General features: G+C 36.4%; 5 protein-coding genes and 1 pseudogene across 9 annotated transcripts; 3 read left to right on the top strand and 3 right to left on the bottom strand.

Annotated features, from left to right (window-relative positions):
- Positions 1-26,047: 26,047 nt before the first annotated feature.
- Positions 26,048-35,736, top strand: LOC147537624 (spermidine copper dependent amine oxidase 1-like). The gene is made up of 7 exons (XM_086641973.1): positions 26,048-26,416; positions 26,700-26,914; positions 27,021-27,172; positions 27,268-27,346; positions 27,561-27,746; positions 27,965-28,105; positions 35,536-35,736. The coding sequence occupies exons 4-7, from the start codon at positions 27,302-27,304 to the stop codon at positions 35,611-35,613; spliced, it is 450 nt and encodes a 149-aa protein (XP_086498099.1). The 5' UTR covers positions 26,048-26,416; positions 26,700-26,914; positions 27,021-27,172; positions 27,268-27,301; the 3' UTR covers positions 35,614-35,736.
- Positions 35,737-39,973: 4,237 nt separating this feature from the next.
- Positions 39,974-41,899, top strand: LOC147537623 (putative clathrin assembly protein At4g40080). Its single transcript, XM_086641661.1, has one exon. The coding sequence runs from the start codon at positions 40,141-40,143 to the stop codon at positions 41,260-41,262; it is 1,122 nt and encodes a 373-aa protein (XP_086497787.1). The 5' UTR covers positions 39,974-40,140; the 3' UTR covers positions 41,263-41,899.
- Positions 41,900-43,352: 1,453 nt separating this feature from the next.
- Positions 43,353-47,269, bottom strand: LOC147537622 (protein DETOXIFICATION 27-like). 4 transcript variants are annotated; one of them, XM_086641659.1, is made up of 9 exons: positions 46,822-47,269; positions 46,181-46,722; positions 45,683-45,769; positions 45,466-45,522; positions 44,995-45,233; positions 44,632-44,750; positions 44,457-44,543; positions 44,279-44,349; positions 43,353-43,729 (listed from the first exon to the last, which is right to left on the bottom strand). In XM_086641659.1, exons 1-8 carry the CDS (start codon positions 47,086-47,088, stop codon positions 44,317-44,319), a joined length of 1,431 nt encoding a protein of 476 aa, XP_086497785.1. In that variant the 5' UTR covers positions 47,089-47,269; the 3' UTR covers positions 43,353-43,729; positions 44,279-44,316. The 4 variants fall into 4 exon arrangements, 2 of the variants coding, with proteins under 2 accessions (XP_086497785.1, XP_086497784.1); XR_015225604.1 differs by having other exon boundaries at positions 43,623-43,729; positions 44,169-44,349; XR_015225605.1 differs by having other exon boundaries at positions 43,353-44,349; positions 44,632-44,849.
- A 7,964-nt stretch (positions 47,270-55,233) lies between these two features.
- Positions 55,234-56,354, bottom strand: LOC147537621 (uncharacterized). Its single transcript, XM_086641660.1, has one exon. The coding sequence runs from the start codon at positions 55,843-55,845 to the stop codon at positions 55,414-55,416; it is 432 nt and encodes a 143-aa protein (XP_086497786.1). The 5' UTR covers positions 55,846-56,354; the 3' UTR covers positions 55,234-55,413.
- A 6,792-nt stretch (positions 56,355-63,146) lies between these two features.
- Positions 63,147-64,118, bottom strand: LOC147537620 (uncharacterized). Its single transcript, XM_086644590.1, has one exon. The coding sequence runs from the start codon at positions 63,839-63,841 to the stop codon at positions 63,410-63,412; it is 432 nt and encodes a 143-aa protein (XP_086500716.1). The 5' UTR covers positions 63,842-64,118; the 3' UTR covers positions 63,147-63,409.
- A 3,462-nt stretch (positions 64,119-67,580) lies between these two features.
- Positions 67,581-69,636, top strand: LOC147537619 (uncharacterized; annotated as a pseudogene). The gene is made up of 4 exons (XR_015225877.1): positions 67,581-67,760; positions 68,136-68,469; positions 69,065-69,173; positions 69,270-69,636. The product of XR_015225877.1 is annotated as an uncharacterized LOC147537619 (transcript).
- Positions 69,637-71,841: the final 2,205 nt, after the last annotated feature.

Genomic DNA, 71,841 nt, shown 5'->3' with positions numbered 1-71,841 from the left:
CATTTATGAAAAGGGGATAATATTGGTCCTCGTCCTCCCATACAAGCATCCAAAAAAAAACTAATGAAATTTCAAATGTCTTTAGTTTGATTGTGTTTTGTGGGCACCCTCTTCCAAAGCAGAAAGTTTAGAATAAGTGAAACTAGTTGATGAGTTAACAAGTGAAATCATATGTTTTTTTAGTGAAATTACAAGTGAAACAGAAGTACTCTTTACACTGTGAGACACAGTAAAAGGGTGCCCGCTCATCCAAGCTGACAATTTACAAAAAAAAAAAAAAAATCATCATTACTTGTGAAGTTCTTTTTATTATTTATTTATTTTATTTTTTTGAAAAATCGACTATCATCTGGAAGCCCAATAACATAGAGCCTAAAGGCCGACAAACTTATTATTATTTATACCTTTAATAACTCAAATTAAATAATCATTGATTCCACCTCCTCTGTGAATCAAACTTTAGACCTCCTGACCTCCATAGGTTCAGACTTCAGAGATTATTTCAACACTTCAACCACATGGGCAACCAAGTGTTTACCTTTACCATTATATCAATGTAGATGTTGTCAAGTTGGTATGGAGTTGCTCTGGGCCCATCAAATGTTCCGGGTTGAAATCTCTGTCCACATTAACTTTGTATCACATTTTGAAAGATATCTCTTTGGGCAGTCAAGTGATTTGAGCCAGAACCCAATGTAAACTTTTAGGCAACTTTTTGAAGTGCCTATATAGTATGGCTACTTGATTAACTTAGGGCATTCTTAGGGCTGCTCTTTCAAATCATGACTATTAAGCCCACAGTATACAGACATCCCTCTTAAAAAGAATTTAAGGGGTATGCGTTGCACCTATCAATGTCCACTCTTACGAAATTTAACTCACTTAAGAAATCCGAAATTTAACTGATTCATGCCATATTATCCTGAACAATTTTGGCTGGTGTTCAAAACAATTTTTTCTTTATTTCTTTGTAAGTATTGATGCAAAAACAACTTTTTTATTGCTACATTTCTCTAAATCACATTTTTTTTTTCATATGATTGAATGTTCAATAAATCATTGTGATTGACTGATTGTCCATTGTAGCAGTCTTGTAGTGAATTGTACTTTTCATGCATAATTGCACTCAATAAATTTTTAAGTAAATTAGTTATGCAAATAGTAAGTTCATGTATAATACTTTTTTGTAAGATGCCTTTGAAGATATCATGGCAAACTGTTTCGGACTTTCATATATTATGTATTTTACTTTTTTCATATTATCTTTTTAGGGGCGCCGATAAAAATCTCGCATTGTATCTCCAAAATCTCAGCCACGCTACTAATCCCATCCAAAAGAAAATGAAGCAAGATGAGAACATAAGAGAAGGCAGATAGTAGAGATCGAGATCTAGAGGGGTTTCAAGCCCTATGGATCTCAAAAGAGATAACTCAACTACTATGTGACTTCACGAGAGAGAATGAGATACAATACCTACTACTTGACTCTCAGGAGAGAGAAATAATTGTTTCTGGTGCTTCGAACCACATGACTAGCGAACCTACAGTGATGGTAAACATAACACTCAGATCTCCATCTTTTATTGTTACACTAAAAATGTCTTTCGTGTCCCTTCAATTGTTTCTGGTCGCGTCCTAGACGCGCTGGGATTCCCAGTTGTACTCGGACTGGGATCCGATCCCGGTCCGAGATTCCCGCTTCTCGGGAAGCTTCCCGAGATGTGCGGTACCGGCTAGACGCGCCCTGGACGGACAATACATGCAGTTTCCAAATTTTTTGGGAAACTGCCATTCCGAACTTCTTCTTCCTTGTCCAACCTACTGTTTTCTTCATGAAAATTGCTGTTTTTTATGAATTCAACACCAAAACTTCATGATTTTGAAACCGGATTTCCAAAATTTTTGATCCGTTAGATCTGTTTTCGAAAACCCTTTCCAAAAACATATAATTTTGACTATTTTATGCATTGAAACCCTTTCAAATACATGTTTGAAAGTGTTTTAAAACTTTTCAAACTAATCAAAATTTTGTCTGAATCTCTATTCGAACTATTCAAGAACGTGTCCGAATCTATATTCAAACTAATCTATCTAATAAATCAAGTCTGAATCTAATTCGTTCTAGCCAAAACTAGTTACATGCAAACGGCTCTTGATGCCACTGTAGGGTTTTGGGGTTATTTAATAACCATTGTACGTATCTAATACTAACAATCATCTAACTAGTGTTGTAAGCGGAATCTCAATCATCATATGATTGCTTCGTAGTATTTGATAAAAATATGTTCTTTGTGCAGGCGGCTAACGGGGAAGCGGACCCTTCAAGGTGTTAACAAATGAGGCCTTTATCAATGTTCTTCTTCGACCCTTCGAGCATTCATTAAATGTTTTAAAAAATCTCATTCTTGCTTCTTAAGAACAAATATTAGAAATAATGTATGGCATATGAGATTGGGACATCTCCATTCTGGTGTGCTTTCTCAAATTATATATAATACTCCCTTCATCCCATTTTGTTTGGGTGTTATTCCTTTTAAGGAAGTCCCAAAATGTTTGTCCACTTACTTGAAATAAAACTCATTTATTACTAGTTTTATTGATGTTTCCCAATCTACCCTTACTTTTAATACTAATAAAAAATTTCTATCGGTTCTACACTAATTTCAATGTAGTTTTCATTGTAATACTCTAAAGTAAATATGGGTAATATAGGAAAATACAATTAGTTAGGAAGCAATAAATGAAAATCCTTAATAAGTTGGATCTCCCAAAAGGTCAAACAAAATGGGACGGAGGGAGTAATAAACTTTCTATTTCTTCTTTTTCAAATTACCTTTGTTCAAGATGTATTATTGCTAAGCATCATAGACTTCCTTACAATCAGTCTACTCATTATTCGTCAACCAATTTAGAAGATCCACTCCGACTTATGGGGCCCTTCTCCGGTCACATCAAACTTAGGTTATCTATATATTAGACGCTTAACAATAAAAGATCATATGCATGAACTAATTAACCAGGATCATATGCATGAACTAATAATGAACTAGAAACTGAAAGAAGAATACCTGGATTCGCTTTCCCACGAATTAGATTCCATTAAACTTTATCCTGAAGAAGATGGGAGCTTCATATGTAGCTCTTCTACTTGAGACACCCGAGTAAATAACTTGATCTCCCTTCTTTGTTTTCCGCTAGATTTCCACTGAAGGTTGAGAAGAAGAACTATTCTTCTTTTGACTCCATTAGATAGAATGGGAGCTTTTTTTTTCTAAAACCCTTTCCCTCCATAAGCTGTATATTTGATGTGACATGAAAATGTCACATTTGGAGAGCCTAACTTAAACTAATTATTCCTTTTCGAGTGTTATCAATAATATTTTATGTGTTTTTCATGTTAGGTACCATATTTGGAATAAAGAACTTAATTCGGAATAAAGGGAGCGAATTATCACTATCATTTCATGTACCCAAAACGAGAGAAAAAGACTTCAAACAAATCAAATGAGAAGAGGAGTCAAAGACGAGTCCAACAGTGAAAACGGAAGTCCATTCTGAGTTCGGACGGGGAAGTTGTGAAAGAAAGAAGTCGAGGTTCGGTCTTAAAACAAAGATTCTATAAAGGCACCCCCCTTGATTTCCAAGTGTAGATTAAAGCCTAAGTCTAAAACCCAAGAGCCTAGATATGAAGGAATAAAACCCAAGCCCAAAGAAGATGAAAGAAGGAAGAGATTTTGGAGGCACCCAATGGACCCAAGTTTGAGTCAAAGTCAAGGTTGACTAAGTCTAGGGTTTGAGTGAAATACACTATTCATCTTCTTCCTCATTCATCATACAACATCAAGAATCAACAACCAAGAGGAGAGGGAGGAGAAGGAGGCTAGAAACTTTAGGGTTTTTGGTTCAAGAGCTTGAGGGTTTGAAGAGAAAGACAAGAGAGAAAAAGGAGGATCCGGCCAAAGCATAGGCCGGCCAGCACACTAGGCCGGCCTAGCTTTAGCCGGCCGAGCAGCAGCTCGGGCTGCAGCACTAGCAGCATCTCGGGAAGCGACCAGAAACGCGGCTGCAGCTGGAGCTGCTCGGGACAGCAGCAGATCTGCTCCGGACAGCAGCTTCACGCAAGCTTTCTAGCTCGGGTTGCAAGCTTCTCCGAGCTCGGGACGTCTTCACGGGATACGGCTGCAGCTCGGACGTGCATGGGACGTGCGCACGGGGCCTGGACAAGCTAGGGAAGGCCGGACACCACCCTTTGGCCAGATATTCTTGGTTCTTGGCCGGAATTTCATGCTTCTTTGGCCGGATTTATATGAGTGTTCCGGCAACCTTTTTTATCCAAAACCTTAGGGCTTTTGCTCCCCATGTCTTGATCTAGCTTCCCATGTGGTTTGATTTGATTTTGGTTGAAGATTGCTAGAGAGAGAAAGCTAGGGTTTAGCTTTAATGGAGGTTTGTGATAAATGGAGAAGATGATGGTGGTCGCTATGGGGAACCCAGAAATTGCTAAGGGGAGATCGGCTGCACCTTAGAGACTCATATTATCCGACGATCTTAGTCTCGAACCACATCGAAAAAGGGGGATTTTCTCATCATTTTCTTTCCATTTCTTATTCAATCACCATGTTTAGCTAACCTTAGTGTGTCGATTATATGAGATGAAATGTGATGAATTCGTGATTATGTTTAATATGATTTGATGTTTTGATTACAAATTGATGTTCATTTATTTCGATTATCGTTTCGATCGTATTTTCATGTGTCTTGTCAAGCACTTCGCATAGTTAATAGACGAAACGAAGTATTCGATATCGATCGTAGTCTAAGTCATAATTTCATGTGTCTTGTCATGCACTTCACATAGTTAGGCGACTAGACGACACTTTCGATGACTCGGGATTAACCGATTTAGACGTTTGTTTGAGTAAGTATGATCTCCGGATATACATAGTACTTAGAGACATCTACTTTAGGAGTCGAATATTGATTGTACCTCGACACATCAAATCGGACTACACATAGTCGTAGGTTTATCATTATGGCTTCCCGGACTTCGACACCTCTCTCGCTTATTTGTTGCCCGAATTGAGTCTTACCGTCTCCCGACTCTTGTTCCTCCGACTCTTCTCTCGAATCTCTCTCGCCCGTTTACTTTTATTGTTTAGTTTAGTTATTTTACTTGTTTGTTTTTTCTCTTATCACCTTATTCGATCAAACCCTCATTTATCTTTGTTTCCTTTCCTTTTTAGTCTAAGTTAGCTTGAAATATCTAGACCGAGGGACAAGACCCTTCGATATCCAAACTACCTTCCTATCCTTGGATCGATCCCGGCTTTGCCGGATTACTACTTGATACCTCCGCTTGGGTGTGTAACCTTTTCGGGTGCATCAATATTGTGAGAGAGATGAAGTTTTCTCTAGAGAAAAATCTAGCAACCTTTTCTATTCTCTAATGACCCTTATATAGAGAAACTCTGGTAGGAATCCTATTCCCATAAGATTTCCATAAGAGTCCCAGAAAAGATAAACACCTGAATTTCCCTAAAAGCCCTTTTAAGGGAAATTAGGGGTTTCCCCTTATAAGTTTGTGGCCGGCCACTTAAGCCCACTAATGGGCTCGGCCTGGCCGTCCCACCCTTATCTTATGGCCGGTCCTGATCAACTCCCTAATGGGCTTGATCAGGACACCGCATAAGTGGGTTTTCACCTTTTCGGGTTCCTATTTCGATCTCGATTCTTTCTATCTTTTTAGCACTTTTTAATTGGATCATATCCATCTATAGGCAAGCTCCCATGAGTCAACTCTCTCCGATCAAGCTACTACTCTTTGGTGTAACACGTTGTAGGATCTGGTCTATGTTAGCCGTAGATTACCGAAGTGATCCGACGATCGTAAGCGGCTTCTAGCTAAGCATTACGACCCCTAATTGGACCAGACTAGATGATCTTCCGGATAAAGTCATCGTCGTCCTAACTGAAAAATTGTACGCATTGCCATCTTTGTTGAAGGACACTCCTTCGAAAGGACATCTCCTTCAGACCGAAGGACTATATCCTTCAGTCCTCATACCCCACAACAAAATGGGGTCGCTGAGAGAAAAATCAGACATGTTGTTGAAACGGCTTTAGCTCTTTTGCATCAAAGTCATCTACCCAAATCATTTTGGCTAGAAGCATTTGAAACAGCAAGCTATCTCATCAATAGGATGCCTACTACAGTTTGAAAAATAAATCTCCTTATCAAGCATTGTTTCTCCGTGTTCCCAATTACGATTTTTTTCGTGTTTTTTGTTCTCGTTGTAACCCACTTCTTTCACCATATCGTAAAAATAAAATTTATTACAAGAGTTTACCATGTGTGTTTATTGGTTATAGCAGCCAACATAAAAGATACAAGCGTCTTGATCCAAAAACCTCAAGAGTTTATATTTCAACAGATGTTATATTTGATGAAACCCTCTTTCCATATGCTCTTCCTGGTTTCCAAAATACAAATCATGAAATCAAAGTTATTGAAGGACCCAAATGGTTCCTTTTAGGAACACCTTTGAAAAGTCCAATAATACCAATTTCAGAACCTAACGTTCCTTTAAACCCTTTCTTATCGAGTTCCCCTCCATCCCCATCGTTATCGTCTTCTTCTTCTCCATTACTGAGTTCTGCTCCTGATGCTCATATACTGAGTCCACCACCTTCCTCAAACAGATTATTGTCCGATCAAAGCATTGAATCAGAACCTCCAATGGACACACCTACGGAAGCACCTTCTTCCCCTGCCGCCGGTCCACTCAACTCACCAATGATCACTCGAGGTAAAGATGGTACATCAAAACCCAATTTTTTTAAATCTTTATTAGCTTCAAGGCATCTTGTTTCATATGCATTACTTACTTCCTTACCATCGTTACCCACATAACCGAGTTGTTACAGCGAAGTTAAAAGAAATCCTAGATGGCGAGAGGCAATGGCAGATGAATTTAATGCTTTACTGCGAAATCAAACTTGGACATTAGTCCCTTGAGAAGATAGTATGAATCTTATTGGTTCGTAATAGGTGTACCGTGTTAAAACAAAGAGTGATGGGCCAATAGATCGATATAAGGTACGGTTAGTTGCGAAGGGTTTTAATCAACAACAAGGTATAGATTATGATGAAAAAATTTCACAAATTGTTAAACTAGTAACTATTCGTTTGGTTCTTAGTGTTGCAGTCACATCTGGATCGCAGATAAATCAGTTGGATGTAAAGAATGCATTTTTGCATGGATTGATCGATAAAGAGGTTTTTATGAATCAACCTATTGGTTTCATTGATACGAGATATCTGATGTGACACGAAAATGTCACATTTGGAGAGCCTAACTTAGACTAATTAGTCCTTTTCGAGTGTTATCAATAATATTTTATGAGTTTTTCATGTTAGGTACTTATTTTGGAGTTAAGCGTGTGATTCGAAATAAAAGGAGCGAATTATCACTATCATTTCATGTGACGAAAATGAGAGAAAAAGACTTAAAGCAAATAAAATGACAAGTATAGTCAATGACGAGTCCGACGGTGAAAACGGTATTCAATTCGGAATTCAGACGGGGAATATACGAAAGAAAGAAGTCCGAGGATATTCTAGTCCTTTGGAGAATTTGAAGATGCAGAGACAAGGATGGAGACACTCTCTTGGTTTCTGAATTAAAGCCCAAGATTCCAAGGAAGAATGACAAAGAAGAATTATATGGGCACCCTCTCTTTATGGATCCAAGTCAACATAGTCTAAAGAAGTTGACTAAGTCAAGGGACCTTAGGGTTTGAGAAGTAAACACAAGTTAGAGTTTACTATTCATCATCTTCAACCTTGGAAAGGAGGCATAGAGGGAGAGGGAGTTGGAAGCTTGATAGAGAGAGAAAAACAAGAGAGAGAGGAGGAGCCGACCAAGCTTGGCCGACCTTCATCAAGGCCGGCCAAAGCTTGGTCGGCCAAGCCGCAGCAGCAACTCGGGAAGGCATCCGGCACGGGACTGCAAGCATGGAAGGAGCAACTTCCTTAAGCTCGGGACGCTGCTGCAGGCGCGACCTGCAGCAGCTGCTGTGCGCGAACAACACGATCCAGGAGCAGCAGCTACCGGAGCATGAGGAAGCTTCCACAGCAGCAAGGACGCGTACACGGGAAGCTTCACATGCTCCGGGACGCATCTGCAAGCGCGCACAAGGCAACACAGCACCTCATTTGCCCGGATCTCACCATTTGGCCGGATTTCTTCTTGTCTTTGGCCAGAGTTTTCTAGGGTTTCCGGCCACTTTCTTGGCCGGAAACCTTAGGGCTTTTACTCCCCATCATCTTGGCTAGCTTCCCATATGGTTTGATTTGAGTTTGGGTTACAAATTTCTATAGAGAGAAAGCTAGGGTTAGCTTTAATGGAGGTTGTGTTCTAAATGGAGAAGATGATGGTGGTCGCTATGGGGAACCCAAAATTTGCTAAGGGGAGATCGACTGAACCTTAAAGACTCATATTTTCCGACGATCTTAGCCTCGAACCACATCGAAAAAGGGGGATTTTCTCATCATTTTCTTTCCATTTCTTATTCAATCACCATGTTAGCTAACTTTAGTGTGTCGATTATATGAGATGAAATGTGATGAATTCGTGATTATATTTAATTTGATTTGATGTTTTGATTACAAATTGATGTTCATTTATTTCGATTATCGTTTCACTCGTATTTTCATGTGTCTTGTCAAGCACTTCGCATAGTTAATAGACGAAACGAAGTATTCAATTTCGATCATAGTCTAAGTCATAATTCCATGTGTCTTGTCATGCACTTCACATAGTTAGGCGACTAGACAACACCCTCGATGACTCGGGTTTAACCGATTATGATGTTTGTTTGACTAAGTATGATCTCCGGATATACGTAGTACTTAGAGACATCTACTTTAGGAGTCGAACATCGATTATACTTCGACACATTAGATTGGATCATACGTAGTCGTAGGTTTATCATTATGGATTCCCAAACTTCGACACCTTGCTCACTTATTTATCTCCCGACTCTTGTTGCCGACTCTTGTTCCTCCGACTCTTCTCTCGAATCTCTCTCGCCCGTTTACTTTTATTGTTTAGTTAGTTTACTTGCTTTCCTCTCGTTGCTTATTCGATCTCAAACCCCCCTGTTTATCTTCGTTTCCTTTCCTGTTTAGTCTAAGTTAGCATTTGATATCTAGACCGAGGGATAAGACCCTTCGACATCCAAACTACCTTCCTATCCTTGGATCGACTCCGGTTTTACCGGTTACTACTGGATACCTCTGCTTGGGTGTGCAACCTTTTCGGGTGCATCAATATCCTGATTATGTTTGCAAGTTGAATTAGGCACTTTAGGGCTTGGTTTAATCTATTCACAAATTATATTCGAGAAATTGGTTTTGTCGCTTTAAGATCAGACCACAATTTATTTATTTCATTCTTCAATTACCATTTTGTTACTATATGTTAATGATATCTTAATTACGGGATTGAATTCGACAGTAATTTCTCAGCTAATCTCTTATCTTCATCAATAATTTTCTATGACAAATCTATGAGAACTTCACCATTTCCTAGTTATGGAAATAAATCGTTCCAAATCGGGTTTACTATTAACTCAGACTCGTTATACACTTGAGTTAATTAATAAGCTTGATGTGCTCAATTGCAAACTGGTATCAACACCATGTTCTATTGGAAAGAAGTTATCAGTCCATGATGGTTCTCCTTGCAGTGATCCAACTCTTTATCGATCATTAGTAGGTGGTTTACAATATTTGTCTTTAACTAGACCAAATATTAGCTATTCGGTAAATCAGGTTTGCTAATACATGCGCTCTCCCACTGAAGTTCACTTTGCAGCGATTCTTCGATATTGAAACGCAACATTCGGTCGTGGTTTATATTATGGTATTGCACCCAATGGTCAGGTACATGGTTTTCAATCCCAAATTAATGCATTTTCTGATGCCAATTGGGCAGGCGACCCGGGTACAAGACGATCGATATCAAGAGGTTGTGTTTATCTTGTTTTTCATCTAATACCTGGGTTCTCTAAAAAGCAGCCCACGGTCTCTCGTTCTAGTATAGAAGCAGAATATAGAGCTATGGCTGTTACAACAGCTGACATTGCATGTTTACAATTTTTACTTAGAGACTTGGGTATCTGTATAAAGAATCCTCTACTATTGCACTGTGACAATGTGAGTGCCACATATATGGCTCACAATCCAATTTTACACGCTCGAACAAAACACATGGATCTTGACTATTACTTCGTTCGAGAGAGGGTTAACCGCAGAGCAATTCAAGTACGATAAGTTCCCACCCAAACTCAAATTGCTAACATATTACTAAAGGTTGAGTAAAGGCAAGGCATCAATTTCTTTCATCCAAGCTCTCACTTCACGATCCGAATGCTGAGCTTGAGGGGGGGGGGGGGGGGGGATGATAGAGCATTAACCCATTCAGTTATTGACTCATTCAAATGTATTTTAAATTTTGATTATTTGTTATATAGGATAGGCATCAAATCTTTGTAAATCTGATAGTTGTAATTCTGTTTTGAAATATTATATAAAGAGACCTCTGGATGCCTTATGATGCATTAGAAATATTAACATGGTATCAGAGGTAGACCCACACGTGATAGGCTTAAAAGACACACGTGCTCCACGTCACCCAAAGAAATGCACGTGTTAGGCTCAAAGAACCCCACACGTGAGGGAGCGTGTGAGAATAGTCCCACATGAGAGAATGGGTATCTAGCAACCAAGAATATAAGTTCTAGGTCCTCTCCATTAATTGCCAATTGGGTTTGAGTTGGATGGCTACAAACTTAACAGTTTCTTGTCAAAAGAGGAAACTCTTTATGTATGAGTGAAAGTTAGTATTTCCCAAATCTCATATATTTTCGTGTTTAAAGGAGTGTGTTTTTGTACCATGACCTTTATTTCTTGAACAAATTTCTTTCATTCGGCTCCGGAGTTCTTTCTTCGTCTTCCCCTCTCCTTTGGGAGTGATCTGTCATAGGTCCGTTCTTTTTATTGAACTTGCAGAGTTCTTCTTCAACGACTATTACTGTCATCATTTTAGTAATCAGCTCTGCCATGGTGCTAGCTACAAGAAAAATTAAGTTTGGCGATTGATGATACATAAAATGGTCAACCGTTGACTGACTTCAAGAAGTCAAAAAAGGACCAGAACCCCAACGGGTCAACCTGTCTCAAGGTAGGAGGACAACTGAGTTCGAGGAGTTCTGTCACCTAAGCCCTTGAATCGGGAGGTCGGCAAGATCATCTAAGGAGCTCCATCCCTGTTCCGCCCAAAAACAACCACGTCTGTCCCTGTGATTCTCAAGAAGTGTAGGTGGTCCACGTAAGCAAGGTCGATGCCTTACGTCCTAAACATGGGAAGGCAAAAGCGTGCCGTACGCTTACCGACTTAATCCCAAATCTTCCTGAAGATCTCAGTCGGCTACGATCCTAAGTGTTTAACTAACTTCGGCTTCAAGAGTCTAAAAGGAGGAAACATCTCCTAAAAGATCTATCACCTCGAGAGATATTTAAGAAGTATCCTTGAACATAGGAACTTATAAATATCCAAGATCCGAGATAAACTCAAAAGGAAACCTTAAATCTCCTAACTACAGAAGAACAGTCTCAATTCTGAACAGTGGATCAAAACCGCTTCATTTATACTGTCTATCATAGTCGGTCCAAAGCAACCTATAAAAAGGCATCACATCATCTTTAACAAGGTACATTCCCCAATGATCAATCAATACTTAATACTTTAATTGCGAAGGACAATCTGACTTTGAGCGTCAGAGAGGTGTCCGAACTCTTTGCAGGTTTTTCCCTATTTAGGAGCAGAAGCGGGAGCTGAAGGAGAAGTATCGATCATCCAGAAGGAGTATTTATCACTCAGACTAATTCAGACATGATTCAGCATCGAAGTCTTTATTCCCTGACTGATAACCGGAATCACCATTTTTGACATCAGCAGCGATTAATCTTTTGGTGATGATATGAAATTCGTTAGTAAAAGTGAATTTTAGCGGCAAAGTAACAAATTGTCGTGAATATATTATTTTAACGACAATTTCAAAATTTCGTCGCTAAAATGGTTACTAAATCTAAGGAGGAAATTTTTAACTTCCTGCCATGTCCTGTAAAAGTTTGCGATGTAAATTAGAGGGAAAATTAATGTTCGTTGCAATGAAATGTCTTTGAGACAAAATAGTTCCTCGCATGCAAATATTTTCTACGAGAAAATGAATAATTGTTGCTAACAATATATTCTGCCACGAAATATACTTCTGTAACAAAAAATTGTCACTGCAGACAATAATATTTGGTCAGTAAAACTATTTTCTACGACGGTTGTAATTATTGCCACTAGACTTTTTCAACATTAAAGATTCATCTAACAAAATAGATGCAAATTCATATTTGTCACCAATTACACTTTTCAAAGAGTACAATTTTATTTGTCGTAGAAAATACTTTTTCACGACAAAATATATTTCATACAAAAATGGTTAATCGAACAATAATTTTTTTTAGTATAACATTTATCCATTTGATCTCAGAATCACCACATTTCCATAATTGAGGGCACTTTTTATTAAATTAGGTAGTAATTGCACTTTGGTGGATGGAACATATTTAATTAAGACTAAAGTATTTTTCGGTTACTTAAAATCATGATTAAATTTGAGATTGAATCTCAGTCTCGACTTTCTCTATTTAATCATATATAATTGAAATTCCACTACGAAGCCTCCAGCTTCACCTAACAAAATGATGCCTCAAGGCTTTGAGACCCCACTCTTTTCCGGAAAGAATGCAACCTCGAGCTTCACCTGACAAAATGATGCCTCAGGGCTTTTGACTTTGAAATTCCACTACGATGCCTCGAAAGTCTACTACCCTGATGATCGTATTCGAGAATGCTCTCTAGATCCAACCGAGTAGAGGGGCCTCACAGGTCAACCAAAAACAGCGTACCTTCAAAATTCAGGCGGTTGGGCTTGAGACGACAAACCTCGACTCTAAACTACTTGCTTGTAATATTTTCCTACGTAACATGTTCGACCTATATAACTTAAAGCTTGAATTTCGTTGAAGACATTACCATCCTTTCAGAAGTTCAACACTACAATTCTATTAAAGGAATATAAACAAATTGCGATTAGAACAACAACAAAATACTACAAAAGCCCCATGGGACCTTTGCCACACTCTCTAGAGTGTCAACTCTCCTTCTACATCCCATTCTGAACGAAGTTCTTTCTTGCAATTCTCCATCACCTTAGGTCGAACACACAATCTAGCAGAGCTCCCCATCTCAACAAGGTTTGCCTCACACTTGTTACGATGTGCCTTAAACCCTTCATAAGAAACCATGAACTTATTGAGTAGTTTGCCTTCAACTCAACAATCTACTCCTTATAGTCAGAGAGAATCTTCTGAGCATGAAATTTTTTAGATACAATCTACAGCAAACAAAGAGGTATGAGACCACCCGACTAAATAAGTCTAATATGCATTTGCAAAGCCTAGAGCTAGGAAACTGACCTCTTTCCACCCGAATGAGGTGGCATTTGCAAAGTTTAAACTTTAGTTGTGATTCCCATTTCACTCAAATGGGTCGAGTTGATACCTAGTCCACTTGGACAATGTTGTGCACTCTTAATGTAGTTATAATCTACAATTATAACTTATATGAGTACTATAACTATAGTTTCCATTTGCAAGGTCTAAATTTCTAGAAGTATTCTTATTCCACTTGGGATGAGCCGACACCAAGTCCATCTAGAAGTGGAAAATATGATCAATGACAAGTCTACAAGTGTGACCAATACGAACTACAATATGATCAATTGCAAGTCTACAAGTGTGACCAATACAAACTACAATAAGCCAATGTTTGTCTAAAGATTTAAAGTATTTCTATTCCACTCGAATGGGGCGAGCCGTTACTAAGTCTATCAGGATTGTATTGTGCAATATTATAGCTTGTGAAGGTTAGAAGTGTGGAAAATTACAACTCTGCAAGGTGATTCGACGTCTAGTCATCTGAAAAATGATCTCATTACGCTCAATAAGGCGAGCCAACATTTAGTCCACTTAGACTATGTTGTGCGTCCTTAAAGCAACTGAAATACAACTAACATGCAGTATGTGACCCTCTCCAGTCTAGCGGGTGGTTGAACGTTTAAAGCTTCCAAGATACTCCTATTCCACTCTTATGGGACGAGCTGGTCGTTAGTCCACCTAGGCTACTGTAGGCATCTCCAAAGCAAAATCTATCCAGCCGAATGAAAATTGGTCCTTCGATACATACTAATAACAGACTGCTGTGAGGTGGTTTGGAGGGCGTCGTCATTTTGCCTCCAAACTGCCACACACGACGGTTTGCAGGGAGCCGATCTGGATTTTTCCGTAATAATTATGGAAAGATCTTCGTGCCAGCTCAACTATTTTTCTCGAAACGCATAGCAACGCTCTGGGTTTTTCTCTTCGATCCATCAATACAAAATTCAGACACTATTATCTAGACTACTAAAAGTAATTTTTCGAACGGAGCCTCACGAACTTTTAGAGTATCGCGATACTTCTAGTACGACGCTAAGCACCAAACCCTCTTCAGCGCTGCAAAATCTACTCTCTAGAGAGTGGGGGACAAACTGTAGTGGCGAAAAATCGTATTAGGCCCATTTCGCCTAAACGCCGCTTAGGCCCATCCTATTTCGAATAAATATCACTTGGGCCCAGCTCACTCGCCTACTAGTTGGACACTGTCCAACGTGGAATTCGACTCATTAGAAGTCCAAACGACTCTAAGCTTTTGTTAACGTCGATCTAGACGAACAATAACCCATCAAAAGTAATAATACTCCAAGCACTCCTTGGTCACCCTCAACCAAGCCTGCAGTTATCGATTGAACCTCAACTCTGAAGATTTCTCCACGTGCCACTTGACTAGGTCACTCAAAGACCCCACATCACCTCAAATCTCTCGAAGTCACCCCTGAGTACGAAGAGTCTAGAGTTGAGGTGGAGCAATCGCGCGGTCAAGTTACTCTAGGCGACAGATCGACGACTAGAACGAGTCTCCCTTAGGGTTCGGAGTCACCCTCAACCCTAATTATTTCGGATCTGATAGACTCCACGAGTCTATCAGTTGCCTATAAATAGAAGGAGACTCAGACTCCAAGGCGAATCGAATGTCAACCAGAACCCTAATGGACAATCTTCTCTCTCCAACTTGTTGTCTTCTAATCAGTACTCTGAACGACAGTAACTTACCTTCAAACTCTAGTAAACTTGAAGCTCTTCTAGAAACGTCAATCCACTTCACTTCTCTATTAGCCAGAATCTCATATCGAGCCTACTGAACTCATCTCCTCCATTACACTTACTATCTTCTAGTAAATCATTCCAGACGACGATATTCTATCTTCAACCTCCAACACACTTGAAGCTCTGTTGGAAGCTCTGATCAAGACAACCTCTCGACCTACTCTAGGAGACGAGCCTGACAAAAAATCCCGTAGAGTTGAAGCTCTGACCACTCTACGAGTCGAGCCATCCTCCGACGATACAACAGGGTGACACCCTCAGCATTCCACCATTTAATATTTACCTTATTCATAGTTTGCTGACTTGACCGTCGGAGTCCCCTTGGCCGGCACCATCCCGGTGTCCCCAAGACTTCACGATTTCTACTTGTTTTTGTCTATCTATAGGTCCAACCAGAACTTCATCCATCTCGAGGTCTAAAACCCAAGTTGTTGGTGGCCCACCAATCGACCTTCTAATAATTGTGTGATGTTCTACCGTCCACATCATAAGAGAGCTATCATGAGAGAAATCGTGAGATAGAGTGAGATCGTAGAAGAGGAAGAGAGATCGTGAGAGAGGAAGAGAGATCGTGAGAGAAGAAGAGAGATCGTGAGATCCGAGAGAGAAATAGACAGTGAGAGCCAAATGAGAGAGCAACACAGAAGAGAGAAAATAAGAGAGAAGGCAATGTAGATTATGGGGAAATAATCAATCTAGTCAATTTTTGGACCCAAAACCAAGATGCCCTGTAGGTGAAATCTTGTTGACCAAAGTCGTTATGCCCTGAAAACTTTTCTTTGTGCCCCAAAGTCGCGACTCCGTTTAATTATATTTTCAATTTACTTGACCATAAGTTATGTGTTTTCACCGTATCTATCACTAATTTACTGTGCCGAATTAATTTTTTTTTTATATAAGTTGGATTTGATATGTTGCTTAAATTGTTGAAAGAAACGTTTCCTAGTAAAGAAAACTTTTGTTGCATATTACAATGTCAAGCAAATGCTTCGTGATTTAAAGTTAGGTTAAGAAGCAATTGATGCTTGTAAATTTGATTGTGCTCCATTTTGGAAGGAACATAAAGATAGAAATGATTGTCCAGTATGCGGGAAACCTAAGTATACGTGGGATGATGGCAACGGTAAGAAAGTTCCGCACAAAGTGTGGCGTAACTTTTTGTTAGCACCAAGGTAACAAAAATAATTTTCATCAAAAGGCACAACTTCTAAGATGAGATAGCATAAAGAGACACTTGTTAACGAGGATGGTATTTTACATAATGCAGTCGATGGAAGCATGGAAAGATTTGGATAAGCGTTATCCCTAGTTTGCACAAGATGCTCGTAATGTTAAGTTGAGTCTTGTCACCGACGATTTAATCCCTTCAGTTACATAAGCAACTCATATAACATGTGGCCCGTGATACTTATCCTATATATTTTACCTCTGAAGAAGTGTATGAAAGATTTTTTTTTATGATGTCATTTCTTATTCCTTGTCCTTAAGCACCAGGAAAGGACACTGATATATATTTACGTCCTTTAATTGCTGAATTGAAGGAGTTATGGCATATGGTGTACAAACTATTTATGTTTCAACTAGAGAAAGTTTTGTATCCATGCAATTGTAATGTGAACCATAAATGATCTTCTTGCATTTGCTAATTTATCTGATTGGAGTACAAAGGATTAATGGCATGTCTTCTTTGTAACAAGGACACTTCATCATTTAGATTGAGGAGTAAAATATGTTATATAGGACATAAATGGTACTTGCCTATAAATCATAGATTGTGGAGAAGAAAACTTAATGTCCAGGAAAATGCAAATATTGGGCCGCACCTACTGAATTACTGGATAGGATTTGCTATAATAACTTCAGAAGATTAACAACTTTAAGCCAAGAAAGAGTAAAAAAATATGCAAAAAAATAAAGCGGCCTCCTAAAGAGCTAAATTGGACAAATAAAAGCATTTTGAATGAGTTCCAATATTGATCGGATCATAAAATAAGACATAAGCTTGATGTAATGCATATTGAGAAAAATATATGTGATAACGTTTTCAGAATATGGAAAGTAAGACAATGGACAACGACAAAGTTCAACTAAATTTAGTTGATCTGAATATAAGGAAGAAGTTGCATCCATAATGGAAAGGAAAAAATATGTAAAGCCTCATGCATAGGCCCATGGATGGGCCAGCGCGGGCAGGGCACCTACGCTGGGGGCCCAACCACAAGGGGCCATATCCTATAACAGGTCGACGTTGACGATAGCCACAATGACATAATCTTTGTGCTAGGTCGGATGGTAAACTTCTTAAACTTCCAAGCAGGTGAAGCAGGATCGAGTCACACGACTAACATGATAATGTGACTAGGATATGTGATTAGGACAAAACTAACATGATTAGGATTAGGATATGAATTAAATTATTTTTATTTTCTTAATAATTATTAACCCCCCATCTTTACCTCTATCTCTTTCATTATTAATTTCTTTGTAATTATTTTTTATTTTAATATGTACTTACTCCTTCCAAATTTTCTTATTTTAATATGCACTTTCTCCTTTCACATTATATCATATTTTAATTTTAATTACTCCTTCCACATCAATATGATTAGGAAAAAATAAATAATCCTAGATGATTAGGATAACCCCATAGACATATTATATAAATTACTTTAATTTCTATTATATAAGACACTTAAATTTCTGGCTGGCTAGGATGAAATAAATCTTGCACTTTCATATTTCTATCCAAATATTGAAATTGATATAACACTTCACCTTCCCTCATTCCTTATGACCTTCCCACACATTAGTTCTCAATTTTTTACCGCCACCTTTAGAAAAGTCCATATATCTCTTAGACTGATTTTACTAATATATTCTTATGTAGCGACATAAAACCAAATATTATGACCAAGAACTCCAAGTTGTAGATGTATATTTCATCATATCTTAAGGTTTTAGACAAACCTTCGAGATGGGTGAATAAGAACAAGAAAACCATTGCAATCATAAGGTATTACTCTATCGTTCTTATGAACAACCACAAAACTAAACATTATAACCAACATATCCAAAGTTGAAGATATATATTCATCATCCTTTTGATACAAAAAAAAGACGTATATTCATCATTCTGTAAATTGGTATAAATGTGTATCGAATAATTTTTGTCTCCGTCAAACATTTATTATTTTTATACTTCCAATTTATGATTTTTGAGAGCATATCAGAACAATGTTGTTTGAGAAGGAGGTGAGAACTGAAAATTGAAACTTCTCAAAGGAGCATGTTTTAAATTAGTCCTTTAAGATTGTGAGGAAGTAATAACGAGAAATTAAAGAGAGGATTTAATAATGAAAGTGAGGTACTATTGTTGATCCAGTTACAAGTAGTAAAGCATGTTTGTTTAGCAATGGCGCCAGGAAAAGCAGGATCAATTATTGGGTCGAATAACAATGGTAGTACAGAGGTTAATCAACGATGGGACATAATAGTCTTTAAGGGTTGGTGTTAAAGTTAGTATAAATTAAGTGATAAGAATGTCAAGATTTGGTACAGAAAGATATTTTTATTACTTTAATATTGACTCTCAGTTTTCAGGTTCATGATATTCGGTAGTTGCTCTTCAAAGTTGTTTCTTCGTAACTCTATCTTAAGCATGTCTGTTTTTCGAATGCTAATGCAGCTATAACTTGCCTGAAAAATTTGAGTTGGAAGACTCAAAAATAAAGATCAATTAAGGCACTTATATACTTTTCTCTATACGTAAACCTTCCAAAGTTGCACATTTATTTCATCATCAAATTTTCTTTTCGATCCGTTGTTTCAGACTCTAAAAGTTTGTCAATTTGTATTTTTACAGCAGTTGTAAATTGTCTGTGCTGAAATTGTAAATATCATATTTTGTGAACTTTAAAGAATTTCAAATAGGAAAGATCAATCACCTCGAGTTTTTTATTTTCGTCTTTATGCGTTTTTTTATTACATCATATTATTTTCGGTGTTGTCAAATTTTATAATATATGTGTATCTTTTTTTATTCGTTATTTTTTTTATCTGTTTGTTTTTCCAAAAGGTTGAATTTCATATTCTATGTACATGTACACTATGCAAATTCATGAGCCAGTAATGATATATTAGGCAGTTTAGTCTTGATGATTATATATTAGGCAGTTTATAGACTAAATGCTTTCGTCCGCTATGAGACACCTAATTAGGACTTTAAATATTCAATTACAAAAATTTTACAAATTAATTTATAAATGTTTATTTATTTAAAAATGGCTTCAAATATTTTACTGAAATTTTTAACTCATGCACACTAATATAAATTGATTTTTAAAATGAAGACCTAAATTATAGTTTAGCCCAAGACTATTGTAGATCAATTTTTAATCAAAATTTGAGATGATCTCGAGCAATTTTAGAAAATTTCGTGGGTGAATATTTGCAAACAAAAATAAAAGTCCTCTTACCTTCTACTAATGAAGCATTTTAGTACATTTACAAACCATTTTGTTTCAACTTGTGACGTTCAGATCAACTTACTTATTCTATTACATAATTGAATATATTTGGAATTAATTTGTTAAATTCACCAGATTCATACGATCTGCGTCATATAGTACGTAATTTTTTGTTTTATAAGGTTCAAGATGTGTAATCTTAGGAGAAACTTAACTTTCTCATTCTCTAATCTGATATTTTCTCATTCGTTGATCTTAGAAGAAACCAAATTCATTATACTCTACTCTACCTAGGTTTCGAATAATGTTCTTAATCAAGTTGGTGATTATATTATTATGATTAGTACCAAGTCTTTAGAAAAATCTCATATGAAATTTTTATCACTTACCCGATAGTGGACTACGTGTGATATGATGTGTTGTTATCCGTATATATTTACGATAGGTTAGACAACATAATTGTATCAATTTCAATTTCATTCCCCTCACTTTAAAGAAAAAAAATCAGACCCCATTATCTCCATTTCGCAAGGGGTGCGGGGGCTATGCCTAGTATACAACAATTAAGATTAGATGAAGAGAAATTGGACGATATATATATTTAAAAATTTGTCCTAGTCAACATTCATTTATCCGAGTCATTTTCTAACTAAGTATCTCGGTCATTTATTTTCTCGTAGTTCATCCTTATGCCTTAGATAACTTTATTGTTTGGTTAGACTTCCTCCTTTCCCCTTAGATGAAGCCAAAATTAGTTCATCCTTTTGCCTTAGATGAAGAAGCCAACTTAATGATGGAGAGTCAAATGATTCTTGTGTATTTATATATATATTTATTACGATTATATATCTTCTATAGTTTTAAGGATTATCTTTTTTGTTTTACTTAATAAACAAGAAAGCTTTTAAGAATGTTTATTTACATTTAGATCATTAAAAAATAAAGTATTTATTAAAATTTTATTAAATAGTTTGCTATTTATTGTAAATCATTAGAAACTTTATTTATTTATATATTAAATTAACTGTTAGAAACTATATATAACTAATTTACATATTTTAGTCCCTCTCTAGTAATTTATTAATTAAAGTAGTTTTAATAAATTTATTGTAAAAAACAGATCAATATGACCGCGAGAAAATAAATTAGCCTACATACTTAGTTGGAAAGTGATTTGGACACATGAATGTTGAGTAGGACAAACTATCATCCAATATCTCAGATTAAGTAATGTGGAAACACTTACTGAAAGTTTACTAATCACAGTAACAGTTGGAGATAGCGATAAAGTCTCTCATTACTCAAGAAGACACGACAATAACATTATCAAATTTATCGATCCGTCCAACATTTGGAGGGAGAGACGAGAACCCAAGTAGTACATTTAAAGCCAATGTAAAAACATTTAAGTTTTCCACCTCGAAGACGGATAAGGGAGTTGATGTTTTGTGTATGTATATAAATATTTATTAAAAATATATACCTTCTATCGTTTTAAAAGATTATTTTTGTTGTTTTACTTAAAAACTATATATTTTATTTATTTGTTTATATTTTAATTGTTAGAAACTATATATAACTAATATACATATTTAGTCCCTCTCTATTAATGTATAAGTTAAAGTATTTTTAATTGTTAGAAAGTATCTATTATATAAAACACAATGTTTTGTGCTGACTAGGACAAACAAAAAGACAAATCCAGCAGTTCGTTGCGATTTTAATACGATCCTCACCCTTTTATCTATTACCTACCGTATTTAAAATTATTAAAAATATTTATATTTTTAAGTAAAGAGATAACATAACATTTAAAACTATATAAATATTTATATTTTTAAGTAAAGAGATAACATAGGGGTGGGAACCGGGATGGGCGGGCAGCCCGGGCATAAAGAGTAACGGGTCAGGCGGGTACGAGAACTTTAACATGCTGACCGTTAAGTATTTCGGGCGGAGCGGACGGGCGCAAATAACAAATCGAGCAGGTAGGGCCTGGTAATCCGTTAATGCCTTTGAAAACAACTGTACAAGGCGCTAGCATCTGAAGGCATGAAGCCCAAGAGTGAAGCACCAAGCCCATCTCCACGAAGTAAACTGAAGACTTTCATGACAGGAGTTCTATTTATTTAGCTTCCCAGGCTCTTCTCTATTACAACATAGACAATGTGGGACTCAAGAGAAAGTGCCTCCAAAACTATTTCATAAACTCCACCCAGCCTCATTCTGCATAGCAAGCAATGTGGGACTAATGAGAGTTATCTGATTCAATATGAGAAGTGTTAACATCTCTCATGAAATAAAAGAACTCTTTCCACCTTATCTCTCTCTAAATCTTTTTCTCTCTCTATCTCTCTAGTTGTTGATTAATAGGAAGAACCCACCTGTATCACTAGAAAATTAGTTCTTCAATTCTCAAATCAGTATCAAATTTCAAAACTTTTCATTTCATGTAGAAATTGAAAACCCAAGTTTAAATAATAATGGTTTGGAATTATTGTACAAATCTTTTCTAGAAAACAAGAGCTGCTCTGAAGAAAGTAATGAATAATAATGGAGGAAAGAAGAAATTGAATAAATTTGAGTATGATACTTCAAGTTATGCTCTTAATTTTTTATGATGGGACAAATAAAATTCTCACTCCAACTTAAAAGACCCTTTAATACAAGAGGTGCTATTGTATTATGCCACAAAGCTTCGATTATCCGTCCGATACCCTTTTAGTAGGACAATCACTTAAAATTGGTGAGGCCAATAAGCTCGTTAGTCGAACATCGAATAGCAATGGTTTTGATGGGCCTTACAGTATGGAGGTTGGGGAGATAAAGTACTCTTGAATGTTGGTAAGTCAAGTAAGTTTCTCCAATATGGAGGTTTGATGGGCTTAGAAAGTTTCCTAAAAAGGTCACCACCCGCAAGTATACGGGCGTCAAGTGATAGTTCCGGTAAGACCGGTTCGTTCCTCAGAGAATAAGTTAAACCTATTCTAAGACTTGGAAGTAACTCGGTTTTTCTTCAAAATTGGGTTTTGGTGTTAAAAATAAAATAAAATAAAATACTAAAATGAACAACGGGAGATGAACTCAAATGGGGGAGAAGACCTAGGATTTTAGAATCTGTTTTAACAAATATTAGTGATGAACTAAACATGCTTATCTTTTCTTATCACTCAAGTTTTGGTAACCGATCATACCAAACCTCGGAAAATAGTCGAATTGAAACCAAATAACCCTAAAGTTTAAATTCAAAGTATCGAAATATTAAGGTTGCAACTACTAACTATCAATCTATAAGCATGATTCATTAAAGAATTTAATCTAAACATGAACCATCAAATCAAAAACATCGTTAGTGAAGCAATCTTTGTATATCAAAACCTAGAATTTAATATTACTACGATTAAAGCATATTAAGATAATAGACATGAAAGGAACATCAACATCATACGTTAAAACTTCATCAAAAATCCTAGATTGAGATATTTAGGTACTCAAATTCATTACAAAGAGTTTTATTATAAGAATCAAGAGTAGAAGAGAAGAGAGATATCACCCAATATTAAGCTTCCATGATAATGGTGATGAACATTGATATAGATAAAGAAGGTCGATTAATGTTGATGAGAGTCCCTCTCACAAGGACAAAAAGAAAACTCGAAGAACCATTTTCTTTAATCTCTCTCTCACAAAAAGATTTAAGAAGTCTTGTTCTCTCTATCTCTCTTCTCACCAAAATAAGTTCTTTTAACAAAGAAGAGAAAAAAGAAAATATATAGAAATTTGTCTCTCTTTACAATTCTCTCTTTAACCTCCTCTCTCTACAGAATTACTCTCAAATAAGAAAATAGAAGAAGCTCACTCTTAATCACCAATCTCTCTCTCTGTTTCTTTCAATTTCCCTCTCTCTGTTTCTAGTACACTCTCAAAAACAGAGAAGAAAAAAGAAGTAAAAGAAAACTGTTCTAAAACCTCTGTTCTACTCCACTCTCTCTCTCTCTCTATAAATGTTGAATCACTGAAGCTCCAGAGAGGCTCCTCCAAAGAGAAGATAAAAAAATAAGATGTCTCTGTTCTGTTCTGTCCAAAGATGAGATGAGCCCCCCATAAGCTCCTGTCTTTGAGATATATATAGAGGAGAAGGATAAGAGAGAAGTATCTTCATCCTTCTAATCAAATCTGTCTTTTTCTCTTATCAATGAAGATAAGAGAAGATATCTCCAGCCTTCCTTCCATTTATGATCTTCAAATGAATCAACAGTATCTCTCTCTGATCTTCAAATCAATGTATCCAGCCCCTGTTATGTGTGAAAAGAAGACCAGGTTCAGTCTGTTGGAGATTTAAGAAAAATAACAACTATAACATAAAGGATCTAACACCATATACTCAAACCAACTATCTTTCAATCACAAATCTCCATTCATCATAAACACAAACATTGTTGTTGTTCCTTTCATTAACAAAGAAAAAGACATTCAAAAACATTAGATAATAGTCATAGATACATACCAATTAATTACTTCAAATTTCTTCACTAAGGATCTTCTCCAAAGAAAGCCCTAGTTTTTTCTCTCTCTAAGCTTACTCAAGTTGTAGACATATCAATCTCTACTACCTCTCTTTAATTAATTTAAGGAGTCTTTTTCCTTCTTTCCCCTTCTAGTTTGATAGACCCATTTACTCAAGCCCACATTTTGTTAGAGAATAGAGTGTTAGAGAATAGAGTGTCATATGAGTCATGTTAAATAGTCCCACATTGCATGGGCTATTATTAGTGTTGGTTCCTTGAGCCTATATAAATGCTTCATATGTAATAGCTAATATCTCATTCAACTATCAATACAACTCTTCTCTCTCTCATATTTATTTATTTTACATGGTATCAAGAGCTTATAAACTCTAACGAGTTAGATCCTTGGGTTTCCGATTAACCGGCGGCGGTAGTCCGTCAATGGCTACCGTCCGCCGGAGTGTCGCCGGAGTGTCGCCGGAGTATTACCGGAATAGTTTTCTACGTTACTTTTTATTCTAAATAAGTTAGGTTTTTTTTTTTAGTAGTTGAGTCTTCATGTAAGTCTTCAACAATGGTTGAAATAGACTAACTAGCCCAAATTAAGAGATACAGATGGGACATTTTCATGTCTCATCAAGGTTGGGGGATAAAGGACTCTTAAATGCTACATTTGATGCGGTCCGTGAAGATGAAAACATTACTACTTATGAGTTAACCCTATCTTTTGTCGAAGCACAAACCCCTAATTCTGTTTCAACGAAGAGACACTTACTTCAATCGCGACCGACGACTAATTCAAGGGGTATGATACTAAAGAAACTCAATTACAATGCAACGTTTTCATTCTTAAGGTTGGAATCAGATGGAAACTTTAGACTCTTTACTTACTACACCAACACTGAAACTTAAACATTTTTTGGAGATGGTGTGAGAGAGTGTGGGTGTCCAACCAACACTGAAACTTATACATTTTTTGGAGATGGTGTGAGAGAGCGTGGGTGTCCAACTAAGTAGGAAAGGATTTTGTTAGTTTACAAAAAGAGTTGTGGTGGTGTCGATGGCCAAATATGAATGTGTCAGACAGAGGCGTTTGATCACTAGGGAGCAGGCCACAGACTAATCTCCTCTCACAGCTTTGTTCTTCCCTCTCTACACTCCATCTTTCAACAAAAAAAATCCAACCATCCATCTTTCAACAAAAAAATCCAACCAAACGTCATAACTCCTTTCAACAAACACGAAAGAACGTTTGAACCCTCCATTTTCATTCTCCTCTCACAACTAGGGGTGTACTCGAGTCGAGCCGAGCCGAGTAGTAAGATGTTCAAGCTCGGTTCGTGTATTTGACTGTCGAGCTCGAGCTCGAGCTCGAGCTCGAGCTCGTTCGAGTAATTGTCCACTTGTTCAAGCTCGGTTCATTTAAGTTTGAAAGAGCTCGAGCTCGAACTCGAGCTCGCATTGTTTTAAGCTCGTTTATCAAAATACTTCAAATTAAAACTTTCTAAATCATCAAAAATACTTCAATGATCATTTGTCACATACAATAATAATGATTAATGATTCATATTTCGATAATTTTTTAATGGTTGATATTTCTTGTACAAGTTTCAATACTAATACGTAATTATGTACTATACTATTATAAGAGTATGTTAAAAGAGTTGTTCACGAGTAGCTCGTGATACACTAAAGAATGTTCAAGCTCGGCTCGTTTATGTAAACGAGCTTGATTTTGAGCTCGTGTTAAGCTCGGGCTCGTTAATATTCGAGTCGAGCACGAGCAATAGCCGAGCCGAGCTCGAGCAGCTCGTTAAGAGCTCGACTCGTGTACACCCCTACTTACAACTTTGTTCTTCTCTCTCTACACTCAACGTAAACACGTCTCCTCATCTTCAATCGTTATCTCTCCCTTCTCTCATGTCATTGCCTACATTGAATGTAAGATTGTTTTTCTAATTTATAGATTGTTAATGTAAAATTGAATATCCAAATGAAATAAAAAAAATTCTGTGAGTTATGGTATTGAAGATGAAATTTTTCAATGGAGATCACAGGTATGTATTCTTCATTTAATCGATGGGATTTTCTTTCTGTTTTTAATCTCCATTCTAAACTTAGGGTTTTCTGGTTCTAATAAATCCATCTTTCTGGTTCACAAAATATTTTGTTGTTAAGTTTAGGGTTTTCTAATTTTACTATAGCAGGTGTGTTTTACTATTAATCTCCATTGCACAACTAAGGATTATCTGCTTTTCTACATTTAATCGACTATACCATTTGAAGTTCTCTTGAAATCATGATATTGAAAATTATTCTCATCTTATTGGTTGCCTGTAGTGGAACTTTCCGGTTGGTTTCACCCCCAATGAGGGGCCGGTCATTACTCCAGCGCATATATTGATAGTAACCGGGGTCGGAGGTCTCTAGCTCACAGACAGAGTTTTGTTGAGATGGTTGTGCCCTATGGAGATCCCAATGAACCACATTATAGGAAAAATGCATTTGATGCAGTGGAAGATGGCCTGGGTGGAAATGCACATTCTCTTAAAAAGGTAAAGTTAGTTATTCTCCGTGTGGTTTTCTTTCTTTTGATTATTAGATTTGCTGCTCGTAGTTTTTTTTTCAAATTTAAGTGTCCGAAATAAATTTGTCTTTTAGGGTTGTGATTGTGTAGGCTACATCAAATACTTCGATGCTCATTTCACCAATTTCACCGGTGGATTTGAAACAATTGAAAGTGTGTTTGTTTACACGAAGAAGATCATGGTATTCTGTGGAAGCATCGAGATTGGAGAGCAGGCTTAGCAGAAGTTAGGCGATCGAGACACCTTGTTGTTCCTTTTTTTGTACCGTGGCTAATTATGAGTATGGGTTCTTCTGACACTTTTATCAATTTGTCTTTCAGGGTTGTGATTGTTTAGGCTACATCAAATACTTCGATGCTTATTTCACCAATTTCACCGGTGGAGTTGAAACAATTGCAAGTTAGTATTTGCTTTCTATGTTCAATATATAAAAATGGTACGTAACCTTCCGTATCTGTAATCAGTGGGAAAAATTATTTTTTGAATCGTTTGCCAACCCATATCTTCCGCTTATTAGTGGTTAGCTTAGTTCCCTTATCTCTACTTCGTTTTCAAACGATCTATGTAACCGAATCTATAGTAAGGATCATAAAGTTTTTGTTTATTGTTACAGGATGGAAAAATAGAAGCTTGGGTTAAGCTAACAGGAATACTCAGCTTAGGTGCTCTACAACCAGGTGAATCCAGAAAATATGGTACAACAATTGCTCCAGGATTATATGCATCAGTGCACCAACATTTCTTTGTTTCTCGTATAAACATGGTTGTGGATTGTATACCTGGAGAAGCATTTAATCAGGTGCATTACTGTGATTAATGGGACTTCTTATGATACATAATTCCTTAAATCACAAGGGATATAAGAGAAATGAGAAACTATCTTCGATAAATGTTTTGATTATTAAATCGGTCCCTCTGCCCATTGTCGCTTCTTGTATGTTTCTTCATCCCAACTCATTTCATCTACTTCTTTAATGAATATCGAATGACTCAATGACCGACTCCTGTCTTCCTCAGGTGGTTGAGGTGAATGTTGAAGTTGAAGAGCCAGGGAATAATAATATCCACAACAATGCTTTCTATGCTGAAGAAAAATTGCTAAGATCTGAAGCACAAGCAATGCGTGATTGTAATCCTTTGTTTGCTCGCCATTGGATTGTAAGTCGTTCCTACATTTTCTTCAAATAATAGTGGTTACTGAGAAGTAATATTGTAAGAATAGTTAGTGACGTTTGTTATTTTTGCGTTAAATAGTTTCTTATTTCTACTCTATTTATCAAAACATCTTGCCTGAATTACTTAAGTACAAACCATCAACCATGCTATCTTCTGCTTTGGCTTAAAAGATGTCGAAGTGCCGATCTTTTGAGATGAATTCAGTAACATGTGGTTTCATGGTTCACTGCGCCTATGATTACTTAATGTCCAATTGAATGAACTTCAAGTGTGGGATGTCCCGTGAAAAAGTTTGAATAGCTTAATTTATTTCGTTAGTAAAGACATGGTTTAACTTGTCTGTCACTGTTTTTTATTCAGATCAGGAACACGAGAAATGTGAACCGCACTGAGAATTTAACTGGCTATAAACTAATGCCTGGTTCAAATTGTTTGCCATTGGCTGGCTCTGAGGCAAAGTTTCTGAGGCGAGCTGCTTTCTTAGACTTAAAGCAAAATCTTTGGGTTAAAGTCACCTTGTACCGTGATGAGATGTAGGGGTGTACTCGAGTCGAGCCGAGCCGAGTAGTAAGATGTTCAAGCTTGGTTCGTGTATTTGACTGTCGAGCTCGAGCTCGGGCTCGTTCGAGTAACTGTCCACTTGTTCAAGCTCGGTTCGTATAAGTTTGAAAGAGCTCGAGCTCGAACTCGAGCTCGCATTGTTTTAAGCTCGTTTATCAAAATACTTCAAATTAAAACTTTCTAAATCATCAAAATACTTCAATGATCATTTGTCACATACAATAATAATGATTAATGATTCATATTCCGATAAGTTTTTAATGGTTGATATTTCATGTACAAGTTTCAATACTAATATGTAATTATGTACTATACTATTATAAGATTATGTTAAACGAGCTGTTCACGAGTAGCTCTTGATACAGTAAAGAATGTTCAAGCTCGGCTCGTTTATGTAAAAGAGCTTGATTTTGAGCTCGTGTCAAGCTCGGGCTCGTTAATATTCGAGTCGAGCACGAGCAATAGTCGAGCCGAGCTCGAGCAGCTCGTTAAGAGCTCGACTCGTGTACACCCCTAATGAGATGTATCTAGGGGTGAATTCCTTAATGCAAAGAGCATAAACCTACTCACATGTCAAATGTCATAATCTCTTTTAGTAGGAGGTCAGTGCAAAGTTCAACCAAAAGTATACATTGGATGCATTTACTGTATGATAGTATTTTAGAGTTTTTTTTTTGAACTGTTCAGCGTGTGCCTCGAACCCTTGACCTCTAAGGAGGAAGATTATACCTCTTATCACTCCAACCAAGGGTTGTTGGCAGTGTTCTAGAGTTGATATTCTATATGCTAGATCTTTTCAATTTGTATTTGCTAAGTTGTCTTTAGACTCTTATACTATTTTCCTTCCTTGAAGAGACACTTCTTTTACACAATGTTTATTGGTCCCCTTTATAATAAAAGCCTAAAAGTATGATATATAACTTTCAAAAGGTTCTCCATAAGACGGATAATCCAGACTGTTACCATGATCTTAATAATCAATTGGAGGAGGCATATAATCAACAGGAGAGCCTCTGGAAAGAGAAATCCCGTAATGACAACATCCATTTAGGTGACCGAAATACAAAATTTTTCCATGCTAAAGCCATTCATCGTAATCGGAAAAATAGAATCACCACCATTAAGGACAACCAAGGATCCTGGTTGCAAGAAGCATCCGATATAGCGAATCTCTTCACTCTTAATCTTCAATCTATTTCCACTTCTACTGAGTCTAACATTTCGGAGGAATTACTTGAGCTCTTTGTTAATCAAATTACCAATGAGCAAAATTCTATACTCACGAATAAACCTTCTGAGATTGAGATTCACAATTCGGTCACGTCACTCAAATCAGATTCGGCTCCAGGCCCTGATGGTTTCCCGCCTCACTTCTATAAGACTAACTGGAACACGGTCAACGCTGACCTTATTGCCTTAGTGTCAGATTTCTTTCTTCATGCTACGCTCCCGGAGCATGTTAACCATACCCATATCTGCCTCATTCCCAAAACCAAATCTCCCCAATCTACTTCGGACTATAGACCCATTAGCCTTATGAACACTACTTATAAAATCATTACCAAAATTCTGGCTAATCGTCTCAAACTTATCCTTGCTGATATCATTTCCCCTTTTCAATCAGCCTATGTTCCGGGCAGGCAGATTACTGATAATGTTATTATCAGTCAGGAAATTACTCACTCATTTAAGCGTGTTAAGGGATCTAAAAGCTATTTTGCTCTTAAACTTGATATGTCTAAAGCTTTCGATCGCATTGAGTGGCATTTTCTTGAATCTATTATGAGCCGGTTGGGCTTTTCTTCTCATTGGATCAACCTTATTCACACTTGTATTTCTACCTCTACTATGGCGGTCCTCATTAATGGTAGGCCTGGCCCTACTTTCAATGTCAGTAGAGGTATTAGACAAGGTGATCCTCTCTCTCCCTTCTTGTTCACTATCGTTATGGAAGGACTTAGTCGCCTTCTAGAATCTAACAACCTGGCTATTCCTTTCAAAGGCTTTACCATTCCGCGCACCAACATCAACTTGAAGCATCTTCTTTTTGCCGACGATTGTATCATTTTTGGGCAAAATTCTTTGGAAAACATTTCTGCGCTTCAGCATATCCTGAATAATTTTTGCTCGTCTTCTGGCCAGATGATCAACTTCGAAAAATCTACTATCTTCTTTTCGAAAAATACTCATCCAAAATTCAAGCGTATCATTATTCGGAACTTAAAAGTCCGTCAATCCTCTAATCTCGATAAATATCTGGGTACTCATCTTTTCATCGGAGCTAATAAACAGAAGGTCTTTTCCTCTCTGGTTACTCAAATCCAGAATAAGTTGTCCAAATGGCAAACTTCCCTTCTCTCTCAAGCGGGTCGCTCTATTGTAATTAGTACAATAGCAGCGGCTGTTCCCCGATACCAAATGCAATGCTTTGCCATTCCAAAAGGTATAAGCAATCGCATTGAAGCTCTTCAAAGAGCTTTTTGGTGGGGAAAACTTAAATCTATCCACACTATTAACTGGTCTGCCATTTGTCTCCCAAAAAAGTTGGGAGGTCTCGGTTTCAGATACCCTATTCTTGATAATCAAGCTTTTTTGTGTAAACTTGTCTGGCGTCTTCAAAAGAATCCTAGTTCCCCCTGGGCGACTATTCTCATTGCCAAGTATTTCAACAAAGATAATAAACCTAAGTTGGCTAAACAGCATCACTCTTGGCTGTGGAAATCCATATCTAATTATGTTGGCAAAGTGTCCAATTTGACCTTTTGGGATATTAATAAAGGTACGAATATTAATATTTGGCAGGACTATTGGATTCCTAATCACCCTCCCCCTCTACCCAACAGTTTTAATAGTAATCTTACGAAAGTTCATCAACTCATCAAGAATAATCAATGGGATACTAATACCTTAAATCAATGCTTTAATCGTAATATTTGCAATGCAATTTTAAGTATTAATATTCAGGATCAGGAGGATGACATTGCGCGATGGTCTCTTACGAAATCAGGTAAGTTCACAATTAAATCTATGTACTACCATTTACGTACTGAGCACTATCCTTACGAAATGAAAGAATGGGCTTTTATCTGGCATTTAACAATCTTACCTAAAATCAAACTATTCCTCTGGAAATGTTGTACTAACAGTTTACCTGTGAGAGATAAAATTGGCAAATATATCGAGCATGTTTATAATTGTGAATTCTGTCATAATCAAGAAACTATGATTCATGTTCTTCTTCACTGTGATTTAGCTAAAGTTATTTGGCTTCATTTTAATGTTATAACGAGTAATATCAGTAACCTGGTTGATTGGATCATATCATGGAAAGATATAGAAGACCACATTAGTAGTCGTTTTGCGATCATACTTTGGAATATATGGAAAGCTCGATGTGATAAATGTTTTGAGAAAAAAGACCCAGTACCAATGATAATCATTGAAGCTATCAAATGTAGTAGTTCGTGCCTGCAGCAATTACAATGTTCACAAGGGCACACTGAAAAGGACAATGGTTGGTCGCCACCTATCTATCCTTTTATTAAAATTAATGTGGATGCCTCCTTTATAGCAGTTCAAGATGACGCAGGGATAGGGTGCATTATGCATGATTACCAGGCAAATTTCCTTGCAGCAGCAGCTTTCACTTTTCGGAGACAAAATGCTGAAGAGTGTGAAAGTGGAGCGATCTTCAAAGCTCTTCAATGGGCACTTAAAAAGAAGGTGGAATTCATACATATTGAAAGTGACAACCTTAACATTGTTCAAAAACTCAACATGGAAAAAGTAGACATATCTTGGCAGTCAGAAAAAATTATAGAGAAAGTGCAACAACTGGAGAGCTATTTTGCAAAGGTGATCTATACTCATACCCCCAGAGAAAGCAACCATAAGGCAGATCTGTTGGCTAAATGGAGTAGAAGAAACAAAGGAACTTGGATGTGGCTCTCTCTATTAGATCTTCCGCAGGATTTGTATGTGTTGTTTTAGGTTTCTTTTTTGTATCTCAACAAAAAAAAAAAAAACTTTCAAAAGGTTACTATTTCCGTCAAAAGCAAATATTGGACTCAGGCTCGCACCTAACTTAAAAGTTTTCAGGTAATTTTTGGTCGAAACAAATTTATATCCAAATGAATGACACACTAATTTATATGGTCAGTTAAACATTGTTGGCTAACTTGATATGAAATAGGCAAAAGACTATATTAAAATATATATGGTATGCCCATTTTCAATATGTTTTTTTTTTTTTTTTTGTTGAGAGCCCATTTTCAATATGTTTGTTCGTCTTTGTTTTAAGGTTAGGGTTTTCCGATTTTACCATAGCAGGTGTGTTTTACTATTAAAAATAGTAGTATTACTAATTATTTTTTAATCTCTCTTGGTTTACCATATCGTAAATATCGAAAGCCTATATATACATGAGATTAGATTCATAAAATATATCATAATGGTAAAATATTTTCTTGAACACTTTGCAACCAATGGCTTTGTGGCTTTACTATTACTTTATCTCTTCAAATATACTCAATCTTTTTTTATGAAACTGTAGTAATAAATAATTTTTGCAGAATTTGTCCTTCGTTGGTTTCTCACACTTGGTCATGTTTTTTCTAATGAAACTACCCTATGTTCTATCTTTCTCTCTTAAAAAAAATTTAGTATTACAAATTGTTTTCAAATCTCTCTTGGTATTTTTCTTTAAGATTCATATTCTTCGTGGGTTTGTCATGATATTCTATAATTCAACTGAAACAGAGGTGAAGTTAGTAAGTGATGAGTCATGAAAATGCCTCATTTGAATCTCTTAATTTGGGCTAGTTGGTCTATTTCGAGCAGTTACTCTGATGAATTGTGTGTTTCTCTTACTCAGGGGTCTTTTAAGGAATTGAGCACGAAAGACGGATACAATCAGGATAAAGACATACTTGAGGGCATTTTGGTCATTTGGAGGTTGTGGTGTTCTGGAATTTTTAGTACTCAGTTGAAAAGAAGAGTCCAAAACGAACCAAACGGCGAAAACGGAAGTCAAATCGGGTTCGGATGAGCAAAATATGACTGGTCAAAGTTCAAGTCAAAACCAAGTCAACATGGATGATTTAGTGACACTTGGCGCACATCCGGACGTTAGGGTGAAATTTCGGTATACTGGTGGGCTATGCGGGACGCTTATTCGGGATTCTCAGTGGTCATGATTCAGTACAAACGAGCACACGATACTTAAGTTGTTCATGGACACGCTAGCAACATCTGACGACTTGTGGACGTTTCGTTGGATCCTATGTTGCTGGGCTTGTGTCGCAAATTATTTTCCTCTGCTCGCGAAGCACAGAATCATTCAACCTTATCAGTCAACAACCGTACGTGATTCTTTCTCCTTCTCTTATCTTCTCAAATTAAAATTGAGAGATTTTCCGAGATTGGTTTTGGGCGAGATTTGTTGGGCTACTAATTCTATATAACAGAGGGGATAGAGGATTATTAATAGACGTTTTGGAGAGAACAGAGAACAACAAATAGAGAGAGAAGGAGAGCCATTATCATTCTCGGTTTCGAAAAAAAAGGATCATCATCATCATCACTTTTTTGTTTTATTTTCTTTTTCTTGTAATCTTTTTCTTTGTGTGAGAGAGAGAGTTTACAGAGAGAGAGATTACAGAGAGAGAGAAAGATTGTAGAGAGAGAAAAGGAGAAAATTGGATTGATTTTGTTCTTCATTTACTGTTTCTGTTAGAGAGAGAGATAACATAGAGAGTAAGAAGAGAGAGAGAAAACAATAGAGTGAGAAACAGAAAATTAGAAAGAGAATACAGTGGAAAATAATTTTCGCACAGAGAATTCAATTCCGAGAAGACGAGAAAATCGTTTTCCCTTAAGGCGCGTTTGGCGGTTTTTGGGGAAAATCAGAAGGAAATCGTTTCCAGCGAGAAAAAAGTTATGTATTCTCCCCTCTTTACTTCTTACTTTATTTTCTGATTTTTATCATAAGTTCCATGAGTAACTAACTCTTCTATCTAGGGTTTCAGATGAAGTCATCGTAATTATTTTTATCGATACGATTTATTACTAAGTTTTATTGCTTTTAAAGATAAAATCTTCTGGGTTTTTAGACCATTCATGGACTGGAATCTGAGTTATACAAAAAGTTCGTTGATTAATCCAAGTAAATCGTCGTCAGAATTGTCAGGAGAACGGATTCAAAAACCTTAGGTTCTCCCATTTCCTGAGTTTTAAGTTAATCATTTAAGTTTATTTGCTATTTTCATTTGAATCATATTATCAAATCCATTTTTGAAGTCATAAATAGTTGTAAGGTTAGAATTTAAGTTTGACTAAGTCTTTATGGAACGACCCGGTCTTACCTGAATTTACAACTTGACACCCGTGCACTTGCGGGTGTAGACCTATTTAGGAAACTTTTTAGGCCCATCAGTAAGTATTGTGTTTCGATTGCCTTTGCTTCATTCAAGGTTATGCCAAAATCCATGTGCATGATTAGTTTTTCAACTTCTTGGGTACTTTTTAGATGATTTATCATGTTTTCTAATGGTTGGTACTTAAGTATTTGGATTGTTATTAGGTTAATCTTTGATATCTGATGATGGGTTGTTCTTTCATTTCCAAGTTTCAGATGTTCAATGTTCAATCAATATGTTTTTAGTCCTTATTTGATTAGATGAATCAGAATTTCATCTTATTGGATATTCTGATTAAAAGTTTTTGTGGAAATTTGTAACTTTTAGGTGATTAGAATCAGATTTCAATAGTCATTTGTTTTTCTTTCAATTTGATGTTAGAATATACCATCTTAAGAGTCAATTTTTCAACCGATGTTTTGTCCATTTTTGCAGGTCCATTCAATTATGGAGGAAAGCCTTATGGAAGTCTTCTTAAGTTTTATCTCAATCCAGACAGTTGGTCCAAGGTAAACTACTACTGATCCAAAAGATTTACCTAACTAACTGAATTTCTACAGCAAAATTGAGAGATTTTTCAGTGTTAACAAGACTTGGTATGAAAACAGATTAAGCAAAATGGGTATTGTTGTTGTTAGAGACTTGAAATCTTACAAGTATTGTTGGTTTATTAGGTTTCTGACATTATCTATTCTCTTGTAAATGTTGGATTATCTTATTACGAAACCTCAACCGACTACCAAATTAGAGACATAAAGACTGCTATAGATCCAAAGACTTTTCTACTCAAGGTATTTCATCACGTAACAAAATTGACAATGTCCAAGAGATTTCATATGTTTATAGAATTGAATAATATTTAACTCGTATTGGTTTGACGGTTCCTCATTACGTCGGTTTTTACTGCTATAGGTATAAATATATTGGAATCTTCAAAAGAAGAAGACATGAGTTAAGCATTTCTGATGATGAGTTTTCTTTTGTACCTGAATTTGCTTTTAATCCACCTTTACCTATTTGTGTTTTCTTTGAAGTTTGAACAGTTGTATTGTTAGATGCATTGCGGATATGCACTCATTTTGGCCTATTATTTTGTCTTATGAATTGGGGATATACATTTATCTCCTATTGCTTTTGACGATGTTATGATAATCAAACTTGGTGGATAGTGAAAGTCGATTTGACCTTGATCTTAACGATATTATGGTCAAGTGACTGAATTAGCTTTCCATTCAGGTGATGTTATAGTTTTGAATTAACATCTAAGTTTTGCTACAAATTTCTTGAACTATTCTCTATCTCTCTCTGTCTCTATATATTTATATATACAGATGTCGGGTTCAGTTTTATTTGAATCCTTTGTTTATGATGTTACTGATGTTAATGTTTTTTTCCCTTTCCCCAATTCCATTTTTATTTTCAGGATTTGATTTTGCCGAGACCTCTTTTTTACTGTTTATAAGATTGCTCTGTTGTTCATCTTCATTTAGGCTTCAATTCCATTCAACCATTTCATAGTTTACTTGTTGGAGATTTTATGTATAGTTCGACGGATGATATGATTATAGAGTTGGAAATTGGTGAGCAAACCCTAGCTAAAATATATTTAGGAAACTAAATTCTTTCCCGTGCATAAGATTTTTATCGCCGACCATCAGCAACGACTCTACTTGGGGTACATATTGTATTAATTTTCGATAAGTCTGTTGGGAGTTAGTATTAACAATAAGAGTACACAATCATATCAAAGCAAAGGGTGGTTAAGTATATGTAAAGGGTGGTTAAGTATGTGTAAGAGTCGAAGGATTTTCTATTTGAGCAGAAGGAGGGAAAGTATCGATATTGCTTCGCATGATGATATGGTCAATTTAGTGAACGAGTATAATATGATAAAACTATTGGACCAGCTAATGACATAGATTTACATGATGCCACAACATGTGGATTGAACAGATTTATGGATGAATATGACAGTGCGAGATTTGCATGTTACGAAGAATGTTATGAAGAATTAAACAAGGTGTAATCGTCGGGACTCACTGTCTAAATCTACTATTTGTATTAGTGCGCAAGAAATCCTAATAAATGATACCAAAAAATGTTATTTATGGTCAATTCTTACCGAAGTAAAACAACTCTGTTGTTTATATGGTTATGTCAATGACGTTAAATAATATTTAATATTTATAAATTAGTAATACCAACATCTTTTTTGTATACTCAACACAAAAAAAATCATCTTTTTTGTATATTTTTTTTTTTTTTGCGTGGCTTGTCGAGTTTATCCTCGAACATCAGGTGACAAAAGTTGAAGATAATGATAGATAAACCTTCTTCAGCATTTTCAACTTTAATAAGAAATGGTTAAGGACCCCATAGCAAGCAAAATAGATTTACTACTGGTATTTCTCCCTTCTTTTCATGCGGTTCTTGCAACTCGTACTCATACACCTTAGTTCCATATCGCTGAGATGGGAGTTCATCTGTACGGGAATCTTGAGTTTCTAATGGACCATTTCCAGATGTATTCGTTCGGATTAGATCTGCATTGTACAATCAAGGGGTGTCTATGTTATTATGATACTTCTTCTAATTGTCTTTTCTCATAGTGTTGTTCTGATTATAGGACATTCCCTTCATGGTTTCTGGTAATTGTCTCAGATCTTTTCAAAGAGTGTGTGACATGGGTACAAAACCGTCATCGCTCTTTAAGAAGCCATTTTTTTTCAAAGCTTTAACAAGCCATTTGATGATGTTTTCTGCAACATGTTGGTTTAGTTTAACAACCCATTTTCTTTGGGGTTCAAAGATACATTCTCAAATTCCCAAATGTCTCTGCAAGTATTTGGTTTCTTTAAATTCACATCAATTTAAATTGGTCAGCGCTTTGGGGAAAGCTAAATATTTTTCGGAGTGTGAAAACTTGGTCAAAAATTAGTCAATTTTGTTTGACAATTTTATTTTGTAAAGTGTTAGAGGGAAATAAAAATTAAAATAAAAACTCTCCACCTCACCTCTCTCTCTCTCTCTCTCTCCACCTCACCTCTCTCTCTCTCTCCACCTCACCTCTCTCTCTCCCCACCACTATGTCTTTTCCGACCAAGTCGCCGGCCGAAAAATTTTCCGGCTGGCGACCGGAAAAAAAATTCACTCTCTCTCTCTCTCTCGAAACTCCGGCGAAGGGGTTTCCCTTCGCCGGAGTTCCGATCTGTTGAAGAACAGACTAGATCAGTTCCTGAAAATAAAGAATTGATTAAGTACAACAGTAAAATTTTTGTCTTTCTATCTCTCACACTGTTATGTACTGAAGCTTTGTCAATCTCTTCGGCTCAAGAACAAAGTAATGGCTAGAAACTGAGAGGCCGAGAGAGAGGGAGAACATTGAGGGAGGGAGAGAGAGAGAGAGAAACAATGACCACCATAGTGTGAGATTAGAGAGATAGACCGAGAAAGAGAGATAGACCGAGAAAGAGAGATAAAATGGGTGACAGTGAGAGAGAAAAAGATAATCAACATGAGAGAGATAGAGATAGAATCAGGAGAGAGAGAAGGATAGAAGAAAGGATAACATGAGAGAGAGGAAGAGGGAAGGAGATGAAGATTAGGAGGGAGAAATTAAAAAAAAGTCAACTTTTGGACCCAAAATGAAATATACCCCTACATCAAATCAAGTTAATTAAAATCTTTATACTGTAGAGAATTTTCTTTATATCCCAAAAGGACGACCTTTAAATTAAGTGTCATCTAGTAATTGTAAAATATGTTAGTTTCTTTCCATTACTCTAATTAAGGGTCAATTTATGTACTTTGCTCTTCCTATACCAAATTGGTTTAAGGAGAGCGTTATAATAATCACTTAATAAATAACTCTAAAATATAAGGATTTTGAATAAAAAGTAACAATATTTAATACTTCATTCTATTTTGTAAAAAAAAATTGACATAAACACTCAACCCTAATATCGGTCGCTATAATCAACATCACCATTAACATAACAAACACTACAAAATACAAAGGCCTACTATCATTATTGTCTTAGTTACAAGCTCTAAATGATGCCTCAAGATCTCAAGGATGACCACCATTGATGAAGGAGGCAACCAACATCAAAGAAAGAAGAGTCATTCGACTTAAACGAAGACATCAACTTAAACAAATGCATCGACTTAAACGGAGGCATTGACACATATATAATGAAGATAAAATGTCTCCGGTCGAAAAATTCTTATTTTGTCTTTCTCTATGGTTGAACAAACATTTTTAAGGTTTTAGGTCGGGTATAATGAAAAAAAACCACAAATTTCGACCAAAGCGGATGAAATTGATTTATTTTTTCAACCATTCTTTAAGAAAATACGTAATATTTAATTTGTCGTGGACAAAATTTGTTACACTTTCAGTGGTATTAGTTGAAAATTTCACTATTTTCATTTACGAATTTTTTTATGCTAAGCCGAAACTTCTTTTGTGTAAGTTACGTAATCTAGGAAATCAATCAAACCAACAAGAGGTATGAATCCCTTATTTTCTTAACGGAGATGAGTGTCATGATAATCAATTAGAGTTTAGGATTTTCATCTCTTTTTGATCAATACTGTTTTATGGGTGGGAGATGTTTTTTTACCCAATAATTTTTGAGATATTTTGCTATTTTGGGAACAAGAAAGATGTATCCCCTATACTAAAAAGACTGCTATCCCTTCCTAATGCATTCCTCTACTAAGTAATTCTCTTCCTTCGCCAAAGACCTTATCAAAAAAATTAACCTTCCCCACCAAAATAGTTGCCGATTAACCACCACGATTTTCTCCCCACGTGCTCCAAAATATCTTAGAAGTTGCCTTTTGAAACATAGACAGTCGGATTACTCGGTCAAATGCTTCTAATTTCTCATCTAAATTTCCCATCTAAATTATTGAGTATCCACCAACTTATAACAACTATCTATTTTTTGCCTTAATCTATAATCTTCTGGTTTACATCTTCCAATATTCATTCATTCTTTCTCTCTCTCTTCTCTGTCTCTCTCTCTTCAAACAATGGCACCAAGAAGGACATTCAGAGACTTGGTTGGTATTCTCAAAGACAAAGCATCAATAAGCAAAGCAACACTCTTTTCCAAACCAAGTATTTCACCTCTTCACCTTGCAATCCTCCGTGCCACCACCCACAACCCATCAACACCACCAGACAACCACCACATCGCCGCCGTCCTCTCCCTCGGTGGTCAAAGCTCTCGCGCCACCGCCTCTGTTTGTATTGAAGCTCTCATGTTTCGTCTCCATAATACCCATAACTCTTATGTAGCAATCAAATGTTTAATCACAATCCATAGTATAATCAAGAAAGGTTCTTTTATTCTTTTAGATCAACTCTCAATTTACCCAAACACAGGTGGAAGAAATTATCTTAATCTCTCTATGTTTCGTGATAATTCAAGCCCTGAAACTTGGGAATTATCTTCTTTTGTTCGTTGGTATGCTAGAGTTCTTGAATATCAATTACTAACTTCAAGAAATCATGGGTATTTTCTATCTTCTTGGAATTCGAAACCGAAATCGAAAACTAGTTATGAGAAAGAGATTTCAGAGTTAAAGGAAGAAGAAGAGAAAGTATCTTCACTTTTGAATGGAGATTTATTGAAAGAATTAGATGTTTTAGTTGGATTAATAGAAGAGATTTGTAAAGCAACAGAGTTATTGAATTTTGGGAAGAATATGTTGATTAATGAAGTGATGATTTTGGTTAATGAAGATTATAATTTAGGTCAAAAGAAAGTATGGGTTAGATTTAATGAAGTTAGAGAAAGAATGGGTAATTTTAGTTTTGTTGATTCAGTTGAATTAGTTTGTGTTTTGAAGAGATTAGAGATTTGTAAAGAAAAAGTTTTGTTATTGTTCTTGAATAGAAAGGGATCAAAACAAGATTTAGTTTGGGATTTAATTGATGAATTAAAAGAGAAGATTGAAAAGGGGAGGAAAGAAGAATATGGAAATGGGAAGATGATGATTATGTTGAGAAGAGAAAAGGGTAGTGAGTCAGCTCGTTTTGGTGAAAGAGTTATGATGGTTGAATCGGATAACTCAGTCCGATTTTCTTCAGCTAGATTTGATTTGAATCGGGCTCTTCTTCCTATTGTTGAATCCGGATCATTGTTTTGATTTTTGATAGACATATTAGGGTTCCTGTTTTAGTGGGCAAAAGTGATACGTATAGTTCCTTGGTGACTTCGTGGTACAAGAGATATTTAGTGGGATTTCAGTAATGTGTATTATGAAAAAGTGTGGATTTCAATAATTCTTCCTTCTAAAATGTCAGTTGTCTTATTTACGGTACAGGCAAAGAGGCAAACATTGGAACTATCAAGAAAGTAATTTTATCACTTTTTAGTGGAAAGCGATGATGTAGTGGGTGAAAACTTCTCTTTCTTTTACAGTTTTCCTAGAGTTTTGGTCTTCTAGGTATATGTGTAAATATTTCTTTAACTATTCATGCAATATTTCATTAAAAAAAAAACTATTCATGCAATGGTAAAACTCTACCCTGAAAGAAAAAATAAAATTCACAAAAAATGGTTTTATAGGGCCATCCTCAATAACCTCTACGAGGTTATACATGTAATTTGGATTTTATCGATTTATTGGTGAATTTTTCACCCACTTGTAAAACAATATTGGCTAGCTATGAAACTTTTTGTTTTCAAGTGGCCGATGATATGGATAGTGTCAAGATTCGGAGGATCTGTTGCATTACATGACTTATATACTCATAGAACACGTTGAATTGTTGATAAGTGTTCTAAAGCGTTAATGTTGAGACTTATAAATTACATCGAGTGTATCTTGAGGATATATTATGATCGTCAAAGTGATAATGCAGAACTTCTTAAGTGTGGAAGAGAATACAATAATTTGACTAAAATTCCGTATACTGGCTCATTGAAAACCAAGATAATAAATTTATATGGAGTATGATATAGAACGCCAAGATGTCTTATCTTTCTTAATTTATTATTTTGTGGTTTGTTGCTTGCTTGGGCATTGATTAGGACATATTTCTACTCATCCTTATGTTTATTACGTCTTTTCTTTATCGTTTCTTTTCATTCCTTTTTTTTTTTATGTTAAAAGAGTGTCTTTTCATTCCTTGTTATGTTATTTGGTGATTTCTTGCTTGCTTTTGCATTATTACTAGGTATTTGTGGTCATTGTTGTGTTTATTGTTTATTATGTCTTTTACCTTAATTTAGCATCAACAATTTTTTTTTTCTCTCTCCTGGGTAAAAATGTGAATGTAGGTTAATGCTTTTAGGAGTTCTTGTTTTTTCAACTAAACATAGAATTCTTTTCAACAAAAAAAAACGAAAAATAGAATTCAGGGAGGACCTTTTGTTTACGTAAGAAATATTTGGGTGTGGCGTATGCTTTTTTTTGCTAGAAAAAAAAAATTGTGATGGAAAATCTAAATGTTTGTGTTGGACAAAGGGTTAGAAAAATTGATTTTCTCATCTTCTTCTTATGTAATTTAGGGTAAGGGTCCCTCCAATTTTAAGCTTTGAGTTGGTAATTACCATAATGTTTGTTATTATCATATCTTCTCCTCCAAAATCATGTTCACCAACAAAAACATAACCAATATTGTTGGGTCAAACGTTAGCCAACTATGATCAAGTCAAGATGAAAAAAGATTGACCTAGACCACATGATAACAGACCTAGTCGAAGCCACCAGGGAGGTGGATCTGACAGAGCTATGCCACTTGAGCTCTGACATGAGTAAGAGTATCCAGGCACCTTGAACCCTAATCTGCTATGCCACTTGAGCTCTGACATGAGTAAGAGTATCCAGGCACCTTGAACCCTAATCTGCGAAGCCCAAAGCCCTGCTCTGCTAGCAACAAGCTGCATGTCAACCACAAAGCCCTGCTCTGCCAGACATAAAGCCTGCCCCGCAGGCACGAGCAACACTATATATCAATGACAAAGTTTGGTAGCCAGAATTATCATTCATCGATAAGGATGTCTTTAGTATTATCAATTCTAGAGTCTTTCTAGGTCGGAACAAAGCCTTCAGCTAGAGTTAAGGGCTTGATCAAGAGTTTTGGAGCTCAGGATGTTTGTTAAGGGTCAGAATTAAACATCAAAGTACAAGGGCAAGAAGGTTCAGTTTCGCAGAACCTTAACACAAGATTATTTTCGAACATAAGCAAAGAAATAAGAGACGTAGACATACATAAAATAAGGCAACGACCCTTGACAACTAAAAAAGCTTATATTCATCAATCAAGCAGGCTTCAATTACAAAATTAGTTATGGTGGTGACACCGCTGTGCCTAACACGTCTATGAGAAGAATAACATGATGGATAGTGCTCGGGATCCCCATAAATTTCAACTGATATCCTTTAAAGAGGTAACCCGTAGATAATTGTGAAGATGTACCTACCAGAATGAAATAAGTGCATCTTTGAGTGAGCTACCGATCTCATATGAACAAAATAAGGATCAGCCATTTGGAAGGACAGAGATTTGTTACACCGGATGACCGTCACACAAAAGAAATCTCCAAATGTCGTATCCGGAGGCTGGAGCTTACCCAAAGAGTGAAAATCATCGCAGGGATTTCAAACCCTACAACACGAGAAAACACATGTAGAACAACGAAAGCCTCCTTGGTATGGAGAGAGAGAAATACAATTATCTATTTATGCTTGGAAGATGATAAAGATGCCACAAATTTAATCTCTGGAAATGGAACTAATTACAAACGGTGGGCAGGTTTCAATATGAACCTCTACACCTTGTCAATGAAGAATTTAATGCTAAAAGACCAGGGTCAATGGATCAAGTGATCGGATAAAAAAACCTTGGAAGGCCTTGGAGGTTTCGGATATGAAGTCTTAGATCGGTAAGCCTAGTCACGAACAAAGGTCAGCTTAGATGAGCAAAGAGCTCGGGTTCAAATCTGTTCTTGATATGTTCTGTAGGTCGTGCCACTGAGTAGAGGTTTTCTTTGAACACTATATGTTATTATCACAAACATTATAACATTCTAAAAACCTCTACTCACAAATATTTAAAAATGACGGTCAAAGACATGAATGGGGTGGGGATACGCCCTGAATGTACAAGCATTTTACAACTGTGATGGAGCACCAACAGAGATCAATCTAATTGCACCTTTCAGATCGGTCTAACTCGCCGTTGGTTGGCCTGTTTCAAATTTCCCACATATGTCTGGTTTCGCGTGCCTGTGAGTAAAATTATAAAAGAAGGGAAACGTTCTACTATCATAAGAGTAGGCACAGAGTGGGTACCAGAAGTCGAAATACGCAAAAATACTTCTATAATCGCTTACCTCTTTTTCCCAATCACATTTGATTGTGATGAATATTAATACAAGAGTTTGTACAATAGTTCCAGTAAGCAATCCAGCCCACAAACCCTGTAAAATATAGATTTAAAACAGAATTTTAGTATATGCTTAAGTAACCAGAGAAATCGTCGAAGAGAATGGGAAGTTTAGAGCACACCTTAAAACCCAAATGAAGTATCCATCCCATTAGAACTCCAAGAGGTACACCGATGATATAGTAGCAAATGATGTTTATGTATGCCACGACGGATTGCCATCCACATCCAACAGCCACCCCTTAGGAGAACACAGATATTTAATATGTGAGGCAATGGAACGGTTCTGCTGTGCCCACATAACTTGTTCCCGAGATTCAAGCCAATACACTATATATGCCTAGCGATCAGACAGTTTGTAAAACAGGTCGGGCATAAGGTTTGGGCACAGTATACTTCTCAAATGTATGCTTTTTATTATCTATATCTATATATATATATATATATATATATATATATATGTATAAGAAGGTTTCAAGTCTCACCAGAGAGAACTGGTTGGATGCAGTTGAGAAGAATGGTCAAGGCCAGTAGAACTCCAAGTTTATTTACAGCTTCCACCACGATTGTGTTAGCGGTGAAGATCATAGCTAAATTCTTACTAAACGCCATGATAATGACCCAGAAGAAGAAGCCTACGACAAGGGAGGTTAAAACAGACACCTTGGTTGCAAATTTGGCACCTTTTGCATTTCCTGCTCCTAGTTCGCAGGCTACTCGTACCCTGAATTGGAGTATGAAGAAAATATGATTTAAAAGGTCCTGTGTTTCTTGATTAGCCCTTACCAGTGCAGAAAAAGAAAAAAAAAAGCTATGCACGTCAATGAGCCACAAGACGAAAGAGTAAAGTAGTGAAGAGACAAAATGATGAATAACATCTAAGGAAGTAGCCAAATTTGTACCCTCTCTCACTAGATACTGTAGAACTTTGGTGCATTTAAAAGTTAAGGGCGTACCCGGATGCTGCGAAGAACCCAAGCGTGATCATTGACTCCCAACCATATATCGTTATACTGTCCAATTTAGGATCACATTCATCAGCATATTTATAAACATAAGATACGAAAAAATGTGAATGAATAACAAAGATTATCTTTTTATCAGTAGTAGTGTTAAAAAAACTCGAATATTAAACCAAGAATGAAATTAGACATACACAAGGAGTTAACTAACCATATGGAGAGGGCATCAACTTCAACTCGGCTACTAGTTAAACTTCCGGATGTTATGATCAATAGTCTATAGTACCAGTTCTCCAAGCTTCAATCACGAAAACAAAAGTTCAGTCCATGATTATCAATTGCTGAAATGTAACTCATTAGAGATGGCTCATACAATTGAAATAAAGTAGTGGGTATTTCCTGTTTTTCTAAAGTTTCAATAGTAGCCAATGTGTAATTAGCAAACATTAAGATCATCCGACACCCCAACCCCAAAATCTTTCTTTTATTATGTAGCACAAGATCATAATGGCTTAAAATCAAATGACGGTCGAAAATAATCATGTAGTACCCAGAAGTTAGTAATATTGAAATGTAGTAAGAAATGGCATTTGTGACATTCTAAGCTAAGGTGCCTCTGATTTGGACAATTATGCAGAAAGATGAATTCTATAATATGTTTGTGTGTGTGTATATGTGTGTGAGAGAGAGAGAGTGAGAGAATGCATACCCTAACATGACCCCAGAAGCAGTTGACAATTTGAAAAAATCCCAAAGTCCAGAAAAGGCTTCCATAGAAAACCCATTCCAAGAAAGAGAACACCCACCAAAAACCATATAACAAAACATTCCGAAAACCGTAATCCACCACGAAAAATTCAAAGTAAGAGCAGTCCCAATGAGTCCAACTTTGAGTTTATAAACAAAAAACCAACTAACAATCACATGAAGTGCAAGAGCTAACCCAGAAATCCAAGCAGTAACAGCAGTCTTAAGCTGACACTGTAAAAATCTCTGTAATGGGAATTGAAATGCAAATGAAAAATGAAGAGGAATCAACCAAATCGAAACTAATCCAGCTTTTTCAGCAACTTCTTCACTATGTCCAATTAATTTCAGTAATGGAGTTGCAAATATGAACATGGGTAATAATAAAACAGCAAAAAAGAATAAAACAATCCATGATCTTTGTAAATAAATACCCATCAAATGATATTGTTTTGCTCCATAAGCTTGACCACATAAGGTTTCTAATGCACTTGCAACTCCTAGCTAGTAAAAACAGTAAGAAAATGAAATCAGAGTTAGGTCAAGGATCAAGAATGAATCAAGGGTTGAAAATTACAGAAATTGGAGAAATGGGTATCTTACCAAGAACCCAAAACTGATGGAAATGATAACTATACAAGCAATTGATATGGCAACCATTTCAAGATCCCCCAAATGACCAGCAAAAGCTTGAGTTATGACTGTTAATGAATACATAGAAACACGACTGAAAATTGCAGGACCTGAAATTTGCCAAATTTTCTTGGATTCTGTCCATAGATTTTCAAGTAGATTACAACCATCATTGTCTTCTCCTTCTATTGCAGACATTTTTAACAGAGGATATTTAGCTGCTTCTGGTACCCCCATTTTTTTAACAGATGATAACTATACTGAGTTTCCACAGATCGAAAAAACTTTTAGTTGTTGCAAGATCGAAGAAACTTTGATAACTCAACTTGACAAAAAAATAATAATATTAATTCCGCATGATTAGGGCCACGTTCTCATTTTCTTCTTGATTTTGTTTGATTTTTATTTGAATTTTTTTGAGTTAATTCCTATTTGCCCCCTACTTTGTGACCAGCTTCCTTTATGGCCCCTTATTTTCTGTAAATTCAAATATGGTCCCTTTTTTTTTATGTAATTGTCCTAACTACCCTTCCTTTAAATAGTTGTTCAAAATTGAAAATAAAACATTAATTCCACCTCATTTCTCTCTCAACCACATATCTCTCTCCACGTCACCTCTCTCTCTCTCTCTCCAACTCACCCCTCTATCTCCAACTCACCTTCATCTTCTCCGATTAAAGTCGCCGGCCGGAAAATTTTCCGGCCGGCGACCTTAAAAAAAATAAAAAATTCTCTCATCTCTCTCTAAAAACTCCGGCGAAGGGGGTTTTCCTTCGCCGGAGTCGGTCTGTTCACGAACAGACCTTTGAAGGTCGGTCGTGAACAGAACAGATCTGTTCACGAGCAGACCAGATCTGGTCTGTTCACGAGCAGACCTTCAAGGTCTGTTCAAGAACAGACCGACTCCGGCGAAGGAAAACCCCCTTCGCCGGAGTTTTTAGAGAGAAAGAGAGATAAGAGAAATTTTTTTTTTTTTGAAGGTCGCCTATTCCGGCCGACCACTTTAATCGGAGAAGATGAAGGTGAGTTGGAGAGAGAAAGGGGTGAGTTGGAGAGAGAGGGAGGTGAGTTGGGAAGAGAGGTGAGTTGGGAAGAGAGGTGAGTTGGGAAGAGAGGTGAGTTGGGAAGAGAGGTGACGTGGGGAGAGATGTGTGGTGGAGATGAACATGAGGCGGAATTAAGATTTTAATTTTAATTTTGAAAAGATTTAAAAGAAGGGTAGTTAGGGCATTAACTTAAAAAAAGGGGGTCATATTTGAATTTACAGAAAATAAGGGGCCATAAAGGAAGCTGGTCACAAAGTAGGGGGCCAAATAGGAATTAACTCATTTTTTTAGATGTCCTCAGTCCTCACGTTTTCCTCACTGCTTTAGAGAAACCAAAGAAATCCCGTGGTACAAATTTTTTTTTTTCTTTTTTTATGAACTAGAATAATATTAAAGCCAGCCAAAACCAGAACCGTCCATACAAAGCTAACTTAAAACAGAAATAAAAGGGGGATTACATTCAAGATTTTTTTCTGACCATGGTTTCTTCCCCATGTAGCTAGAGCGTCAGCTTTGGTATTGCATTCCCTGGGAGTGTAGGAAAAAACTATGTCAGTGAACTGATCCTTGAGAGCTAGAGTTTGTTCTATAACTTTTTTGGACTGCCAGTATAAACCATCGCTTTTGCCATTTATGTATTGCACTAGATTGAGATTGTCGCTTTCTATATGCACATATTGGATACACATCAATAGCCCATAATATGTTGTTGTGTATTGCTAGACTTTCACATTCTTCGGCATTTTGACCTCTAACTGAGTCTGCTGCTGCTACGATGAAGTTTGTTTCTGCATCATGTATAATACACCCAATTCTTGCTGGTTCAGAAAGTGTTGTGAAAGAAGCGTCTACGTTGACTTTAAGGTATGGTGTCGATGGAGGGCTCCAGTTGTGTTGCTTTGGTTTTTCCTGCATTTATTAATGATTAACGAATCAAGTTTAAGAGGCGTAGTGGAGGTGTTGTTTATCCTTGCTACCACTTGGAGAGGGGTTTGTTTCTTGTCCGTAAAGCAGTTTTCGCACCTGGCTTTCCATATAAACCATAATATTTTTGCATATAAATTTATTGTGACCTCATCGAGGTCCTTCCATTGTTTCATCCACATGCTAACTGTTTGTAATTGTTCTGTTCTAACATGAAAGGTGAACCAAATCGCTCTCGCGTAGTTGCAGTGTAACATCACATGGTCTAGAGTTTCATTTTCATTACAATTAATGCAAGAGTACGAGTTTCCGATATACTTACCAAGTTTGTCTTTCACTGGTAGATTGTTTGTGCAGCATTTTCATAGGAATAGTTTAATACGAGGTATCGTGTTCATGTTCCAAATAAATAACCAATCATTTTGGTCATGCATCGGTTCCGAGCTACCTGTTCTAAGATAGTTATACATGGATTTAATTGTGAAATTACCCGATTTTGTGAGCGCGTCCATTTTGCCGTATCATCCTTGCCTATATGCAAATTTATGCTAACAACGCCCTGCAAATATCACTATCAAAATAATTTTTAATCAAATTTATATTCCAAGAATTATTAGTGATAAAGTTAGGCAACCCACTATGATTGTTGAGTGGAGGGGGATGATTGGGGATCCAGTAGTCCTGCCAGATATTGACTTGATTACCATTATTAATATCCCAGAAGATGAATCCCTCCACCTGGCTAAACTGTTTGCTGATAGATTTCCAAGGCCACGAGTGATTGACTTTGGGAGGCGTTGGTTTATGAAATTTGGGGAAATATTTACTTTTGAGAACTTGAACCCAGATGGCTTTAAGATTAATGAGAATCAACCAGTTAAGTTTGTTAAGGAAAGCTTGATTATCAAGGGAGGGAAGACGAAGCTCTAGTGATGTGTCCAAAAAGGATACACTCGCAAGTATACGGGTGTCAAGTAGTAAAACCTGATAAGACCAGGATCGAATCCTCAGGGACTAAGTATAATCTATTCTAAGACTTGTATCTATGGTAATTTCTCTTTTAAAGATTGTTTTAAAGTGAAATAACTAAAACAGAAACAATAAAAGTTGATAATCGGGAAACTTATGAGAAAGGAGAATCTAGGGTTTCAGGATCCACTTTCGCAAATATGACATCTAACTTATGCAATTCAGATCTTCTTATTATATAACTCAAGGAAGAATATCCAACCTCGGATGATTTTTACTTTTCAGAACACTTACTTTAAAACTTTCAATTTCGATACGTAAAATCACGGGTACTCTAACTATTAGATATCAAACGTAAGCATGAAACATTGAAGACCTAAAGCCTAAATATGAAACATCAAACATAAGTATAACAAATGATGGATGAGAGCATAATAATGGTTAAAGAGAAGAAAAATAATAACATTAAAGAAAGGAAAAGAATCGGAGAAGAAAACACCTTTTTTCACGAAAGTTCACTCTGTGCATCCAAACAGACCCTTAGGGAAAATAGTTTTCTCGTCTTCTCGGAAAATACTTCTCTGTGGGAAAATTATTTTCCTCAACTGATTTTTCTCTCTCTCTCTCTATTGTTTTCTTCTTCTTTCTCACTCTAAATTTTCTCTTTCTCTCTCTATAACAATAATCTAAACTCTCTCTTTCTCTCTCTAACCGAACCACAAAGCAGAGGCGTGGAAGAGGGGGTGCCACCGGTGCCGGCGCACAGGGCCCCCCTCTTCCAAAGGGCCCCACTTATGGTAAAGGTATTGTAACCAATATTTAGTACTAAATGTTATTTTTTAGAAAAAGGGCCTCGTAGCTTAGTGGTATTACATCTACCCTACACACGTGAGATCTTTAGTTCAAACCTTGCACAGCCAAACTTTTGGTCATGTTTAACTAACTTGGTTTTTTAGTCTTTTACATACTAACTTCGTTGTTGTGTACATTTCAAACATTTTTTTTTACTAAATTATATGTAAAAAAATGCGCCGCAGATGCTTTTTGGACAATTAATATATTTATGTAGTGACATTAGTTATATTTAAAACAATCATATTTTTCTTGAAAAAATATTTATTATTTACTTGAAATTTTTCAGTTTCGATGATATCATACTATAGGGCCCCGATGATCGTTTCGCACCGGGCCTTCTAAATCTCGGCCACGCCCCTGCACAAAGAAAGAAGAAGATAAAGAGATTTAAAAAAAATCAGTTTTATTAATATAAAATCTCTCTCTCTCTCTACAGTATCTCTCTCTCTCTCTTAACTCTTTCTTTCTAACCTTCTCTCTCTCTCACAAAGAGAAGTATTAGAAGAAGAAGAATAAGAACAGAAACAGAAACTTAAAATTTCCCTCTCTCTCTAGCTCTCGGCTTTAATGGTGGATGGAGAAATATCTCTTCTCCCACGGTTTTGCTTCTTTATATAGGTGAAGATCAGTCGGTTTCCCTCTCCTTCTTTCCTTTTTTTCTTCATCTTCAAGTCGATTTAACAGTCGGTCTCGGTTTTCAGAAGTTTCTTTAATGGAAACTTTCGTTTTTGAAACAGAGAAGAGAAGAAGGAAGAAGATGATGGCCGGAAATAGCTTGGTGTACCGCTTAACTTGACAGAATGTAGCCCGCTCTCTTTCCGGTCCATTCGATTTAACTTCCTGGATGTGCGCCACGTGTCCTTCTTGACTTTTGGTCCATTGAATTTGTCCCGAACTTTGACTCGCTCTATTTTACTCATCCGGACTCCGATTTAACTTCCGTTTTCGCCTACGGGTTAGTCTTGGACTCTACTTTCCATCTGAGAACTAATCTTGACCATGAAGTCAGAATCAAAAAATGACCAAAATACCCCTAGTCTGCATTTTCTCCGACCTTTATCCGTTTTGCACACATAATTCTGAAAAAGGTACCTGAGTAGAAAAAGGAGTAATTCATGAGAGTAACTACCCTAGATAGACTAACTTGTCCAAATTAAGAGACTCAGATGGGACATTTTCATGTCTCATCACCTAGTCCACCTAATTTGCGAGGTTTGCAAATAGTGGACCAGTTGATGGTATGGAAGGTTTTAGATTTTCCCCACCAGAAAGTCCTTTGAATAGACTCGATGCTGTTACTAATGCCTTTAGGAATGACAAAGCACTGCATTTGGTATCGGGGAACGGCCGCTGCAATAGTCGAAATGATTATGGAACGACCAGCTTGAGAGAGAAGATTGGTTTGCCACTTGGCCAGTTTGTTCTTGATTTGGGTGAGGAGAGATTTGAAAGCTTGATTTTTATTTCTGTGAATAAAGAGATTGGCCCCAAGGTATTTATTGTTAGAAGAAGATTGATGAACTTTGAGGTTACGAATGATCATTCTCTTGAATTTAGGGTGAGAATTTTTGGAGAAGAAAATGGTTGATGTCACATAATTTATTATTTGACCAGAAGTCTCGCTAAACTCTTTAAGAATTTGTTTGAGATTATGAACATATAGTGAATTTAGCTGCAGTGTGTATTGCCACCAACAATAAACCTGAAATGGTTCTAGAATTGGAATATGAAAGTTTTGTAGTAAAAGTTTCAATATTGAAGTTCAGCAGAAGATCAGAAAAAAATTCTTGGATTTGCAAAACAATAGACTCGATCACAACATATAGTGAATTTAGCCAATGGTATAACGTTATTGTAAGACAATAAGAGTAAGGTGTAAACTAAGTGTAATAAAGAGTTAAGTCTAAATATCATTAAGAGTGGTTAATATTTCAAATTACAGTTAATCAGATCAGAAATAAATTCTTGGATTTGCAAAACAATGGACTCGATCAGAACATATAGTGAAGTAGCCAATGGTATAACGTTATTGTAAGACTATAAGAGTAAGGTGTAAACTGATTGTAATTCTTTGATTGACAATTGAATACAATCAAACTTTATCTCTTTCATTTCTTACATGGTATCAGCCTATCACATTAGGTTTGATCAAAACACCTAAAACTTCATCTAAAATCTTCGATTAAAATCATGGAATCTCCATCTTCTTCGACGTTTCCTTCATCTTCTCAGGTGTTCTCATCTGCTTGAACTTCTTTTCTTCCAATTTCAAATATATCTAATTTTGTTGCAGAGAGACTCGATGAATCAAACTTTCTGATCAGGAAAGATCAGATTGAAACTGTTCTCATTAGCACTGATTTATACGGTTATGTTGATGGATTGATTGAAGAACCTGCTCATCAAATTGTTATTAATGATAAAACAATCACCAATCCTAATTATCTAATCTGGAGGAAGAAGGATAGCTTTGTGAAATCATGTCTCAAAGCTACTTTCTCTCACTCTATTTCATCTGATGTACTTGGATTGAAAACCTCTCGTGAAATTTGTAGATATCTTGAGCTTACTTTTCTTGAGGAATTTGAAGCCAAGAAGACTCAGCTTCGAAATCAACTTTAAAGAATTCAGAGATCAAATTTGTCTATTGCTGAATACCTTCGTCAAATCATAAGTGTTGCTGATTCGCTTAATGCTATCAATGACAAGGTAAGTGATTCGAAGCTTGTACGTAATACGTTGAATGGATTGAATAAGAAATATTATCAAATTGTTATTATTATGAATCATCGATCCACTGATCGAATTTCCTTTGCTAAATTACGATCTCGTCTATTTCATCATGAACAATGGCTTGTTGATCATGTTGATTCTAGGGACGTTTCAAATAATGTTGTTTTTTATTCCAATTTCTCTTCCAAAAGATCTCAGAATAACAGATATAAGAATAAAATGTCTGGTTCACAAACACCAGATCTTGAATTGTACATAAACCTTTAAAATCTGTTACAACTGAGTCGAATCCATCCTCATCTGGTTCCCAAACTCGTAATTCTTGTTCTGCAGGTGAGAATTTTGATTTCAGTACAATACCTTGTGGTATCTGTCATCGATGGGGTCATCTAGCTAGTAAATGCTAGTTTCGATACTCTAAATCAAAGAATACTGGTCAGAAAATTGCCAAACAGTTTGATGGCATGACTATAAATGACAATTCTTCTGAAGATAAACAACCAAATCATCAATTTGCTGGTTATCATATTCGCACCTCTTCTTCATTAGATGTTTTTCAAATAGTAGCTGATCTTTCTGCCTCAGACTACTTTAGTCTGTGTTTTGAGGAAGATGTCAATACTGCCCGTCGTGGGCTAGTACCCATGGCGAGCTTTGTGCAAAAAAATCTGAATATGGCCCGAACCCGTAAGGAAAATCAATTGTTCATTATTTATCATTAATATATGGTACCCGAAACGCCCAAGCCCGGACTAGAGGTGGCCACGGGTACCTGAGCCCGACCCGTTTCCCACCCCTATATAGGCTTATAGCACAGTAGTCGTGAAAAAAAGATGGGTGTTATGTAGACAATAGATATTTTTACATGGCCCGGTTGTAGTCTAGGCTACCAAGTGGTCTAGGGTCTTTCTTATTTCCAATTTTTTTTAATGTTTTGTTCAAAGTTCTTATTTCCAAAACGAGCTCAAGAGAATTATCTCAATTTAATCCCATAACTAATGTAGGACCAATGCTGGTTGAAGGTGGATTTTTCCTTTTTTCAGAAGAAGGGCCTTTTTTCTCTCAGACTCGAAGAAATGGCGTACCTTAAGTTTGTCACTACGATAGTGGGGGCAGAAGTTTTAGAGCTACGCCAGACCTCATCCAACATGGCGCGACACGTCGGATGTGAATTTGAGGTGGCGTTGAGTTCTTGTGTGGATTTGAGTTTAAACCCACCATTTCTCTCCGTTTACATCCATGTCCCTGTATTTTGTTTTGATCTGGACCGTAAAACGTGATCGATGGTCTCGATCAAAATTGTCTCTCTCTAACCTTCACCAACCAAGTGAAGAATAACCCAATTTTGAGGAATCTGTCCTCTAAACAATCAAAAACTCAACACCCAAATTTTAGAGTTTTGTCTCTAAAGCAGATTTTTGTGAGGAATCCACCATTTTCAAGCTGAAATTTGGGTGTTAAAATTTTGAAGAATAGATGGTAGATTCCTCAAAAAAATAGACTTCTTATTCACTCAGTTGGTGCAGGTTAAAGGAAGAGAGCCAATTTTGATCGATTAGAGGTGTTTGACAATTTGGGTGTTCAGATTTTGTTTTGATCTATGCTGCCATGTATCACGTCCGACCGTCCAAATCAAAATAAAATGTAGGGGCCGGAATGTATACTCGGTGAAATAGAAGATTCGAACCCACACAAGAAACCAGCCCCACCTCAAATTCTCATCCTACGAGCGCCACGTCAGATGAGGTCTGGGTTAGGTCTGAAACTTCCACCCTCCCCAGCATTTATCTTCTTCATATAGTTCAACCCGATTGAACCTTCATCTCTTTCTCTATTGTGTAAAGAGACCCAAGCATTTTAGGGAAGAAAAAGAGAATTTATTGATAATATCTTAACATGAAAACCTCAAATAAACAATGAAATGAATTCCACAGAAAAGAAGACTGGAAAAAATCTAAACAAATACAGACTTAATGGTTCAACCACATAAATGATAGACTAAGTATTGTTGAAACAATTACCACCAATGAATAATCTAAAGCAAGAAAGCACCAGCAAAGGTACCAACAATGGCTACTCCGGCAACGGTGACTCTGTTCAATGATCCTCCCATTGCAGAGTTGTCTGAGGGTGGTGGGTTACCTGATGGTGATCCAGCTGGTGAATTTACTGATGGGGAAGTAGCTCCTGGTGCTAGTGCTGGTGAGACGGCACCGGTTGCTGGAGAAGGAGAAGTAGCGGGGGTTCCAGATGATTTAGGGGAAGGAGCTGGAGCTGAAACAGGGGGAGCTAAGGTAGGTGCTGGAATGGGAGATGGAGGTGGAACTGCTGGAGCAGGAGTTGGTGGTGCTGGGACTGGTGTTGGTGGCGCAACGGTTGGTGCTGGTACAGGTGCCTGAGCAATTGTAGAACCAGTCAACATACCCAAAATCACGAAAACTGCAAATCCAGCCATACCCATCTTCATTTTGTCTGGATGTTGAAGAATTAGAGAGAGAAATTAAGGTATAGAAATCAAAGAAGAGAAGAAAATTAGAGAGAAAAAGAGAGATGTTTGAATGAAACAAGTGAAGAAGAATTTATATAGAAAGGGGAGAAGGGAATTGGGTAATGAGAATAATAATGTAAAATTGAAGTACAAGACAGCTAACAAATCAAATAATTCATAATATGATGATATTGGGGTTAGACATTATTATATACACATCCAGATGAGTGAGAGAGACTTTATGGTTAGCTGTCTAGATGAATTAATCAAAGATTAAATTCTCGACTACGAATTGAGACCTAGAATTTGTAATCCGTGTGGAAGTTTTCGTTAAAGAAAAGAGATTGAGGTGAACAAGTCTGTTTAGAATTCTTGACTTAATCCCAAGCGTGGTGGGTGATGCCAAAACGAAAAGTGATAGAAAAGACTACAAAAACTAGAACTATTCTAAACATTAACAGAAATCAACCTCGAAAATTGTGACCGTCAATTACGTTTATGTCTCAAGTAAATTTTGACTTGTATCATCTTCTAGCTTGGCTCTTTTGCCCAAGCCAATATTTTTATTTTGGTAATTTATCATGTATGTAGTAGAGGTTTTAAAATAAGACACGACTAATTTGGGTTTCACAAAATATATGCAACTTCTTTAATCCTCAAGTTAATGAAGATTGGAACTATTTAATAGTTAAGAAAACCAAAAAGCAAAAGTAAAATCTAATTCCTTGTTTTACTTTTCTTTTGTTTGGCTTGTTTAATTGAGTTTGGTTTGACCGATAAACAAACTTAATAGAACAAAACCAAACAAAGTCGGTGTGTGTAGTAGGTAGGCTTTTTTATAGATCGCTTTACTTTACGATGTAGAGAAACCGTCATTAGTTAATTTAGCTTCGACTAGACTCTAAATGGTCAGCAGTCGGCCGTTGCTCAACCCTACTTGTTGGTAAACTAATACTAAGATTTTCCAACTATTGGTTGCCTAACATGGGTCAGATACCCTACCCATACATTATTAGTGCAAAAATGAAATATACCCCAAAAATATGGGCTGACCACTGCTTGAGTCGACACATGTGTCTTTTTCTTTTGCTTTTTTCTTGGGAAATCGACTATGATTTGCATTAGTCATTACAAAGCATTGATACATCATTAAGATGTGATAAGCATGTTAGTTGCCTAAGTTAAATCAATAATTAAAGGGGTATAAAGTCTAACAATATAGAGCCTAAATCTCAACATATACCTTTAATAACCCAAATTCGGTAGTCATGGATTCCACCTCCTCCGAGAATCGTACCTGTAACCTCATATTCCGGGAGAAGATGTCTAGGATATCTGGGCCAACAACTCCCCTAAACATGTTAGACAGAAGGTGCCTGAAGAGCCAACAAGGTCAAACGTCAAGTTGTGATCGACTTAGTTTTACGAGTGACTTGATAGGAAAATGGCGTTGTTGGTCAAAAAAGTGAAAAGAATCACATTAACACTTTCAACAAACAAAATTAGATTAGATTAACATGTAAACCCTAAAGTAATTTTTTGAAGCATTCTAAATATTTTGTATACTTGTACTATTTTTGTGAAACTCTAAGTAATTTTTTGAAGCATTCTAAATATAATGAATTATATACACTAAGAAACACTAATTCTTTTGTTCAATGGGGTGTCACAGAAATGGTTTACAAATAATTGGTTAGGTCAATGCTTTCAAATAGTGGATAAACACAAAAGCCAGTGCATGTTTGGTGAATTGCACATGGCCACATATGTAGGACAACGTATTCCGTTTTGTTTGAGTTGGTTTTACACTGTCATGATAGAAAAAGCGCTCCTTCAACAAAAAAAAAAATGATAGAAAAAGTGCCTAGTAACTATAATAAGGGGTTCAATTCAACAAAAAAAAAAAAAAACTATAATAAGGGGTTCTATTCAACAAAAAAAAAACTATAATAAGGGGTTTCTTTCTAAATCAGAGGGGATATCATTAAAAAATACAGAGAAATTCAAAAGCAGTTGAAAAATACTTAAAGCTCTAATTCGGAAGACCACCAACTAAGTCTTGATTCATTATGCACTTAGTAAGCCCTGCTTTGCCGGACAACACGTAAGATATGTTCCGGCAGGCAACTGATTAAGATATGCCTCGTTAGGCACAAAGTAACCCCTGACTTAACAGTTAACTGATTAAGCCTGCTTCGCCAGGAACAGAGTAAAACCCTGCTTCGGCAGGTCATCGATTAAGCTCTGCTTTGCCAGGTACATGATAAATCTTGTTTCGGCAAGCTACCGATTAAGCCTGGCTTCACCAAATACGTAGAAAATCCCTACTTCGACATGCCACAAAGAAACATCGCTAGTCTGACGATGGAACAATTAGACAATAACCAGGCAACGAAATACTCTTCTAGTCACAAAAAAGTCATGGTAGTCTGACAATTAAACAGTAAGACATAACTTGGCTCTGAAAAAAACTTACTAATTTTGACGATAGAATAGTCAAACCACAACCAGGCCCATGAATAACCCGGTCTAGTCTAACTATGGAACAGTCATGCAATAAGTAGGCCACATACAAAGCCCTGCTCTGCTGGGCCATAAGCAAAGCCCTACTATACCAGACCCCAGATGAAGCCTTGTTCCGCGAGGTATCAAAAGCCTTGTGAAAACAGGACCCCCAACCCATTGTGAAATTAGAAAAGCCTCGGCTCCGCTGGCATTTTTTTCTTTTTTGTCCTAATTATAGGTTCACGAGAAGATCTCAGCCAAAATGAATGTTTGACTAAGGTCAGTCAAAGGGCAGTGTCGAGCAACTTCAATAGGACAAACTAGAATATTTAGTTCAGAAGGTTGGAGTCGTTTCACTGTGCATCGACGAAATACACTAACCTCGAGATCAGAGATCGGGAGCCAAATAGAATTCCTTTATCCAAAACTTGAAGGGTCAGATCCGAGCTTTCAGTTTTTGGCTGAATTTCGGGGAATTTAAGGTCAGTTCTCCAAAAACTCCACGACAACTTCGATGAGAGTCAGTCGTTAGTTAGAACAGGTTCTCAACTTAGTAAGGGTAGATTAGTTCGAAGTTTAGGTCAGAACCCCGGGCCAGAAGTTAAACTGGAGCTCTTTTGGCCAGAATCAAATGTCTGAGTCAAAATTTTAAATTCTAAAAGTCAGGGCAGAGTCCGAGAAATAGTGCAAAACCAGTAAACAAAAATAAAATAAATAAAAGGTATAAATAAAAATAAAAACTCTTTTATTCGTCATTAAGATTTCGTTACAGGAATTACAGGCAAAAAAAGAAGAGTAACAAGCAGCGCAGAGCTCTATTACAGAAAAAAATTATTGAGTACGAAGAAGAAAAAGAGAAAAAAAAAACATGATGAAAAACCCCTCATGTAAGAAATAAAACAGGAGAAGAATCAACCAAAAGCACTAGGAGGACCAGTTGACCAAAACATCATAGGATGAAGACCTTCAGTGGGACAAGATTATCTGCCGAAATACACTTCTGATCCCGCACGAAAGAAAAAAAATGAAGTAGAAAAATAGGGGAAAAGGTGAAGGAGATTCATAGGTAAGGCCTAGGCCCACCATCACCCGCATTGGGAGAATTAGAGGCCTCGGTTGTTTAAGGGTTAATTCCGTTTTGGCCCTCGATTTGTGACCAACTCGCCGTTTTGACCCCTATAAGTGTCCGGCAGTTCGTTTTGGCCCCAAAAATTTCCTAATTGGTCCCAAATTTTTTTCAACCTCTCAATTCTACCTCCATGGCATTTCTTCAATTTCTTTTTTTTTTTCTTTTTCTTTGTCCACCTCATCTAACAATTACCAAATCACCTCTGTCCACCTCACCCTTCTTCTCCGGCGAAAGGTTGCCGGCCGGAATAAAAGATTCTGGTCGGCCACCTTTGCAAAAAAAAAAAAAGTCTCCCTTTCTCTACCTTCTTCTTTCTCTCTCTTTCTCTTCTTCTCTCTCTCTCTCTTCTCTTCTTCTATCTCTCTCTTCCTCTTCTTCTTTACTCTCTCTCTTTACCAAATCCGGCGAAGGGGAGGATCCCCTTCGCCGGACGTCTGGAAACCAGACTTTGAAGGTCTGGAAACCAGGCCGCGAAGATCTGGTTTCCAGACCTACGTCTCGATCTGGAGTTCCAGATACAGACGAATCTGGAAACCAGACCTTCATGGCTTGATTTCCAGGCCTTCAAAGTCTGGTTTCCAGACCGTGAAGGTCTGGAAATCAGATGTCGGGCGAAGGGGACCCTCCCCTTCGCCGGACTTGGTAGAGAGAGAGAGGGAGTAAAGAAGAAGAGGAAGAGAGAGAAAGAAGAAGAAGAGAAGAGAGAGAGAGAAGAAGAGGAAGAGAGAGAAAGAAGAAGAGGAAGAGAGAGAGAAAGGGAGAAATTTTTTATTTTTTTCTTGTAAATGTGGCCGGCCGGAATTTTTTATTCGATCGGCAATCTTTCGCCGGAGAAGAAGGGTGAGGTGGACAGAGGTGATGTGATAATTGTTAGATGAGGTGGACAAAGAAAAAGAAAAAAAAATTACAGAAATGCCATGGAGGTGGAATTGGGAGGTTGAAAAAATTTGTGGCCAATTAGGAAACTTTTGGGGCCAAAACGAACTGTCGGATACTTATAGGGGCCAAAATGGCGAGTTGGTCACAAATCAGGGGCCAAAACGGAATTAACCCATTGTTTAACTACACAGGAACTCTTTACTAATCTTAGCATTGGAGAGATCTCCGAGTTCCTGGCAGGTTTTGTCTCAAAATTACAAGAAGTTGTTTGAAGTTTAGAAGCAATAATACTTTTATCCTGAAAGATAACCTAAAGTCATCTTTAGATATCAACGATCTTTGAGTCTACTTGTCTATATCAAATTACTTTTGAAACAATCAGGTTAGTAAAAAAAAACATCACTCTTAGATTTGAAAAATATCTCAAAGTCAACTAATTACATAAGTAATAATTACATATTGGAAATTCATGATGGTCAAAATGTAAAAATCTAATTAGATTATTGGCTACCAGACATAAAACCTCTGTATGCAAACATCAAACGATCCTCTCTCATTCAGGTATCATAGTTAATCTCTAATTGAAAGCGGAATCAGAACATTTTAAAAGACAATTTAGACGAAAACATTGTTCAAATCAGTCTCTCAATAACAATAAACAATATTGGTAAGGGTCAAAGAAATGGGAGCTTATAATCGAGGGAAGAATTTTTTTTCAATATCATCATTGTACAAGCATATTCAGAACAATGATATTAACATTAAAGCAGAGTATATTTGAACTTCATTTGGTATCTAAATATTATTTTATTTTTTTAAATAAACCACAATTTCATTCATAGAAGGAATACAATCCAACAACATGAAACTTACGAAAGTAAAGATAACATGAAGGGAAAGGAGTACAAGATTGCAAAAATTAAAATAAAAAGACCCTAAAGGTCACAAATTAAGGATTCTAAAGATCACGAAGGAGACCCTAAAGGTCGTGAATTTTATTATAGTTTATGATACTTATTTCATATGTAATCAGGATGAACCAGGTAGAGATGAATTACGGTTTCATCAAGAGATTTAGTACCTTTTGAATCAACAAAACCCTTCATTTCTGACCTAAAACCATCCACTTTATCTCTGTTCCATCTCCCATCTTCAAATTCTTCCCATTTATCACTAACATTCAAATTTGCCTCACCATTACCATCTTCCATCTGAGAAAGAAATCTTTGTTTCTCACCCAAAATAGAATCCCTAGGCACTTTGACCATCCGTTCTTCCCCGCCATTTCTACTTTTCGTATTCCAATCTTCTTCAGAATCGGACTGTTCTCTACCACCCCTCGAACTATGCCTCTGTTGTTTATGTCGAGAACTTCGCAACATCATTAATACTTAACCAATATCAAGAATTACAGAAACCCCAAATTTGAATACTTATTCTTTTCCTTGAAATCGAACAAAACCCTAAATTGGTGTCGATTTTCAACTTCGAAGAAGAAAAGTATATATGCCAAATATTAGATATTTGGTATTTAAATATTATTCCGAAAAATAAAACTATTTTTTATGGAATTGTGTCATTGGAGCTCTTCCAATTCTAAAAAGAATAGCTAAATACATTCATAAATCAAATACATGTCCCAACTGCAATAAGGAAATTGAAATGATTGAGCACGCGCTCTTTTAATGTGGCAATCTGGTTATCAACTCCACCAAAAAAATATTTCAACAAAAAAAAAAAGAAAAACTCCACCAAAATTGAATCTCTGGTAAAATGAATAACTTCATGGAAATCTAGTCAACATAAGGACAATAAAATATCCCAAAATTCCAAAACAATATAAATCTATGTCAGACGAATCAAACTCTTAATCATTAACCCAATGGAGCAATTTGGAATCACCCTCCTGGTCATTTCTACAAAATCAACATATATAGATGCTGCTTTTAAAAATAAAGGATATACTTGGTATTAGATTAGTCATTCACGATCACGATTCTCAGATCATCAAGATAAAATTGACAATTCTAAGATCATCAAGATAAAATTGACATACTCCATAGCCTAAAATGGTGAAGAAGGTGGATCCAAGGCAATCCTAGGAGTAAAATGGGTGAAACTCCTTGACATAAATCAAATCATTATAGAAGGTGACAATGGAGCAATCATATACTACCTACAAGACAAGGCACAAGGCACAAGGCACAAATCAAACCATTATAGAAGGTGACGATGGAGCAATCATATACTACCTACAAGGCAAGGCACACAAACCAATACTCACTCGATATTTCAAACCCCCCTAGAAAAATAGAAGAATTAAACAAAACATTTACTCGTTTGGAATTCTCTTACTGCAATAGAAGGTATAACTGAAATCCCATATGGGAAATGATAGAGTGACTTAGAGAGTGATCATAAAAATGCCCAAATTTCCTCATTTAGAAACAAAAGATGCCCCCACCGTAGTTAAACTTTGAAAAAATCTTGTCTTTTAGGGAATTCCACGTCATTATGTCACCCTTTTGGTCACCCTCTAAGTCACTTTAGCATCTCCCATCCCATATATCCCATATTTTAGCTAATAGAGCTACAAAATCACCATTTTGTAACGGACTTGTTCCCTAATATCCCAAATAAAACTAGCTTGTAATTAGGTTTCCACTTTCCATAGTGTATTTCTTTCAACAACAAAAAAAAATCTCTTGATTGTACAAATCAGAATTAGCCTCAAATGAAAGAAAACAAAAAGAAATGAAGATAAATAAAAGACCAAATTACAAATTTTATTGATTAATGACTTACTTATACACCATCAAAGAGACTCAATCTCCCTAATGAAGCAAAAGCAAAATAAATTGATTTAGTTACAATGTTTCTATGCCAAACCCTAAATTCCCCTATTAAATGATTACAAATAAATATATATAAAACACATAAACCCCAATAAATTTATAAAAGCCAAAAAAAACAGAGACTCAATCTTTCAAATTGCAACACAGGAGGCAAATCAACGCACCAACGCAAAATCTAGAGCAAGAAAGCACCAGCAAAGGTACCAACAATGGCTACTCCGGCAACGGTGACTCTGTTCAATGATCCTCCCATGGCAGAGTTGTCTGAGGGTGGTGGATTACCTGATGGTGATCCAGCTGGTGAATTTACTGATGGGGAAGTAGCTCCTGGTGCAAGTGCCGGTGCGACGGCACCGGTTGCTGGAGAAGGAGAAGTAGCTGGGGTTTCAAATGATTTAGGGGAAGGAGCTGGAGCTGAAACAGGGGGAGCTAAGGTGGGTGCTGGAATGGGAGATGGAGGTGGAACTGCTGGAGCCGGAGTTGGTGGTGCTGGTACTGGTGTTGGTGGCGCAACTGTTGGTGCTGGTACAGGTGCCTGAGCAATTGAAGAACCAGTCAACATACCCAAAATCATGAAAACTGCAAATCCAGCCATACCCATCTTCATTTTTATCTTTAATTGGTGATAAGGGTAACAAAATTCTAGAGAGAGAGAGAGTAAGAAGAGTCTTAGAGAGAGAGAAAGAGAGAGCAAGATGGGTATTCTTGTTGAAGAAGAGGTGTATAAAAAGGAGATGAAATGTGTAATTGAAGGTTAAGACAGCTAAACAATCATTCACAGAATGTGGAATTATAATAGTCTACAGATACAGAGTAGAGAGAGAAAGAGTTTAGAGAGAGAGAGAGAGAGAGAGAGTTGGGTGTTGTTTAGCTGTCAGATTAGTAGGATAGTCGTTACGTTTGAATTGTATAAACTAATTACTCCACCGTCCGTTTGAACCTTGTCTTCACGCGTAAACTCAATTCCACACTGAGAAAAGGAAAAGTTCCTAATTTGGTTGGTGAGACCCATATCAGAAACTACCCTTGGAATAGGACAACCCTCCCTCCTTCCCATCCTTTTGACATTTGATCTGCTTTGTGATGAGAAGAGTCTGTCTCATTTGAGAAAAGTAATAGTGTGACTACCATTGGGATGCCCATCGTATTGGGCTGCCCCTAAGTCAAATTAATCCACGGAAATTTGGCTAAATTGTCTGCGAAGTTGAACCGATCAAAAGGCCAAACGACACGTTATTCACTCAAAGTCAATGTAGTTTGGTTATTCTGTACGACCAAACTCAATCTAACTAGTCAAACATGATTAAAGAAAATGAATTATGTTTTACTTTTATTTTTGACTTTGTTACTTTTGATAGTTTTAATCGTTCATTAATTTCACTCAAGGACGAAAAAGAATTGAAATTTAGAATAAAATTTTTGACATTCTACTTTCCTCATCTCCAAAAATTTTCATCTTTATAATTATAATTCCTGGTATATAATGTAATATATACTATAAATTAAGTATACAGTTTGGCTTAAACGATTTTCAAAAATCAAAGCAAAATTGAACCGCACTGATTGGGTCGATAGGTTTTGATTTAATTTGATTTTTATTAATTTGAAAATAAAAGAATGAAGGAAACAAATTGTCCGTCTGGAAGATCGTTAAAATCAATGCTTCCATGTGATTATAGAGTTTCAAATAAAATCTCTCATCCTTCAACAAAAAAAGTAAAATCTCTCATTAGACTTGAATTTTAAAATAAACTCTAAAATGTAATTTACATTCTAAATTTGAGAGATGAAGTCTCGTATTAGAGATGCTTTTAGTAGTGGTTTTTTTTAGAGGGATTGGGCCATTGGTCCAAAAAGGGGACCAAAATGAAAATCCCACCCAAAGTTGCCTAAAAATGAAAGGGAGGTCCAATGTGTCAGTTTGGGGGTCAAAATTACGTAAAGTGCCCTTAGAAAATAAAGTATTTACCGTTCATGCCATCGAAAATTACAAAATTGCCATTGAAAATTACAAAATTCCATCGAAATTTCTCGAGAAACGATTTTTTTCTGAAAAATAATCTGACAACCCGTCCATCAGAATGTGTACTGTTCAGAAATTTACGGAACTGCCACCGAAAAATTCCCAGGAAACGAAATTTTTTTCGGGAAATTATTTTATTTACTGGAAATTTTTTTCTGTACTAGACATTTTTGCTGGGCGAGAATTTGAAATTTCGTAAAAAAATTTGAAAATTTGGGCGGGAATTTGAAATTTCGTTTGAAAATTTCAAAACTTCGAAAAAAGATTTTGTGACCGGGAAATTATTTTATTTACTGGAAATTTTTTTTCTGTACTAGACACTTTTACTGGGCGGGAATTTAAAATTTTCAACAAAATTTGAAAATTTGACCGGGAATTTGAAATTTCGTTTGAAAATTTCAAAAAAATTTCAAAATTTCGAAAAAAAGATTTCGTTTGAAAATTTCAAAAAAATTTGAAAATTGGAATTTTTTGTGTACGGGATATTATTTTATTTACCGGGAAGAGATGTTTGCTGGGCGGGAATTTGAAATTTCGTTTAAATTTTGAAACTTTGAATTTTTCGTGTACTGGTAAATTATTTTATTTACCAGACATTTTTTTTTTCTCAGGAAAACGTCAGCATGTCCTGTCCAAGGGCAAGATGGGAATAAAAAAAAAACTGACATTTGGACCTGCAACTAATTTTTGGGCAAGAGTGGATTTTTTTTGGGTTTACCCCCCAGATTTTGGACTGTTGACTCAAAAATCCTTTTTTTTATAGTGTTATGCCCCACTCTAGGTATTTGGTGCTTAATAAATCAATTATCTATATATTATCTTTGTATAGAACAAATCATTATAGGATTAGAAAAAGTTGGGAACAACTAACATAGTAACATGGTGTATAAGTGGTGCCAACATTTTGGTTGATAAATTCAAAATTCCATCCATGTTACCGTTCCATGCCATTATTGGTGTTTAGGTTTGTTGGTGTTTTTGTTGGGCCACTCGTTTGTAAACTTTGGAACTCACCACTGATTTGATCTTAAGTTCTGAAGAAGACAAAGAGGAGAGAGATATGAGTATGAAGCACAAAAGTGGGTTGGGTATATGCATGGATTGGGTAATGAGTTTCAGAGAAAAGTTGCCAGATTATTGCAAGTTTATGGAATCGAGATGACCTCAGGGCTCAGGCTAAAGAAAGAGGACATATTCTTACCTGTAAAATATTGGAATTGGTGAGTCTACAAGGGCCTTCTAATTTTGCAATAGGTCCACCCATCTCATAGCACTCTCAGTGGGTCTCGGGCTGGCCCAAGTTTGGTGGTTCAAACCTAGCATGGATTAGGCCCACTCCAAGTGCCCTCGGGCTCTCCCTATTGGAATTGGTTCACGTGTTCGATTGGTGAGAAAGTTGAATTTGTTGAGTAAATTTTGGGTAAAGTAGAATGAAGTCAAATAAATCTAGTTCATTACAATCAAAACTAGAATGAAGTCCAATAAATCTCTATGTTCCCATGAGGTTTCACACGTGATTCCCGACTGAAACTTAAGGTTTCAGTCGACAAAGGGAGAGATCTGCGAAAGAGATGTGGTCGGAGGAGGAGGAGGAGAAAAGAGAGATTTAAAAAAAAAAAAAAAAAGATTAAAAGTCGTCGGAATGGCAATTTCGTGACGACTCTTACGGACGTCAAGAAAATGGTGGTGGGGGGTTTGGGGCAAACAAAAAAAATTGGTACATTGTCCAAGTTCTAGATTTATTTAAACTTCACCGATTCTAATAAGTGTTGAGCAATTTCATGTTTCATAGATATACTTAAACTTTTAAGCTTCTTTCTAAAGCTTGAACTACCGTTAATGGTGATTTTGAAGTTGAAAATTTTCTGTAAGAGCTTGTTTATCAAATCCTTTAAGCATTTGACGGTAAGTGAAAGGATCTACATATAATACGGTTGATTATGTGAGCACCCTTAGACCATGTTGGATTGTTCTCGCAAACACTCTTACCTATGATGTTCTTTGTATCTTGAAGCATGAACGTGTTTTTATTGACGTGGAATACCCCACTCATACACTCCACTACTTGAATTAGTTTTTTTGAGAAATCGACTACAATCTACATTGGAAATGTATGCCAGCCAGAACCCGAGCCCTAACGGGCCAGACCGTTTCCTAATCCTACCCCTACCGTCCTACGTGGAAGTGGAATGGGGAGGAGAAACTTTCAAAACTTCCATAACGGTTTTCCGCTTAAGAGGACCCCACCTGGACTGCCCATAAAATTATCTTCCATTGGTTCCTTTCCCTCCCAAATTTCAAAAATCAACAAGGGTACGTCAAAATCTTCGATTTCACGAAACCCCCAATTTCACACAATCTAATCCCTTTTAGTAAAAACTAATCCTCCATTATATTCCCCTTTTTCGTTTCTATCTAATTAGAAGACCTAATTGATCAAACAACGATAACGTATTTGGTGAATTTCCCGTTTCAGTTCAGGATTAATTCGCATACAATTAAGGTTGGTTTCTTCGATCCATTTGAATCTTTGGGTTTCTATTATATCTTTGTTTATTTGATATTATGATTCGTGATTTTTTATGGATTCTAGGGTTCCTTTGTTTGAAAATGAATATGTTTGGGACCAATTATCTGACTTAGGGTTCATCATGTTAATTTTGCCTAGTGAAAGTTAGTTGTGTGAAACTAGCTAGATAATTTTAGGCTTTACTCTTGTGAAAACTAGGTTAAGCTAATGGTATGTAGTTTTACGGGTATCTTGTGATAGAAAATGGAAATTCAGATTGAGATTATGGTATCTAGTTTATGGGTATGTTTATTTGTATTGAATTCTTATATTATCTAGTTAGATTTGATTTTTCGTGTGATAATGAAGGTTTTGGGTACAAGGTTATTATATATTAGTCAGGAGTTCAAAGATGATGGTGATAGTGATGATGGTTATATACACGATATCGACAATGATGGTGACTGCAGATGATACAAATACAGTATTTGATCCATGTTCAGATGCGAAAATTCAGAAATCAGATGGATTTAGTTTCGGAATTGTATTTTCTACAAAAGAGTCATTCTTTTACAACCAAACACAACTTTCACCTTGTGATAGTCGCCTTTCTCTTTCGACTAGTGGTGCTCAACTTGCAGTGTTTACGCCAAAGGTTGATGAGATCTCTCTTCTTACTCTTAACAGCAGCTCCTTTTCTCCGGTAATTTTTTCTTCGTATTCCTTCAAAATTTATAGTCATTATAATTTTTCTAAGTTTCTACTTTTCTGACATGAAAAACAATTTGGTATTATGTTGTTGTGTTGAGCTCTATATCGTGATTATAATATTATGTTTATGCTCTTGGTTAAGCGGTTGAGAGTGGGCTAATCCACCTGAGTAACTCAGACACTGTATCAGGCTCGGGGGGGGGGGGGGGGGGGGGGGGTAACATGAGTGGATGTTAGGTCGAACCTCTGACTTACTTGTTATGTTTGAAACCTCTAGAGCTATTGGAGTTATCTTCGAATTATCGGAATGAAGTTTCTGGCCTATATTGTGTCTGTCTATGTATATTGTATATACATATATACATATTGATATAAAGGTTATGTCATATAAGATGGTGAAAACTCAGCCGAAACTCATCCAAGGTATTCGGCTCGGACAGGTGGAGATTAGGGATCGACCTCTCGCCAGTACCAAGTTGGTCCCCTTTAACTACTTAGGTTTTTGTTTTTGATGAACTAAAATCTGTATTTTGTGATTAAACTTAGTTTTGTATCGATCTTTATATGATAATTCTTATTTTATCTAGAGTACGGCGGGTTGGGTATATGGTAGCATTTGCCGGACGAAAATATGCAGCAAGGTCACCGCCAGTTTTTGTTGCAGATAATGCCAACATCATTACAAGCTTTACTCTGGTAAACACCATGAACATACAAACACTTTGATATCCACCTTTTCTTCTGTCATGTCTACCATTAAATTTTAATTCCATTCTGAACAGATACTCGAAGAGTGGTACGTTACAGAACATGTTTTTGAAGAAAGATGGTTGTGATTCATGTGCTGGGAAATCATCATTCGTGTGTCTTGGCGAACAATGTGCCATTAAAACATCTAACTGTACAAATCAAGATGGTTCTAACAAATGCAGTGTCGGAATTCAGCTGGCATTCTCAGGGAGGAATAAGAATTATGAGGTTCTAAATTCGTGGTATGAAGTTAAAAATCTAAGACAGTATTCGCTTTATAGACTCTACTCCGACCTCAGGGATTCAATCACCAACCCATTCAACAGTCTTTTCTGAGCAACTTTTAACGGAAAATGAACTGCTTACTGAAATTTATTAATATCCAAGCATGGATTGATTGGTTCGGTTCCGTAGTGTGATATGTTAAGATATATATTTTCGTCTCTATACTAATTAATCTGGTTCAGTCTATATTTCATATTGCTTTTAATGTCTAGTTTGACAGAGAGAAAAAAGTCTTATGTGGAAAGAGAAAAGGAATTTTATTAACAAAAGAACGATAATTTTCAAGTTTACAAAGATCAACAATATACAAATGGAACTAAGTGGGCATTTGGAACCTACAGATAGGGCAGTAATGACTTGTTTGGAGCCACTCTGTTATACAATCACCATGGAAAACATGAGAACAAGGCATCTTTGTCAATGTTGAACCTCTTTCAAACTCTTCCAAACACACACTACAACTTGTATTCATCGATAATTCATCACTAAATTCGATTTCCTCTAATTCGTCGATCGATGATTATGATGCTGAAACCATATTTACTATTGTGCTTGATTCCATCAAAGCTCTGTCAATCTCTGTTTGTTCATCATGAATATAAACATCTGATAAAATAAAATACATACGTATAAGATACTTACTAATCTTAATCTCCCCATTCTTTGATTCTTGATTGGCAATATGGGTTGCTAATCCTGCAATCTGTTCGGTTACTCTCAGTTCAGTGAATCGATCATTGAATTTGAAAGAAGAGAGATTGGTACGAATCATTCGACGAAAGGTTGAATACTGGAGAAAGATCCTTGGGTTTAGACGAAACCTATTAACAATTGTTGTTGGTTCATATAATTCTTGATAAAGATACGTTTCTTGATCAATTTCTGCAGGTTTGATCATCCACTGGGTTCTCCTGACAATCGAATATCAAACTCAAAATTGCAACCATCACTTGTACTTTCTTCTGTTAATTCATCATAACTTGTCTCTGATCTTTCTTTTTCACACCAAAATTGAGTTAAGAGATTTTGATGATCAAAGTTGAATGATAAGATGATTCCAGACATTTCAGACCCGTTGAAAGATAGAGAGAGAAAGTTCAACGGTAAGTAAGTATTTGAAATCAAGAAGAAGAAGAAGATTATACAGAGAAAGAGAGAGAAAGAGGGGAAGTTGTAATGAGAGTTGGCGCTAGGGATTGATATCTGGGGTTCTATTTATTATCAAGATCCTTGGCGCTTCTTCCACATATTATGACCGTTAGAACAAAACTTAACCCACAAGAATTACACATTTCAAAAATTATGACCGTTTTAGCTATCAGTAATAACAATAAAAGTCCTGAGTTTTCAAAATAATTACTTTTAAGTATCAACTATTACAAAGTTAATAGTGCTCACTCAACTTTCATCTCTATATATCCAAGCATAGATTGATTTGTTCCGTTTGTAGTGTGATGTGTTAAGGTTTTTGTGTCCCTTTTAACTCAATTTATTTATTGTTGTCTCTATGCTATATAATCGGGTCCATCTACATATCGTAATTGTTTTTAGTGTCTACAGTTGTGTCCTTCATCGAAAATAGAAAACAATATTATGTGAAAATAATGAGTTATTTCCTATTTGTCCCCCTACTTTGTGACCAACTTCCTTTATGGCCTCCTGTTTTTCGTAAATTCAAATATGACTCCCTTTTCTTAACTCCGTCAGTTTACTTTAACACCTTATCATTTTGTTTCCTTTATGACCCTTCTTCTAAAATTAATTCTTTTTCATTCTTCTCTCTAACCCCTTTATCTCTCTAATCTATCTGGTTATTGTTTCAAATCGATTCCCATACAATGGGTTTTACTGAGAATACTTAAGGTTTGAAGTTTGAATTTTTTCATCACTTCTTTTTGTTCTAAGTTTATTTAATTTAGATATGTGAAAAAAGAGTTCTTAGATTATGGACTAGAGAGAAAAATTATAATTTTGTGGGTTTTGATTATACAAGGGTTGTTGTTCTTTTAGATCTTCAGAACATTTTCCTCCATCTTTGGATTTTGATTATGACTAATTGAATCCTAATGCTAATGAATCATCAAAAAATTTTGAAGATTTCCATAATTTCCAATTCCTAGGGTACCTGATGGTGAAGAATTCCTAAATTGGTGGGGTCTATAATATCCATGCTTGATTTCGCTCGAAGCCGCAAGTTCGTGAATTGTGGTCGTTGTTGCTGCACTGCGAATCGTTCCACCACATGATTGATTTTGAGAGTGAGATTGTTGAAGAAGAAGGGAATTTATAATCAATCTACTTTCTCTCTCTAGGGCAAAACTAAACGATC

Source organism: Eschscholzia californica, unplaced genomic scaffold, assembly GCF_041429995.1.
Source record: "Eschscholzia californica isolate CP2 unplaced genomic scaffold, dmEscCali1.0.p SCAF_5, whole genome shotgun sequence".
Lineage (NCBI taxonomy): Eukaryota > Viridiplantae > Streptophyta > Magnoliopsida > Ranunculales > Papaveraceae > Eschscholzia > Eschscholzia californica.
This window is presented reverse-complemented; position numbering and strand designations above follow the sequence as displayed.

What these genes read in the sequence shown, in the direction of transcription:
- LOC147537624 (XM_086641973.1), top strand. Translation starts at nt 27,302, where the DNA reads ATGCTTATTTCACCAATTTCACCGGTGGAGTTGAAACAATTGCAA. An exon ending in TGGAGTTGAAACAATTGCAA is followed by an intron (nt 27,347 to 27,560) that starts GTTAGTATTTGC and finishes TTATTGTTACAG; the next exon opens with GATGGAAAAATAGAAGCTTG. An exon ending in CTGGAGAAGCATTTAATCAG is followed by an intron (nt 27,747 to 27,964) that starts GTGCATTACTGT and finishes TGTCTTCCTCAG; the next exon opens with GTGGTTGAGGTGAATGTTGA.
- LOC147537623 (XM_086641661.1), top strand. Translation starts at nt 40,141, where the DNA reads ATGGCACCAAGAAGGACATTCAGAGACTTGGTTGGTATTCTCAAAGAC.
- LOC147537622 (XM_086641658.1), bottom strand. Translation starts at nt 47,088, where the DNA reads ATGGGGGTACCAGAAGCAGCTAAATATCCTCTGTTAAAAATGTCTGCA. An exon ending in GGGTTCTTCGCAGCATCCGG is followed by an intron (nt 45,234 to 45,465) that starts GTACGCCCTTAA and finishes ACTCCAATTCAG; the next exon opens with GGTACGAGTAGCCTGCGAAC. An exon ending in TACTTCATTTGGGTTTTAAG is followed by an intron (nt 44,544 to 44,631) that starts GTGTGCTCTAAA and finishes TATATTTTACAG; the next exon opens with GGTTTGTGGGCTGGATTGCT.
- LOC147537621 (XM_086641660.1), bottom strand. Translation starts at nt 55,845, where the DNA reads ATGAAGATGGGTATGGCTGGATTTGCAGTTTTCGTGATTTTGGGTATG.
- LOC147537620 (XM_086644590.1), bottom strand. Translation starts at nt 63,841, where the DNA reads ATGAAGATGGGTATGGCTGGATTTGCAGTTTTCATGATTTTGGGTATG.